The sequence below is a fragment of the Delphinus delphis genome, chromosome 21, assembly GCF_949987515.2.
Source record: "Delphinus delphis chromosome 21, mDelDel1.2, whole genome shotgun sequence".
In the NCBI taxonomy this organism is placed as follows: Eukaryota; Metazoa; Chordata; class Mammalia; order Artiodactyla; family Delphinidae; genus Delphinus; species Delphinus delphis.
In genome coordinates, this window is record NC_082703.1 from 29,392,842 (window position 1) to 29,464,174 (window position 71,333).

The window sequence follows — 71,333 nt, forward strand, 5'->3', positions numbered from 1 at the left end:
GGAAAACGCCGGGGCTTCTCCCAGGGGAAGGCTGAATAGTGGCTCTCCACGCGCATGGCTGTCCCTCCAGCCCTCCACACTCTCGTTCAGAAAGTGGATTTTGTACGAGACTGCGTCCTTTCTGCGGCACAGGTACGGCAGTCGATCTAGAAGGCCCTTGGAACATTGCGACGAGCTCTGTAAGCTTATGAGCACACCTGCCTTTCCAGCCCCTCCCAAACCCTGCCACAGCCAATTCCCTCCAGAGACCCGGGTCCTTCCTGTGCCGCCGTGGGCTGGGTCAGGGGCCGTAGAGACGCTTATTACCACCATTTTACAAATGGGGAAACGGAGGCATGGAAAGTTACTTGCCCGAGGCCACCTGGTTCCTCTGGGAGGATAACCAGGACAGCAGGTCCACCATGCTATACCAGACTGCCTGGTCCCGTAACCCAGCCTGGATGCAACGAAGGCTTCCTCGGCGCATAAACTCCACGCGAAGGAGAGGCTTCATCCCACGTTACAGACGAAAACGCAAAAAGATAAAGGACCTTAGAGATTGTATGGGCCAAACTCATTCTTTAAAAAAAAATTTTTTTTATTGAAGTATAGTTGATTTAACATGTTGTGTTAGTTTCAGGTGTACAGCAAAGTGATTCAGTTATATATGTATGTATATATATTCTTTTTCAGATTCTTTTCCATTATAGGTTATTACAAGATAGTGAATAGTTCCCTGTGCTATACAAAAGGTCCTTGTTGTTTATCTATTTTATAAACTCTTTTTTTTTTTTTTGGCAGTACGCGGGGCTCTCACTGTTGTGGCCTCTCCCGTTGCGGAGCACAGGCTCCGGACGCGCAGGCTCAGCGGCCATGGCTCACGGGCCCAGCCGCTCTGCGGCATGTGGGATCTTCCCGGACCGGGACACGAACCCGCGTCCCCTGCATCGGCAGGCGGACTCTCAACCACTGCGCCACCAGGGAAGCCCTATAAACTCATTAAAAAAAATTTTTTTTAATTGAAATATAGCTGATTTACAATGTTGTGTTAGTTTCAGGTGTATGGTAAAGTGATTCTGTTATATATACATATATATATTCTTTTTTTACATTCTCTTCCATTATAGGTTATTACAAGATATTGAGTATAGTTCCCTGTGCTATACAGTAGGTCCTCGTTGGTTATCTATTTTATATATAGTAGTTTGTATACATTAATCCCCAAATCCTACTTTATTCCTCCCCCACTCCCCTTTGGTAACCATAAGTTTGTTTTCTGTTTTGTAAACTCATTCCTTATTTTTAAATAAATTTATTTATTTATTCATTCATTTTTGGCTGCATTGGGTCTTCGTTGCTGCGCGTGGGCTTTCTCCAGTTGCGGCGAGCGGGGGCTACTCTTCGTTGCGGTGCGCGGGCTTCTCACTGCGGTGGCTTCTCTTGTTGCGGAGCACGGGCTCTACGCACGCAGCCTTCAGAAGTTGTGGCACGCGGGCTCAGTAGTTGTGTCTCACGGGCTCTAGAGCGCAGGCTCAGTAGTTGTGGCGCACGGGCTTAGTTGCCCTGCGGCATGCGGGATCTTCCCGGACCAGGGCTCGAACCCGAGTGCCCTGCATCGGCAGGCAGATTCTTAACCCCTGCGCCACCAGGGAAGCCCTATAAACTCATTCTTAATAAGCAGGAAACCAGGGCCCAGGGAGGGACTTGCTGAGGATTCTGGTTGCACCCTTGTTGGAGAATCTGGCTTGGTTTTCTACGATGTGAGTAAGCGCCCAGCAGCACCTGTCTGGAGACAGTACAAGCAGTTTCCCACGATGAGAAAGCCTGGCTCGTGGATAACAAGCAGGTGGTGTGCAAGGGGTTTGGAAAAATAGATCCAAATGGCAAGAATTGTGTAGTTTTTCCAGCTCTGCCTACAAATGACCAACACGTAACATGATCGCTGTTAGGAGTGTTCCCAGAAAGGTGTTGTTTATTCTCAGACATAATGTCTGGCACAAATATTTGTCTGCGATAAATATTTGTTAAATAACAAGAAAAAAAAAAAAACAAAAAACAACCCAAAGTCTGGCTCAGAGCCAGTGTGTTTACTGCAGGCATGTAATAATTTACTGGGGACCCAGCACCCAGCATTCAGCACTGGCCAGGGTCACCAAGGGGACGCTTCACCAAGGGGACGCAGCTCTGGGGGGAGGAGGGGAAGGCAGGGGTGCCGGGTAGGCAGCGCCTCCCCTTTTGTCCTGCTAAGAAGCTGCTCCAGGACTGTTCGGACACACTCCGCTCTCAACACTGTTAAAAACTCATACCTGCTTTAGTGCCGGACACGTTGCAAGGAAGTTGGATTTTCAAGTCCACAGGTGGTGGCGGAGTGGGACTGTGTAGACCCGGGCCAGGACGACCTGTCTCCTGCCTGGTCCTGATGCCCAGCACAGGGGGGCTCACCTGCCCAGTAGCCAACCTGCGGCGCTCTGAGCTCCATGGCTTGAGAGCAAATGCCGCCTTCACCTTGCCAGCCTGGTGGGAACTCCAGAAGCCACGTGGCCTGCGGGGAGATCTTGGATTCTTTCTTCTCTCCCCGGTGTTCCCGGACACCTCTTTCAGACTGCCATGTCCTGGCCCTGCCCTACTTAGGCCTTCACCTTGTCCTCCTATCCTTCCTGCCCTCGTGGGACTATACCTGGAGCAAATACCAGAAGAGGTCAGCACCCTTCCGACCGAGGAACCGTGAGGTCTGACAGCTCATCGGAAGCATTACACACCATGCAAACGTGCCAGCCGTTAAGCGGCACCCAGTAGAAACAAGTGGGTATTTGATGGGACATTTCTTCCAAGCCAGAGTCAGTGAAATATCGTATTCATTGTTTTAACGTTACCCCTAGCATGAGACCTTGCACAGACCCTAACAATCAGGTACTGGATGGATGAGTGAACACACAAGCCCGAGACCAGTTAAGGATGGATGCGTTTCAAGCAGCCGCTGAGCCTCCGTTATGTGCCAGCTATCGTCACGGGCTCAGCGTGTAGGACATTCAAAGACTCACTGTTCTAATACGAAGGTGGTAAACAGACAGATGACGCTCGCTCAAGGCAGACAAACATAAAACCCTGAGAGTAGTATGAAATACAGTAAAGACCCCGAAGGAGGAAAATGTCACAGCTATTAGGAGATCAAGAAAGGGTCACGGGCCTTGACGGATGGACAGAATTTCAACTGTGTGTGTCCCGAGAAAAGGGTCTCCCAGGCCCAAGTAAGTAGCCCAAAGGTCTAAAAAGCAGGAAAAGCAGGATCCAGAGGGGGTCAGTGAGACTAGAGCAGAGAAATAATGGGATTCGGGGGAGAAATGGAATATAAACCAGGAAATTTGATTACATCAAGGAATGGGTGTCTCTGAATATCAGGTTAGATTTACTTCCAAGACAGGAGAGAATATTGGGGGTTCCTGCAGGCAGCGGCCTACTCCACTGATTCCTTTTGCAGGAGAAGCAAGTGGTCTCTTACGGCTTAAAGTCATGATTCCTGCCCAAACATACCTTACGGCCGCCTGGAACAAACGTTGTCTCTCCTGCTTGGGCAAGTCATTGGCCGCTGAGACTTAGGTATCATCCTCTCTTCAATGGGACTAACGGTACCCAGATCACAGAGTTGTTTTGGAAGTTAACTGTGACTATAGCTAGGCACGTACTTGGCTTTTTGCAGAAGCATCTTTTCGTCCAAGGGAGCACAACAACCTTCTCTGGTAGGGACCTCTTTGTAATACAAACACACCAGCAGTGAGGAATGCATTCCAGAATTTTCTAGCTGGCGAAGCCTCCATCTCACAGGTAAGAACTCTGCAGGTGGAGAGCAGTGGCATGCCAAGGTCGCACGGCCAGTAACCCCCAGAGCTCAGACCAAAGCCCGGTCTCCTTTCTCCTCCACTGGCTTCCCAGAAACCAAACACCAGAGATATTTGTCTGCAGCAGAAGAGGCTGGCCCTCTATGTTCACTCCCAATCCCCCATCCCTTTAAAGACCCGAGTACAGGTGTTGAGAACGACACTCGCCAACTCCTCAAGATGCCTCTTTTGTTGTCTTGCTATGGATCGGGGAAAGGGGGGAGTCAGCCACCAGGTCAAGGTCACCTGCTGCTCCTGGGACCCTGCCTCAGCTTGGGAGGTAGCGACATCCCCTCAACCAACCTCCGGTAGGTAGGGTCCCTACCACCCCGGAGTGCACGGCTGTAATGAGTTGTTGGGAGCCCTTTGAGCATCCACTACTCACCATTTTGCAGATTCAGAAATAAAGGCTCAGAGAGGTTGAACAACTAGACCAAGGACACACAGCTGGTAACCTCCCTTGTATCAGTGTCCTTGGTTTCTCCATCCACCCCTGTCTGGTGTGTGTCGTAAGTTGCCTTCACCCACGTAACCAATTACTTCTGTGCTGCTGAAATCAATGGACATGTTTGGTCTTCCCTTAACTAACTTCCTTCTTCCTGGAAGCCCTTCTTCTTCCCCGGCTTTCATGACAGCACACTCCTCTGGTTCTGTACCCTCTGAATGTTCTAGCTCACCATTCTTGGTCAGATGGTCCAACTCAACTAGACCTTAAACATCACAGTCGCCCAGGGATATCCCCCTGGACCTCTCTGCTTTCACTCTGCGCCCTCGCCCTGGGGAATGACATGCACCCCTCGGCTTCGATGGCTACTTTGACTGTGATCTCGACTGCTGACGACTTTCCCATCTGAGCCTCCCGCTTAGACTGAACTCCAGATCTATAAATCCGCGCTTGGATGGCCCCGTGCTTCCGAAACGCCACGTACCCACAGCTCAACCCCTCACCTGCACCTCCTCCTTGAAAATGGCAGCCCCATCCCCTAGGGGTAATACGCGCTTGACTCTCCCTCGCTCCCCACACCCAAATAAACCTTTTGATGAATCTTCTGATTCCCCCTCCTAGCTGGGAGACCTAAATGGGACTGTTACTTTCTGCCTTAAAACCTTGTAATAGGTGTCCACCAACCAATGACTGGATAAGCAAAATGTGGTCTATACATGTGATGGAATGCTGTGAAGGCTTAAAGAGGAAGGAAACTCTGATGACGCTACGATACGGATGAACCTGACAACACTGTGCTCTGTGAAATAAGCCGGACACAATAGGGCGACTGCTGTGTGACGCCTCTTACAGGAAGGACCTGAGGCAGTCAAATTCATGGAGGCAGGTCACAGGGCCGGGAAGGGGGAGATTGGGGCGTCACTGTTTAATTTCACTTCGGGACGATGACGTTCTGGAGATGGATGGCGGTGATGGCCGCACAACGGTATGGATGTACTTAAAGCCACTGAACTGTGCACTTAAACATGGTTAAAATGCTGACATTTATGCGATATATATTTTACCACAGTAAGTACTTTTAAAAGACACAAACCTTTCGCTGGTTTCCCATTGTCCTGGAGGGAGGTCCCAAATTCTCAGCAGGCCTCTAAGCCCTTCCCCCTGCCGCCCTCACCCCTTCCCGTCACCCTGTCACCTCCCAGCTCTTGCTGTAAGGCACCTCTGTCGCCTCCTAAATGCAATAATGCCGGTCTGTCCCGTTCCCTATTCCCGCTCTTCCCCTCTCTCTCCCTGTACCACTCCTTCTGCCTGGACAACCTCTGCTCATCTTTTCAATCTCAGCCTCAAAATCCCAAGCTCTAAAGGGACTAACCTCACACCCAAATGAGGCCCGAGACCCTGGTCTCCCATGGATGCTACAATATGTTCCTCTTGCAGAGAATTTAATACGTGCAAAATTATTTAATATTTGTGTGTCAGGCTAAGAATGAAGGCTCGTGTCTGTCTTGTCCATCTTTTTTTTTTTTTTTTGGTGCTGGGCTCCACATTGATAAAAAAGCCTTCCAAGCATTTGTTGGATGAATAAAGTGGTAACATGCAGATTATAACCAGAGTCCAAGCTCTTTCCTCCACATGGCGTTGACTCTGATAAGTCCCTTGGGTGCGTGAGGGCCATAGAGCGAAAGTGGGAAGGAGGGGAAGTGGGTCCACTACTAACCCCCAGGTCAGAGCTAATCACTCTTTCCCCACGGCTCCCATGGGCCCTTCTGGCGCCGCTATTTGAACCAGCCATGGGTACAGCTATGTCCCCACGAGCCTCTGAGCTCCTTGAGATGGAAACCAGTTCCTTGTTCATCTCTGCACCCCCAAACCTAACCCAGCACCTCTCATGGGGAAGATGCTTATTATTAATACTGACTGAATCAATACATCAATATCCTGCCCAACCTACTCGAGTCTGCTTCTACTGGGAAGAGGGGATAAATACTTCCCCAACACCTGCTTTGTAAGGTTGCTGTAAACATAGAAATGAGATGAGGTGGTGTTGCCTTAATTTAGAAATACCACTGAATGCAACATTCACAATTCTTTAACCACTTTTTTTTGATGGGGGGAGGGAAGAGTCATTACATTCATTGCTATCATTATTATATTATAATTTATTATATTTATGTTGTTATTAATTATCAATTGTAAGATTCACCCCAACTTCAAAATGTTAAATGGAAAACTGTGCATTGGTGAGTCTAAGGACTATGGCAGGTGTGTGAGAGCACAGAGCACGTGGTATTGCCTGAGCCTCGGTTATCTGGGGAGCGTGTTAAAAAGATAGACTCTAGAGTCTCACTGTGGGCAATTCTCATTCAGGAGCTATTTTGTGAAGGTGTCCCAGGTGATTCTGATGGGCTGCCTAGTTTGGAAACTGGTCCCTAAAAAAAAAACCCCATATAATTCACCCTCTTCTTTTACCAGATGGGAAACCGAGGATGGCGGATGGCCTGTAACATATGAGATCCTCCACGCCCAGATGTACCTGAGCCCTGATTCAGGAGGGTCCCCGCCTCTTCATCCAGGGGGGCCTCCCCCCAGAACACCCTGCCTCCTTACGGCTCCAGCACAGGCTTTCCCAGATCCTGATGACTTTGGCAGCTCCAGATTTCTGACGTCATTAAGCATTCTTATGTCTGGAAGGTCAGCGCACCAATTACCCGTGGGAAGAGCTGGTTACAGCAGGAAATGATTTGGGGGGAACGTCTGATGGGAATGGATAGTTGCACACACAAAACTGGTTCTACTTCATTTACGGTCTGGCAGGTCTTTTCCTCCACACCCAGAATAAACTGGATGGACCAATCAGCCCCCGCAGTTTCTGGGATGTTTCCAACAGCCTTTGTTCTCAACAATGGTAACGCTAAAAATCAACCTGGCAGGTGTTCGGCAACCGGCAGGTATTGTTCGCTGTCGTGTGAAACAAAAGCAGGTCCCATAAATCAAGGACCTTGGCGAGCCCTGTGGGCTCACCTTCAAGGGTGAAAAGACTGTATGGCCTCCCTGGGCGGCACGGCCCTCCCTAGCTAGACCGGAGAGCCAGACCCGAGTGCCAGGCGGACACACACATGGTCAGCGAAACCCTCCTACCCCCCAAAAATCCCCATTTCCACGGGATGCAGAAATTCTCCAGAGTCAGCGCTGGAGTCCCTTCCAGCTCAGATATCGGGAGGCTACAGCTGTAACTGGTAGCAAGCGGCCGTTCTGGGCTTCCTCGTGGAAAGGTGATACCTGTGACTGACCAGCAGGCTCTGCCCTCAGTCCCACGTGTCAGAGCACGTCTGCCCCTGCCTGAGGGGAGCACGAGGGTTATGACCTTAAATGGTACCTTTATCGTGTTTATATCCAGTGAGGGACACTGTCCGACACTCAATTCTGGAAAAGAAGCCAGAGGCATTGTAGCACATCCCAGGAGGATTACTAGGCAGGTGGGGTGGGAGTCAAGAGCATCTATTCACGACACCGCCATCTCTGAGGTTTGCCCTACTCAGTAGAGGAAGAGGGTGTGAGTGCAGAAAAGACAGGAGGCCGTTTACTAGAGATTTTTCTGGATTGTAGCATCACTCCCAGGGAACTCTACTCAATATCCTACGATAAACCATAAAGGAAAAGACTATTTTAAAAAAAGAACGTATATATGTACAACTGAGTCACCTTGCTGCACAGCAGTCATTAAAACAACATTGTAAATCAACTCTACCGCAATTTTTAAAAATGCCTTAAACAAAAAAGAATTACTACCCGTCTTGTGTTTCTTCAAAGTGCTCCGAAATATTATTCAGCCTTCAAAAGGGGGGAAATTATGACACATGCTACAACGCGAGTGAACCTTGAAGAATTACGTTAAGTGAAATAAGCCAGTTGCAAAAGGACAACTACTGTACGATTCCACCTACATGAAGTCACTCATAGGAAGTACTTAGAGTCCTCACAGAGTAACCAGATTCACAGAGACGGAAAGTGGAAGGGTGGTTACCCGAGGCGAAGGGCAAGGAGGAGGCGGCGTTCCTGTTTCCTGGGCACAGAGTTTCCCTTTGGAGGGATGAGCCGTTCTGGAGATGGACTGTGGGGACGTTTGCACTACAGTGTGGATGTACTTAAGGGCCCTGAGCTGGGCACTTAAAAACGGCTACATCGGTCAACTTTATCTTATGTATGTCTTACCAGAACTTTCAAACGTAAGTCAATTTTCCAGAAGTATTCCACTGTCCGTGGAATTCACACATATTGTACATGTGTTATAAAAATGAAGTTGATCCAATGATATAGAAAGAGGTCCAAATGAAAAGTGGGAATCAAGCATGCTGCAGACCTGGGTTACAGTATGTTCCCTTTAAGATATATACGTATGCATAGAGGCCTGGTGGAGAGGTACCTCTGTGTGTACACAGGACACTGGCATGGACTGAGAGAAACCAAATTGTTAGCCATCCTTCCTTCTGAGGGAGGTAGAATTCCAGGCCACTTTCAGTTTCTGTTGATACGCGTCAGTGTTGTTTTAGCTTTTTGCCACGTGTGTATTGTTTTTGTAAATAAAACCAACATCGGGGATGACCTCCAAGAAACACTCTCAGCACTCTCAGCTTCTGCCTGGGGCCTGAGTTCAGTCAGGACGGCTGTGCTGCACCGATGCTCTGGGTTCGATCCAGGACCTACTGCCCATGAGCTGTTTCTTACTCTCTGCCCGTCCAGGTGTGTCATCCAGGCAAGTGGGGATAACGATGCTTCATTATGTTAGAAAGAACAGAAACAGGAGCTGTAAGAACAGCACTTACTAAACCCTCCCGCCTGTCAACTACTTTCTAGGCACAAACGTGTTAAAGCCACACAGCCCTCTGGTCTATCTTTCCTGCGGCGCAGAAGGGCAGCTAAATGCCATGTCCGGTTGGCCCGGCCTCTAGGTGGAGGTACAGAACTGAAATGCAGTCCGTCTGACTCGGGGTCTGATCCAGCTCCCCTCCAGACCCCTCGTGGTTCGCTGCAGGCGCAAGGGTGGGAGGCCCCGCGGCGAACCTGGCCTGGGGTCGGGGGCTCCGTCCGGCTCTGCCCATCAGGCTAGCCAGCTCTAGCATCCACAGCTGAGACCGACTCCAGAAGGGTCCCCAAGGTGGGCCTGAAACGAGCTCAGCCCCACGGAGTCGGGTTCGATCTTCAGCAGGTAGGGCCCAAGGCAGGTGCTGCCATCAGGCCCCTGTCCCACCGCCCCCCGACCAGGTCTCATGCTCCGAAGGTGTGGTCAACACCTGACACAGGCAGCTCCTGCCTCTGGGGAGCGGCGGCCCACGCAGCCTGCGAGGAGACGTGTCCTAGAGACCAGCCAGCCAAGGACGACGACCCCGCCAGCTGTCATCAAGGTCAGGTGACAGCTAGAGAACAGGGGCAAGTGCTGGAAATTCTGGGCCACATGCAGCCTCAAAGCAAAACGTGACATCCATCAGTGGAGTAATCGGAATGGAAATGTACAGCGGGAATACAGGCAGGAACCCCCTTTCCTTTCCCAGAAGCAAATACTGGTAACGTTTGGTGATTTTCTTCTTAGGCTCTGGACTTTTCTCCCTGCATTTACAACTGCGAACGTGCACACACACACACATAGCGTTTCTTTTTCTTTTACCCCACACAAATGTGCTTAAATCTCAAGTTTCTCCCTGAAAAGAGCCTGACACGTGCCTTTTATGGTAAAGTGTGTTGATGATCGCCTTGCCCCAGAAGCAGTAAGGAACGCAGGCCCTTCAGAGGTGGCCTCAAACTGGAAACAGAGAACTTGAGTCTGTTTTCAGACACAGGAGAACAGTATGAAAATAGCTATCACGGACCCACAAAAAAAGGTAAACCAAGGCAAGCTCAAAACTGTCAAAAAGGTGAGTTTATTCGGGAATAGCAGAGGAATTGCAATTCAGGACACGTGAACTGTAGCGAGCCATAAGCGAGTCCGTTAAGGCTGTGGAGCAGGCTGTATTTACGGGCAGGAAACGTAAACAGGGGAGAGTCCAGTTAGCGTCTATTAAAATAAAAACAATTTTTAAAAAAGGGACCAGTCCTGAAAGTCCCCTGAGCAGACCAAACCAGTCCAGGCAGGCAAAGCTCAATTCAGCCCAACCTAGGTCATTTCTTTTCCAGACCTCCGGAAATCATAAGCAAACTTTCCAAGGCTGATATGAGGCAGCCCTTGACCAAGTCCCTGCTCCAATACTGTCGCTTTTCTGTAAACGGGGCATTTACGGGAGCTCTGTTTCTCAGTCCTTCAGTTTTCTTTTTCTGAGGACACATGCGTGAGCTTTTCCGTTTTATATCCTCTGGTTCCATCTTAGATTGAAATCCTGGCACGCTATTAGGATGCAAACAAATGCGGGCTGTGACGTTTAGAGAGGGAACATCATCTGGGTGCCGGGACGTTGGGGTGCTGCCAGGAGTGAGGTCCTAGGAAACGAAGGGTTAACCAAAGTGCGGACACTTGTATCAGTCAGCTATGGCTGCTGTAACAAAACACACAGGCTGGGTGCTCGAACAACAGAAGCTTATGCCTCACAGTTCTGGAGGCGGCCTTCTCCCCGTGCGCTCATGTGGCAGAGAGACGTGGTGCTCTTCCCTTCTTGCAAGACCACCCGTCCGACGGGATCAGGCCTTGTGACTTCATTTAACCGTAATTTCCCCCTTAAAGGCCCCGTCTCCAAAGACAGGGCCTGAGCACAGGAATTCTGGGGGACACCTTTCAGTCCACAGCAGCACTCGTTTCATTCATTTCCTCTGGCGACTGGTTATCTATGCCGGACACCAGAGCCTGGGGGGTGGAGATGATGGGGATCCCCACTCAGCCCCTCCCTCAAACCTCACAGCAAGCATGCAGAGGACATGACAGTCACTGTGACAGGGAAGGAAGGTGCGATGGGGCAGCTCGGAAGTACCAGGCACTTGTAGGACAAGGGGTGGAGGTCAGGGAGGGCTTCTCAGAGGAGGTGGCAGGGGACAAGGGCATGGCTCACCCACAGGAGCGACCAGCCCCCCAAGAGCAAAGCACGTTCTTCACTCCTGCTGTGCTCAGGAGTTGTTGTTGTGATGTCATAAATATTGTTGAAATGCAATCAAGTGTGACTCTGATAAGGAGTGATCCAGGTTGAATATTCATGCAGGGCATGTGGGCTGGCCTGGCTCCCGTGAGCCGTCAGAATGCACCTGTTTTTATTCTCACGAGCTCAACGCAACGCGAGGTCGCTGCCAGTCCCTCCAGCGATCTGTGCAAACACCACAAACGCCAGCTGCTCCGACCTGGGGGGCGCTGTCTGAATCTCCCTACTTCACAAATGGGGCAACTCGAGCCAAGAGGTTGTCCCGGCCTGTGTGGGCCAGGCCCAGCCGGCTCTGAACGGAGAACAGCAGGGAGGGAAACGAGGAGGGCCGGGCCTCCCCAGGAACCGTGATCTCGAACGTGGAAGCCTGGAGCTTCCTGATGCTGATGAGAACAGGGAGACCGAAGGTTAGAGGCTCGCATGCAAACACAGACTCTGTGCCGTAATCCCTTTAATCCAGCCTCTTACACCCCCATTCGACCACACGCCCCGCCCCCAGCACACCCCCAAATACACAGCCAAGGGCCCAGGTTTCCGCCTTATTCTGCGGCTGAGACGTCTCATCCCCTTCAAATACATGGCACGGTCACTTTTCTTGTGGCTCCTTTGCAGCCTAGGCAGAGGGCCGGCGCCGGGCGGCCCCTCCCCTGACCTCAGGCTCCCTGGAGCGGCGTCCCCTCATCACATCCACTTTGGACCCGGCCGCCGGAGCTTCCGGCCGCTGCTGGACGCGGGGACACGGCCACGCAGACCTGCCACCCAGACACACCGTCCTAACCGCATAGAAGGACTGCGGAAAATACCGAAAGCAAATGTTACGACAGGACCAAGAGTGAAAGAGTGGAGATGAAGTCCTCCGGTGTCAGCAGTAAAGGACAAACCCAGAGCCGGAGTGGAAACAGAGAAGCAGGCGCTTTTTTGCATGAGAAGTTTTCTGCCTCTGACAGAGGTTGCCCCTCCCTCCTCTAAAGATGTTCCCTCCCCTGACTGCTACCCCCTCGTCCATGGTTTTCTCCCCTCCTTCCTCGAAAGTCAGTGTTCTCTGGGATTTTTAAACAACTTTATTTTCCTAAGGATTTCATTCACTACCAGGGCTTCAAGTGACCCACAGAAGCTGATAAGTTCGGAACCAGGTGTACCTTCCGACTCTGTCGGCAGAGAGCCAAGCCCATAGGTGTGATGCCAGCAAGACCCCCATGCGGATACCCGCGCATCTCGTAGCAGCAGACCCTTCTGGGGCTCCCGTTCCCCCAAACTCCACGCAAATCACTGCCTTCCAAAAGCCAGCCCCTGCCTCTTGGCCCCAGGCAGCTCGCCCCTTATCCTTCTGAATGTTGGGGCCACGACACCTAGGAATTAGCATCCCGCTAAGAGCAGTTTTAACCACGGAGTAAGAGGCATTGGGCATACAAAGCTCCTGTGGTCAACGGTGGCCTTAATAACACACTTCTATCTGCTTCCTCTTCTTCACACCGACTCTCCCCTCACCTTATTCTTTACGTCTCCCAAGTCCCCATGTTCACTCAAATTCTCGGTTCACACTCTTCTAGGGGAGCCCAACGTGAGGCACTCTTTCCGTGCAAACGTATATGCAACTCACCATCATTTCCCTGAATCACCTCCTCTTCCTGTTTATCCTGCCTCGGTCCGTGACATCACCAAGCCAGAAGTCTCGCTCATTCTGTTTCCTTCCGTGTCTGCTGGACTTTTGCTTCTTAACGTCCCCTGAATCCATGTGTCCTTTCATCTCCCCTTCACGACCTTAGCTAAGACCCCGCACCAGCTCTTCCCTTGCCTTGCAGAGTCCAACCCTGCCCCTCTCCATCCACTTCCACACTTCCCTGAGATGCTTTCTAAACCAGCAACTGGCTCATGTGTTTCCTCTGATTCAGGTCGTCCGTGGCCTCCCTACTGCTTAAGGAGAAAACCAAAACTGTTCAGATGACACTGAAAGCCTCAACTCACATACACTGCCTCAGATACTGGCCTTGGCCCGTGGTCCCCACAGGCCACCCATCAGAGCACCTAGCAAGCGTCATGGCAACCGTCTGTCCCCTCATCTGTCTCCCCAACTAGACTTTTGCAGGAAACCACTAGAAAGCTTGTTCCTCACTGCACCCCAAGCCCCTAAAGATCGCCTGGTACGTAATGGGAACCGAATACATACACTTGAATCAGTGAGTGAAAGAATGAATGAGTTTGAGTGTGATGAACGCTTGCATCTCTTTTGTCCACGTGACGGCTTCACCCCTTTGAGTGTTTGGGGAATTCTTCACTGTCGGAGCTTAGCGGGAGGCTGAAAGGACCCTCCGAAGATGCTGAACATGCCACATTCTTGCCTTCCCAGGCTCTCCTGCCTGGTCCTATGACCAAGGTTCTGCCAACCAGACCCGGCAAGTGGGGTTCAGACCCAGGCAGGTGGTACAGTAGCGTCAAAGGTGGGGCTCAAGGTGAAAAGGGCGGGGAAGAGGAGACCTGATCCTGCGCTTCCTTCTCTCTGTCTCTGTACGTGTGCTTCTCTATTTCTTTATGTCTCTCATTTTATTTCTCTGCCTCTGTCTTTGTTATCTCTTGTTATTTCTCTCTCTTTTTAGTTCCCTCTAACTTTCTCCATTTCTCTCTGCCTTGATCTCTCTTTTTCTCTTTCCTTTTCTTTCTTTCTCTGTCTCTCTCTGTTTCTCTCCCCCCAGCCTCCCTCCCTCCCTCCGTCTCTGTCTCTCACTGGTAGGGGTGCAGTGGAAGTGTCCGCAAGGCGCGTGGCGTTGTGGTACAGATGGCGCTCTGCTCGCGGCAGCAGCAGCTGCAAAGTCAAGCTCCTCTGTCTCACGCGCAGTGGCTGCAGCACAGTGTCCTCCTCGGACCAGTCCCTTGCAGGAGGTTGGACCCTGTTTCTGGAAGCAGAGCTTATAAGCCACGTTCTTCAGGCACCCAGTGATTCTGTGAGCCACCCCATATCCTCTTTTTTTTTTTTTTGCGGTACGCGGGCCTCTCACTGTTGTGGCCTCTCCCGTTGCGGAGCACAGGTTCCGGACGTGCAGGCTCAGTGGCCATGGCTCACGGGCCCAGCCACTCCGCGGCATGTGGGATCTTCCCAGACGGGGCCATGAACCCATGTCCCCTGCATCGGCAGGCGGACTCTCAACCACTGCGCCACCAGGGAAGCCCTACCCCACATCCTCTTAACAAACTCCTCTCTTGCTCAGTCAGCCAGAGCTGCTTCTCATGCCTGCAAATAAGAACCCTGACAGAGACATCAGGAAAGTTGCCGACAGAATTACAATGAAAATTAACGATAAAGAAAATATTTTTTAAATCTTTAGAATTGATGAGAACTTGAGAGCTGCTTAGAGATTAGCTAACACAGCATCCCAGTTTGACAGTTGAAAGAACAAGTTTCAATCCAGGCAGCTCAGGAAGACTCAGCCCAGTCTGGACCCCGGGCCTCCTGACTCCAAGGGGCCACATTAGGGATTCGCCTTCTGGGAGAAGCCACAGTTGGAAGCTTCCTGGAAACACATTTCTTGGGAGAAAGAAAGGCTGGATATGAAAAGATGCTCCGTTTCATACGTCATCAGGGAAATGCAGATTAGAACAATGAGATACCACTACACATGTTTTTGAATGGCCAAGGTACAGACCACAGACAACACCAAATGCCAGTGAGGGGCTTCCCTGGTGACACAGTGGTTGAGAGTCCACCTGCCGATGCGGGGGACGTGGGTTCGTGCCCCGGTCCGGGAAGATCCCACATGCCGCGGAGCGGCTGGGCGCGTGAGCCATGGCCGCTGAGCCTGCGCGTCCGGAGCCTGTGCTCCGCAACGGGAGAGGCCACAACAGTGAGAGGCCCGCGTACCGCGAAAAAAAAAAAAAAAATGCCAGTGAGGATGTCGAACAACAGGAACTCTCGTCACTGCCGCTGAGAATGCAAAATGGTGCAGCCACTTCGAAAGACAGACAGTTTCTTACAAAACTAAACATACCCTTACCATACGATCTAGCCATCGCACTCCTTGGTATTTATCCAAAGGAACCGAAAACTTATGCCCAGACAAAAACTTGCACACAAATGTTTATAGCAGCTGGATTCATAACTGCCCAAACTTGGAAGCCTAAGTAGGTGACTTGATAAATAAACTATATTACATCTACAATGGAATAGTAAAAGACATGAGTTATCGAGCCATGAAAAGACCTCGAGGAAATGTAAATGCATATGTTTATGTGAAGGAAGCCAATCTGAAAAGGCGAAATACTGTGTGCTTCCAACTATATGACGCTCTGGAAAAGGCAAAACAGTAGAGGCAGTAAAAGGATCAGTGGTTGTCAGCAGTTGAGCACACACGGGAGGAATGAAGGACAGCACGGAGGGTTTTTAGGCCAGCGAAGCTATTCTGTAGGACGCTATAATGATGGCTACCTGTCACTGTCCATTTGTCCAAACCCACAGGATGTATAACACCAAGAGTGAACCCGAATGTCAACTCCAGACTTCGGGTGACAATGACGGGTCAGCGGAGGTTCGTTACTGTAATACACATACCATCTGGTGAGGGCTGTAGCTAGCGGGGGAGTCTGTGCATGGGCAGGGCTGGGGGTTTATGGGACCTCTCTGTACCTTCCCCTCAATTTTGCTGTGCACTTAAAACTGCTCTAAAAAAATTGTCTTGATAAAAAAAAAAATAAATTTCAGTGATATAAGAGGCCCATAGATTAAAAAGGATTTCAGAGATATCTTAATTTTAAAAACAACAGAAGCTCAAAAGGCTAGTAATAGTCAACCTTGGGCCTGAGGAAAATTCCATCCCTAAAGGTTAAAAGGACGGGCTCGGCTTTTATAAGGGAAGAGGGTGAAGTCTGGGGTCTCATCAGCTAAAGGGCCTGACACCGGATGGCAGCCGGGCAGCCACCAGGCTCAGTGCCTCCCCGGGGCCGCCTCTCGGGGCTCCCTGAGCCATCCCAGAGACAGGGGTTCTAGCAGGAGCTCCTGTTCTGGGAACGGCAGCTGAACTGCCCAGCTGAGACTCAAAACAGAACCGGAGGACTGCCTCCACGCCTGCAGGCCGAGAGCTGGGTCCAGCTGCAGCCAGACAGAGAAAAGTGTGTCCACGTGACTCCCGGCTGACTCAGGGCTTACCGTGAAGGGTTATTTCTTAGCGTTTCACTCTAAGGATTGCGACACCACCCTTCATCAGTATGTGCGATTGTGCAATCCTCTAGCCCTATAAATACAGTGACACTGCAGCCGCTGGAAGCCTCTGAGAGCTCAGCCTCCAAGAAGCCTCTGCCCTCCCCGGGGATCCGGGCCACCTGCCACCACCATGAGGGTCCTCTACCTGCTGCTGCTGACTCTCGGCCTCCTCTTTTCACAGCTGGCCACAGGTGAGCTGGGGACCTGCTGCAGCGCCCGCCCCGGGGCTGGGACTTGGGGCTGAGTCTAAGAACAGCGGCCTCTGTGTCCCCAGGACAGATCAGCAGGAAGGCATCCTCGAGGCTGAGCGGCCTGCTGGGGGCAGAAGGCCGTGGGCAGAAGCCTACCGAGCCTGCAGGGTCTGGGCCATCCCGGCCGCTAGGGGCAAGCGCGCCTGCCTGGAGCATCCCCAGGCCGATTCTCCCCGGTGCCTGAGGGCAGCCGAGCTGCAGGAGGGCCAGACTCCCGTCTCTCTGTCTGTCCCTTAGGGCTCCCTTCCCTCTGCACTTGGCAAGGATGTGAGGCCCACGCCAGGCAGCTCCCAGCACCTCCCAGCCCTGTCTTTGTCTCGGGCATCCTGAAAGTATCCTATGGGGAAGGGGATCACCTATTCCCTCTGCAGAACGTCTCCTCACCCTGAGAGGTCAGGGTCCGAGGCAGCCGAGAGGTGCAGGCTGCCACGCCATCTCTCTCCAGGTCCCGGGGTGGGCTCTCCCAGGTGGCCTGCTGCAAGCAGATGCTTCCCGCCCCGCCCACAAGACCAGCTCAGCTGGAATCCTTGACTCACCTGTGTGCAGGCAGTCAGATCCACCTTCCTTGAGAAATCGGTTCACATCCTCCAGGGTGGGCCATTCCCCAGTGCAGAGCAGGGGAGCTCTGTGGCAGGCCCAGCTCCCCTGGGTCAAGGCAGCAGTGCCCCTGACGTAAGAGAAGGTGAGACTCTTCTGGCAGAATCGGGATACACTTTACCCCAGCCCCGTCGCTCACTCACTAAGTGATCTTGAGCGAGTCTCACATTCTGGGTTTTAGTTTCCGCATCTGCGAGTTGAGCGCGCTGTGGCAGGTGGCTCTAAAAGTGTTAGAGCTCTGGAATTCTCTGAAAGACCCACTTGTGCTTTTCTCCAGGCCATCATTTTAGTGTGCAGACGTGCCTAATTTGCTCCAGGGGTGCCTCAGTGTTCCCCTCGGACAACTGGGTTCAGAGGTATTCCAATGCAGAGTTTTAAGGTTTCCAGGTGGAATGCATAAGAGAGGTGGAGAAATTAATTTAGTGAGTTGCAACCTTGTTTTCTCAAAAGAATAGAAAATACCAGTGCACGCCACGCAGTCAGCGTCTCTTCTGTTTTATCACACTCATCTCATTGCATGTGTGTTCGTACTGAGTAGCCGTGCAAAATCTCTTACTGCAGCTCAGGTACACTCAAAATGTTTGAAAGTCACTCTGTTAACGTGAAGAGCTCTTTTCAGTCTATGACATGTAAATATGATTATGAGCATCTCATGCAGAGTTCAGAAAATGAAAGTGTCCCCAAGGGTATGTGCAGGAGCAGATAAACTTACTAATCACTCCTGAATCATCAGCTAACATCGTGCAGCACTCAGTGCACGCGGGATCAGCTCAGACGCTGTCCTCCGACGCCAGGCAGGCCCTGTCTGGACAGAACTATCAGTGAATGGATTCCCAGGATGGGGACCGGGGCCCTCAGGACCAGTTGCTGACCCCAGCTCGTCTTCTAGAAAGGCAAGATTAGCACCCACCCTCCACCTCCCAGCTCATGCTGGGAGGCTGCGAGCGGCCGAGGTCCTTGCACGGCAAGCACCACCTCTGCAGTGCCTCTACTGTCCCAAGACGTTTGCATCTTAAAAGAGGGCCACAGGCAAGGGCAAACTCGACACGAGTGTTTTCTGGGGGATGTCGTGCTGTCTGGATGCTGTTATCTGGGTGGAAAGAGCCCCAGGTGTCTTCCGTGTTGGAACACACAGGTGCCCCCAGCCTGAGTCCCCCGGGGCCACAGCGCAGGTCTCTGCTTTACCCTCAGGCACCGGTTGCGCTTCTGGTCATTGCGTCCTCACTGCTGTGCAGGGGTTGTCGCAGCTGCTGCAGCTGCCCCTACCATACCCACCCTGCCCGTGGGCCGCACAGTTGCGGGGTCACTGCAGGGAGGGAGCGGGGGCTGCTCAGCAACGCTGAGCCCCCGCGCGGGTCAGTTCACTCCTTTTCTGGAAGAGCCCTTAGACCTGGTCATTTCACAGGTGGGGAAATCGAGGCCCACATGACCCGGGGGAACCAGTGTTCTGTGGTCACTACAGGAGATCCTAAGACTTGACGTTCCCTTTAGCAGTTTTCATCTCTGTCAGAAAAAAAAAAAAAAATACGGGTTGCCCACTTGTATCTTATTCAAATGGTCTTTCTGTGAATGCAGAATGATGTCACAATGACAAGGCGACCCAGGTCCCTGCATCTACTGGATGGGACCCCAGCCGAGGTGTTGAGAAATCAAGACAGGTTGACGTTGTTCCCTCACTGATTCAAGGAGTGTTTGGTTAAGAGCTGCTGTGGGCAGGTGTTGCCCAGGAACAGGGGATGCGCCAGGAAACACAGCCCTGGGTCTCATCTCTACACATTCCAGAAACAGAGTGGGACGAGAAAACCGATTACATAATTACTTAACTAATGGCAACCATGTTGTGAAATGCTGTTAAGTGCAGGACGCTAGGAGAACACATGACAGTGAGAGCTGACCTGGCCTTGAGGAAGCTAAGGGACGGAAAATTGTAAGTCATTTTGGTGTTCATGATACTTTCAAAGAAATATTTCTTTTAATTTCCTCCCAACATTTAAAAGTCAGGATATGCCACCAAAAAAAAACAAAAAAGAAAAGAAAATCTGATTTTTATCTTCTCTTTTTTAAAATTTAGAAAAGTTTTAAAACTTTTAATTTTATATTGGAATATAGTTGATTAACAATGTTGTGTTAGTTTCAGGTGTACAGCAAGGTGATTCAGTTATACATATACATGTATCTATTCTTTTTCAAATTCTTTTCCCATTTAGGTTGTTACATAATATTGAGCAGAGTTCCCTGTACTACAGAGTAGGTCCTTGTTGGTTATCCAGTTTAAATACAGAACCGTGTACATGTTATCTTCTCTTAAAAACACAAAAGATGTGGCAACATTCCTACATGGCAACAGTGAGCTGCAACTAAACAGCGGCTGTGCCTCCAGACGGGACTCCCTCCCCATGTCACTGCAGACCCCACCGGTCCCTAACGCCTCACCTCAGCCCACGTCACAGATCTGTGTTACCCGCCTGGCTGCAGTGGGCAGCTGGATTTGCAGCCCTGAATTAACTAAACCAGTGAAAGGAGAGAAGTCAAGGACAAAGCAGACGGAAAGGATAGCTGGTGTGAAAGCCTAGAGATGAAGAGAAATAGAAAACCATAGCTCTCGCTTTTAGTTTAGTCCTCCCAGTGGCCCCGTGGGGGAGGAAGAATCATTATTCCCATTTTCTGGGTAAATAACAATAATGAAGTCACATGACTGGTAGCAGAGCAGGGACTCCCAGGCCCTCAGCTGCAACACTGCAGGCCGCTCAAGGCACAGAGCGTGCCAGGGAGCAGAGAGGAGCCAGGATGGTGATGCGGGGGCAGATCCAGTGAGGGCTGAGGCAGCAGGAAACGCATCTGGGTGCAAGTGAGCCCCAGGGGGTTTTAAACCCACGAGTGACAGAATCAGAAACGGCTTTTTTAAGAGACCGGTTTGCTGGGCTTCCCTGGTGGTTAGGAATCCGCCTGCCAATGCAGGGGATACGGGTTTGAGCCCTGGTCCGGGAAGATCCCACATGTCACAGAGCAACTAAGCCTGTGCACCACAACTACTGAGCCTGTGCTCCAGAGCCTGTGAGCCACAACTACTGAGCCTAAACTCTAGAACCCGCAAGCCACAGCTACTGAGCCTGCGCTCTAGAGCCTGCGAGCCACAGCTACTGGGCCTGTGCTCTAGAGCCCACGAGCCACAACTACTGAGCCTGTGTTCCAGAGCCTGAGCTCTACAGCCCGTGCACCACAACTACTGAGCCTGCACTCTAGAGCCCACGAGCCACAACTACTGAGCCTGCATGCCACAGCTACTGAGCCTGTGCACCTACAGCCCGTGCTCCACAAGAAGAGAAGCCACCACAGTAAGAAGCCCACGCACCGCAACGAAGAGTAGCTCCGCTCGCCGCAACTAGAGAAAGCCCGCACACAGCAACGAAGACCCAACGCAGCCGAAAATAAATAAATAATTAAAAAAAAAAAGAGACTGGTTTGCTGTCGTGTGGAGGTTGATCAGAGGAGAGGACAGTAGATACAGGGGGACAGTGAGGACGGTCTTCCTGTAAACAGGGCCCACGGCTGCGCTTTTGCCAGGTGATCAGCAAGTTAACCAAAATTAATGCCACTGATAGAGTCATGGCCCAATCCTCAGTCCTCTTCTTTCCTTTCCCTCCGGACACGGATACCATGTGCATTCCCGGGAGTCTGGGCCTCTGTTTCCTCACCTTTAAAGTGACGGATGAGGCAAAACAAGTCCCAGCCCAACGTCCTGTGACCCTGGATCTCCACCTGGCCCTGCTCACACCTGAGTGTCGCAGAGTGTGTCACTCTGACCTGCTGGCCCGAATTCCTTCCACTTCGCAGAACTCTGGCAACAGCACCAGGAATGTGCCTGCTACGGCCTCGGATCCCGTCCGGAAAAACACGCTCCCCGGTGCCTCAGACACAAGCCCCGATTCCTACGAAGCAGACCCGACAGAGGCACCCCATTAGCAATGCAGGGGAAACAGAGTCATCCTCAGAAACGCCGGTCACACGGCACCGGCTGTGGTACTTCATAGTGCCACGAGCAACTCCGAAAACATCTCACTAAGTGTCCCCAGCATCTGCATCCGTCATGCAGGGACGACTCTCCCCACGTTAGAGATGGTTTTTGCAGGGAATCTCAGAGAGGCTGACTTTTCAAATACTCAGCCCGCGAATACCAAGGACTTGAATCCAGCTCTGACTCGAACTCCTATATTCTTTTCCCACACCTCCCAGACCTCCCAGACCTCTGGATATGTCACCAGCAAATCAATTTATCCTAAGGATAATCTAGATGGAAGTGACTTAAAGCTTTCATGACCTTAATAGGAGGCACTGCTGGTTATCAGTGGCCGGCAAGCGTTTCTAGGAACAGGGACGTCATGGGTGACCCGTCTGTGGAAGAGGGGCCCTGAGTTTTCACTTGGTTTGGAGTTCTGTTATTTGTTTTGCAGGAGTGCCTTGTATATATTTGATTTCTTCCCCAGATATCTTGAAAAGATCCACAGAGGTGAAGTCCGACCCCCTCTGGCCTCCACTGACCGCCTGAGCCACCAGCACGTCTCCTAAGTGGACAAGCGACCTCTATTGTGATGTCCGCAATGGGAGGGAACCCACTCACTCGTGGGCAACCCTTCCCCTGGCCCACTGCCAACCAGCCACCTTGTCCTGACTGGGGAAAGAGCCCAGCTGACTGGCCCAGGCCCACATTCCGAGACGACCAGTCTCACGTCGCTTCCCACGGACAAGTCCCTGTATGCGTCACCACAGGTGTGGGACCCCACGGCCAGCGCTGGCAAATCTTCATTGCACCCTACGGATTCTCAGACCTGTGTCTGTGCCTGCTCCTCTCACATCTCAGATCCATGGGTGCCGCCAACCCTGTTCTGGCTCCTGACTTTCTCCACGCCTGTGCGTTTCTGCTGCTTATGCGGTGCAGTCCTCCAGGGCAGGGGGTAGGGGTCCCGGCAGGGGTAGAGCTCAGGCCTCTTCTTCTCCAAAACCCTTGTCATTTCGGCACCTCACTCCGCTTTAGCCTGGTGGTCTTTTAGGACAAGAAATTTATATTTTAGTCAAAAGCTCCCCAATTTTCCCTTCTGACATTGTTCCAAAACTTCACTTGCACCTCCAACTGTATACTGTCAATCCAACTTCAGAGGAGAGTGCCGGGGAACAGGGTCCGCTGCCCGTGGCCTGAGGACCACACGCCCAATCTCAGAGCTCCCCGCTCCTGTCTCTCTGAAAGGCTCTTTGAGAAATTTTATTTTCGTGGCTCTTTTATATAAAGTCCAAAGATCCCCCCATGTTTCCAATGTATCTTCTTCTCTGTAGACTTTTTCACCTGCCCTTTTCCTTGAACCTCCACCATCTGACCTGCACAGGCTGTGTCCCGTCTCCGCAGCACTGACAGCTGTCCATGCCCCTCAGGCAGATATATTTCCTGATGACTCTGTAACAGTCAAGCCTCTGCTGTGTTCACTGCCGTGAACATTCTTCCTCTCATTTTCTTCTGGGACTGACCCACTGGTACTTATTTTCTAGTTAGTTTCCTGCTACTTAATCACAACAGCCCTTCATTCAGCCAACACCTATTATTACAGTTGACTTAAAAAACAGCTGGTGTTGTAGCTGCACTTGGGTGGGATTATTAAGAGTCCAGCTATAATTGGCCTAATAACTGTGTAGTATTTGAGAGTCTCTCTTTTCACGGCAAGCATAGAAGCTGGTACAAGCCTGCCTTCCTAACAGGCCTGCTCCCTTCACCCCTCCTCATCCTTCATTCTTACCTATAAGCGCGCTCCCTCTTTTCCATGTTCCTCTGGTTCACGGCGCTCCAGAGGCCGCCACATGATATGTTGGACTGTATTTCTCAGACCAGCTGAATAAGGACCAAGATAAGAATGAGCGCAAGTCTAGAGACGTACTATCATTCTTGGGAAAGGGGAGGAGAAGAGCGGGGCTGTGAGTTATCCAAGGAGCTTGCATGCCCGGGGAGTGGACGGAAACGGACCAAGGCATGATGGGAGAGGGTGTACACAGCACATAGCCCAGGAGGCCCACAGTGCTAGGAATACACGGAAGACCTTTTCAAAAGCAACTCTTATTGTTTTAATTTTTAATTGTAAAATATAACATGTATCCAGAAAAGTACATAAAACTCGAATGTATAATTTAATGAATTATTATAAAACAAGCACTCCTGTAACCACAGTGTGAGCCAAGAACTAGAACTTGGCCAGCACCTAAGAGGCTCTCCTCCAGGCTTCTCAGTAACAAATCCCTCCTTCCCCCAAAAGCAACCATCACTTGACTTTTATGGTCATAACTTCCCATATTTCTTATAGTTTTACCATGTTAACATTCATGCTGAATAATATAGCTTGGTTTGTGTATACATTTCAACTGACTACGTGTCAAGAGGTGGTGGCATTGCTGGGTTGTAGCATGTGCTTATACTACTGAATTTTAATGAATAATGCCAAACTGTTCTCCAAAAGCGTATATATCAACTTACGCTCCTACAACCAATGAATGAAAGTGCCTGTTCTTCCATATCTATGTCAATGCTTGATAATGTCAATCACTTTAAAATTTTAGCCATCTGGTGAGGGGAGTGGCATAGCATTGGCAATTTGCATTTCCCTGATAAATAATAAGTTGAGTACTTTTGTGTATAATTACTGGCCACTTGGATATCTTTTGTGAAGTACCTGTTTGTCTTCTGCCCATATGTTCTATCAGATTATCTGTCTTTTCTTAATGATTTGTAGTAGCTCTTTATATATTCTGCACAGAAGCTCTTTGTTGGTTGTAAGTATTAGAAATATCTTCTCCTACCTTGTGCCTTAATTTTTCACTCTCTGAATGGAAACTTTCCTTAAGCAGAGGTTTTCCACATTATTTTAATGTGGTTAAACGTGTCATATCTTTTCCTTTAGGGTTAGCGTTTTTGTACCTTAAGAAATCTTTTTTTACCCCAAAGGCACAAAGAAAGTGTTCAGTGGCGTTTTCTGGGGGCTTTTACTGTTTTTCCTTTTACATTTAGGCTTATAACCATCTGGCAGTGGTTTTTAGTGTGCACGTATGGTCCGAGCTAAGAGTAAAGGGTTTTTTTTTCCACTATGAATATCCAATTGTCCCAGAACCACCCACTGAGAAGACCATTTTTCTCCACTGTTCTGCGGAGCCACTGTTGTTCTACTTCAACTCTCCACATATGCATGTATCTCCTTCTGCTGTCCTGCTTCTGTATTTGTCTGCCCTCGTATCCTCACCACACTGTCCAATTACAGTGGCTCTGTAATTAGTCTCAAAATCCAGTAAAGCAAATTCTCCCGCCTTCTCTTCTATGAGCGTCTTGGCTATTCTTGGTCCTTGGAATTTCCATATATGTTTTAGAATCAGCTCATCAAGTTTCACTGAAAGAAATCTCTTGGGATTTTATGGTATTGGGTTAAATCTGCAGCTTACTTTGGGGAAAATTAACATTTTAAAAATAATTAATCCTCCAATGCTTAAACATAGTATTTCTACTTATTTAGGGCCTCTTTAAATTCAAAAAATACTGTATTCTTTATAGATAGAGGTATTGCACATAATTTCTTAGATTTATAACTAGGCATATTTTATGCTCTTCTATATGGTGTTTTTATTTTATCTCCTTTTTTCTGTTGGTTGCTAATATACAGAAGTAAAATTCATTTTTTTCTTTTTTGTATGTTGATCTCAGCAAATTTGCTAAATGTGCCTGTTCATTCCTTTTGGATTGCCTACATATAATCATAATGTCTGCAAATAGAGACAATTTTATTTCTTCCTTTCCAACCCTTGTACCTTTTTTTTTTTTTTTCTCTTATCCGCCTGGCCAGTACTTCAAGTACAATGTGGAATGGTAATGACAATAGCAGTTATGCTGGTCTGATTGCCAATCTCATGGAATGTTTTCAATACTTGACCATTAAGTGTACTATATGTTGTAGGCTTCTGTAGGTACTCTTTATCAGATTAGGGAAGTTTCCTCCAGTTTCTTATTTGCTAGCAGCTTTTTTTTTTTTTTTATCATGAATCAATGTTGATTTTTTTTCCAATATCTCTCTGCATCTATTAAGATAATATAATCATTGGCTGATTAGATTATGGGAACATTGAATCTCCCTGGGCCTCAGTTTCCCTGTCTGTAAGTTAGGAAAAAGTGATACATTCCTTGGAGGATTAAATGCAACCATAAACGTGTTAGTTCCCCACCAAAGGAAAGATGACCAGCTTCAGAATCTTAGAAATGGATGAGATCACATAATCTAGTCTCCTCAATTTTAAATTTGAGAAGCTGGGGCTCAGAAAGTTTGAGTGCTTTGCTAAAAATCACACAAATTCATTCTAGAACAAGGAATGTAACCAAAGTACCCTGACATTAAATATGTTGTTATTTCTTTGGGGTCCAATAATGTACTAGCTCCTGAAAGATAACGCCAGAAATGAGTTCCCGCTGAGCGTGGTGGCACCATAATTCACTAGCAGAGAGGTGGAGTGAGAACTGGTGGGGGTCATGGGAGCTGCCTCTGGTCCTGGCTCTGCCTGTGGCCAACTGCATGCCCTGGGGGGCATAGCCAGACCTCAGCGTCTTCATCTAGGGAGAGAATCACAGAGAGGTGGAAGTAGTTGAGCTCTGAGGTCCATCTGGGCTCTAAAAAGCCCCAGTTGGTTGTATTTGGGTCTCCTCTGTTTACCCAACAAAAGGAAGGGTAAATATAACATTAAATATACATATATTTAAATGTTGGTATAAATACACACACACACACACACACATACCAACAACAACAAGAAAAAGAAAGTGCAGACCTTCTGATTTCAAAGGGCTTTCACATTCATTAGCTTGATCCATCTTCCTAATAACGATCACTTGGAGGACGTACTGAAGGAAGGATTCAATCTTGCAGCAGGGGTTGGACTGAGTATCTTTCCAGCTCTGACATCTTCCAATGAAGAGCAACAGAAGCTGGAACTGGAGATTGAGAGAGTCTAGTTGACTATGATCTTACTGGAGGTCGATATTGTGGTGAGGCTTTTAAAACCTGGAACAATCTTGAACAGCCTTGGCGGGAACCAATACAATGTACAGAAAGAATACAGGCTGGAGGTCAGGAGACTGTGTTTTGTGTGAGCAACTGTGTGGCCTTGGCCTAAGATGCTTCCCTCGGACGGTGGGACCAGCGTGTCTCTCAGTGCCCTTCCATCTCCATGGCAACACAGTCCAATGAGATGTTCTGTGATGATGGAAATATTCTACCACTGCATGGTCCAGTGCAGTAACCACTAGCCACACGTGGCCATCAAGCACTTGCAATGTGGGTGATGTAGTTTCAATTAATTAAAATATGTGACCGCACATAGCTGGTGGCCACCACATTGCACAGCACAGCTCTGTAGTGAAGAAAATGAGATGAAGCCTCTTTTTGCTCTTGGTAGACGGGACACGTCTAAAGTATTTTGTGTTTATTCCAGGCCTCAAACTTAAGGAAGTCTATCCATGAACTGAACACATCCAGAGGAGAATGAACAGGGTTGTGAAGTGTCTGGAAACTAGACACTGAGAAAAATGAGAAAAAGAAGACTTTTAAGGCAGCAGAATGACTGAAAATGGGACAGCCTTCTGAAAGAGTGCTTAGACTTGTCTGTATAAAGCAGGAAAAGCGCCACTAGCTGGAAGTTACTGAGAGGACAGTTTCCATCAGTATGAAAACCAAGTGTCCGGCAGGCAGAGATTAGAAGCCTGTCTCCCAGGGTGTCTGCTCCAGGGTGGGCGGCGTAAACAACAGACGCTCGCTTCTCGTAGTTCTGGGCGGTAAAAGTTCAAGATCAAGGTGTTGGTTTGGTTTCTCCTGACGCCTCCCTCCTCGGCTGACAGAGGGCCGCCTTCTGTCCTCACACGGCCTTTCCTCTTTGTGCTGACACATCACGTGTCCCTTTGTGTGTCCAAATTTCCTCGTCTTACAAGGACACTATTGATTAGTGATCACCCATATACCTCCTTTAACCGCAATCAGTTCTTTGAAGGCCCCATCTCCAAATACAGTCACATTCTGAGGTCCTCGGGGGCTTAGGGCTTCAACTATGAATGGGGGGGGGGGGAACATTGTGGGGGGGTTTCAGGCCATAACACCTGGCAACAGAGAGACACAAAATAATGGCTAGATAGCTGCTTGCCAGGGGTATCAGAGGGCAGCTTTTTCTGCTGGATACAGTGGAAGACGAGTCTAGAGGTCTTCAAATTATGAGATTCTGTGATGGGGAGGAAGACAAAATAAATTCCAACTGGGAAAATGATGAAAGCTTTATAGAGTAGCTATAATTTTAACCTGACATTAAAGGATCATAGATTGCAGCAGACACGGTGATGGGGGTGGGGGTGGGGGGTGGGCAGGGATTCAAGCTGGAGGGAATGATGTAACTAAACAGCACAGGAGTAAAAGGAAAGTTCAGGAATGCTCCTGGAATTCGAAAGATGCTTCTGCATTTCTGAAACAGAGGATGGCAACAGTACAAAGTGGTCGAATACCTATCTGGGGACTAACGTGAATTCCCTGTACACCAAAGCTCCCTGGGCAGGAGAAAGCCCGCTCAGAACCCTGCTGTTCATCTCTGGCTGCCCACTGTTTGGCCACAGCTGGCACAGACCTCGGACGGAGGGGTCTCTTTAGATGCCTTATTTCATGAGCAGCCTCACAGATCAACTGAGTGCAAAGCTCTTGGAAGGGAAACCCCTGTGACGTGCTCTGCAAAGGGTTGTCTGTTCTGCTTTCACCGAGTGTTCTGAAGTCCCTGTGACTGCAAGCCCGGAGTCTGAAGTGCTCTCTTTCCCTTCTCATAGGTGTTAACCTGCTTACGGGTTTCGGCCAGAGGTCCGACCACTACATATGTGTCAAGAAAGGGGGGACCTGCAACTTCTCCTCCTGCCCGCTCTTCCAAAAGATTGAAGGCACCTGTTACGGCAAAAAAGCCAAGTGCTGCATCCGTTGACTTTGGGCTGGAGCATGGGCAGAGGGGACCCAGAAGCCAAGTGAAGTACTTGTAACTGTTGTTTGAATAAAAGAAGGTTTTTTCGAGGCGTACGTCCTTCAGACCAGTATGAGTCTTGTGTCTCCTTTTAGAAGAAGTTCAGAAAGTATGAAGGTCAGAAGGGCAGACAGGCTGAGCCACAAAGCCTGTCCAGGATGGGACTGGGGGATGCTGACTAGGCTGTGACCTGTTTCACTGCCACTTTGTTTCATCAGCAGATCTACACAGGAGGGATGCAGGGGGTCCACGTGAGACTAAGGACACCTGATGACGAGATGACACAGCTTCAGGCCTCCCTCTGTCCCAGCAGAAGTTCACCCCTGATTCAGCGGTCTCAGCTGCCTGCCCATCTGCAGAGGCCAGAACCGCTGCCCTTTCTCCTCCCTGGGCCGGGGGCAGTGGGTTGTGGGTTGGATAACCTCAGCATTTGAGAACCTTCGCTGGGACCATAAAGCTATTCCTATTTCACTCTGTAGGCCTAATAGTAGGGCTCCCGGGTGTCCATTCTTCACTCCAGCACAATCACGTGGTCTATTTACATGTCACTTAGAAAAGCATCCTCTACGACCACTGCCCCGCCTTTCATCATTTCTGCACCTTTAGGCCTGTAGACACCCACTGATGGGGAAGAGGGAGCTGCCTTCCCTTTTTTCCAATAAATTTCTTACAACTCCTGATGATCCGTGTGCTTCTGTCCTCTCCTTCATCAGGCAACAGCAATTCCACATTCCACTTCGATAAATTGCAAGCACAAATAAAAATCAAACATTAGAAAAACTTTGGGGGAATTCCCTGGCGGTCCAGTGGTTAGGACTCCTCGTTTTCACTGCCCCGGACCCAGGTTCAATCCCTGGTTAAGGAACTAAGATCCTGCAAGCCACGTGGCACAGCCCCCCCCCAAAAAAATTTGCCCCCATCCCCCAGTGATGGATTTAGACGCCACACCCCTCTTTTGTGAGGGAAAGGCAGAGGAGATGCCATTATGCTGTGCACACTAACCGCTACTTGGGCGTTCTCTGTAACAGGAACATGGCAAGTGTTCATTACACTGCGTCCAGGCCTCCCCCGACTCCTGAAAGGCTAAGAAATCATCTGTTGACTTAAAAAAATATTCACACCCTAAAAGTTGAGAGTTATGTTTTGTTTGGCGGGAAAGTTTAGGACTTCAAGCCCGGGAGGCAGCATCTCAGGTAACCCTGAGAGAACTTCTCCCAGGAAGCGAGGGGGGAGCCAGGTTATACAGAAGTTTTGCAACAAAGGGCAGGTAGTCAGGAACGTCAAAAGATTATTGTTAATTAAAGAAAACCAGATATCCCAAGTTAAGGAATTTAACTTAGCTCTTTTCTGTGTATGGGAAGATGCAAGAGTCTGGGCTCCCTGAAATCATTCCTTTGATATGCACCTCAGCTATCTGGGGCCAGTATCCTGTGTGTTCCCATCCTGAGTTTCCTCAGGGCTCATGGTAGGGAGTGGCAGCAGTCTGATGGCGGCTAGATGGCAGGCATTCTTTCCTTCCTGAGTTCCCTCAGGGCTCAGCAGCTCCCCCGTTGGCTGTGGTTGCAATCGCTGATGACTGTGACATCCTTTGTTTACTGACAGGGTAGGCGATATTCCACTTATCCCCAGCCACAAAGAGGTCACTGACCACCTCGGGAAGGTGGCGGTGTCACATCAATAGCCCTGTTGCCAGAGACTACAGGCTCAGACCAGAATGACGAGCAGGGTTCTTACAGCCCTTCCCAGCCCAACAGCATTTGGCCCCAGGACTTACATTCCTCAGGGGGTAGCAAGTTTTAAAGGAGATGTCCCATCTCCTCTCCGCCTTCTCTCCTCCACCCAAATCTCCTCGGAGCTTTTGCATTCACCTACACCTGTGTGCCAGTGTCACCCTCCTTTGGTGAAACTGGAACGCAAAAGATATCGCCTGAACCAGCCTGGAGGGAAGATGGCTTTGAAGTTAAGCGGTGCGGGGGGGGGAGGGGGGCGGTGCATGGGGCTGCCTACGAGGCACCTCACTCCCGAATGACTGAAAGGCCCAATTTCATGGTTCCTATTACAGCAACTGTCTAGATGAAGGGCAAGTATGGATTTGAGTAAGCTGTACATTCAGACCCAGGTCCAACCCTTTATCACCGTGGCTGTCATTAAGGAATTGCTGAATCACGTACCTTCACAGTCATTAAACACGCTGACAGCTCTGAGTGGGAAAAGTGTCCACTGGAGGAGACCGGTGTTGCCTGAATGCGTTTGAAGGACGCCCTCCCCTCTTAACTACTGTTGCCTTTTAGCGTGCTATGGTGGATGGAAGCCTAGTTTACATTAGTGAGCAAGTCCGCACTTGCCTATCATGAGCGATACGCTGGGTACTCCGGTCAAGAATTACTTGAATGCCAACATAAATTGATTAGGGAGGACCTCTCCCATCACTGCAGTTGTGTCAGCAAAGCTGGACATGGCCGCCCAGATCTCTGGGAAAGGATGCAACGCATAATCACCGCTAAGGCACACTATCTACCTGCACAGACAGGCACGGGAGCTGCAGAGTCATCCTGCCAATCCCCACCTCAGTCACCGAGGTACTTCCCAGGAAGGCGGCGTCACGCACAAGGCAAAACGCACCCTCGCTTTGCTTCAAACCAGCGTTTGATAGTGAATTCGTCTAGCTCCACATTGGGAACAATGTGGCATCCTGGCTTCCATGGCTCGTGGGCCTATAAGGCACGTCACCCAATCAAGCAGAGAGACCTGCCATGGCATTCCACGCGTTCTTGTTTTCACGGGCACTAGCGAGTCTCAGCCATTCAAGGTTTCGTCACAAGTTTCCCCAAAAGGGGGAACTTTCTCCGATAAAAAAGAATGAACAAGGGGAGAACTGGAGCTACTCACATACACGTTAGCCTTCAGAGTAAAGGCATCTGTGTTAGTCAGGGTTCTCTGCAGAAGCAGAACCAACAGGATGTGTGTATATACAGAAGGAGATTTACTTTAAGGAATTGACTCATAGGACTGTGGAGACTTAGTGAGCCCAGAATCTAATGGGGAGGCCTACAGGCTAGAGATACAGAAAAGAGCTGCAGTTTGAGTCCAAAGGCAGGCTGCTGGAAGAACTCCTTTCTTCTTGGGGGAGGTCCGTCTTTCTTCTATCAAGGGCTTCCACTAATCAGATGAGGCCCACCCACATTACGGAGGGCAGTCTGCTGCACTCAGAGTCCCCTGATTTCAAGGTTGTCTTGTATACATTTTATTTCCTGTATATTATGATGGTTTGGTATCTTTTTAAAAAAGCAACAAACAAACAAAAAACCCAAAACAAAAAAACACCTTTTCTGGCTGGGAAGAAACTGGATTTCCTGGTGCTAATCGATGCTTAGAGCAAAGGGTCCAGCTGGGAGCATGCGTTTGCTATGCCAGCTACGCAGTCCGGAGCCAGGCCCCCTCTATGTGGCTCCCACTTTACAGGAGATGACATTCTTCTGCCTGCATCATGCCAGGGCAACTAGAGAAAGCTAGTTGCCTGTGACTTAAAGCTCACCAAAATTATTCACACTAGCCGATCCTCACCTAATTCCCTATCTTGCCTTGTTTTCCCATGGAAACCCTAATAAAGGTTCTGGACTCTGTCTCCTGCCCACACTACTGTTTCCCCATGTGGCCCTGCGGAGTGTGCTCTCCTCCCATCTCTAGGACCTGTGAGGATAATAAACTTTTTCTTCCTTAGCCTCTCCTCTGGCTCCTCTTGTGGCCTCACCTGACTGACCATCTCATAAAAGAACACAAAACAAATGTTAATCTCACCCCGAAATCACCTTCATGGAAGCACTCCCATTAATGTTCAACCAAATACCTGGGCACCGTGTTCCAGCCCAGTTGGCACAGAAAATCAAACATCAAGGCATCTTTTTTTTTTTTTTTTTTTTTGCGGTACGCGGGCCTCTCACTGTTGTGGCCTCTCCCGTTGTGGAGCACAGGCTCCGGACGCGCAGGCTCAGCGGCCATGGCTCACGGGCCCAGCTGCTCCGCGGCATGTGGGATCTTCCCGGACCGCGGCACAAACCCGTGTCCCCTGCATCAGCAGGCGGACTCTCAACCACTGCGCCACCAGGGAAGCCCAAGGCATCTTTAATGGCACCTTAGAGGAGTTCTCATTCTGCTGGGCAGACATCCCATATTTGTGCTTGAAAACAAAGATCTCTTATCAGCATGACCTATCCATGTCAAGGTTCCCACTTGGTTTTGTCTGTCAAAGAAAAAGCTTATGAGGAAACAGGTCTTCCAACAGAATACCTTAGGAAATACACTCTTCCTACCTAGAACACAACGCAGATCTTTATCCTTAACTGGGAACACACAACCAAGAAAAAAGAAGACATGTGAGGCCAACCACAGGCACGATGGAGAAAGCCACCTTAAACAAATGCAAATTGCCTCTGAGAAAGTACTGTTAGTCCTGGAACAAAAGAGAACTTGTAAAAATTGTTATTAGTATCATCAAATGGATGAAAGGAGATATTGTAGTCATACAATGCTAATAAAATGCCCTGGGGAAACCTCAGAGAATGCAAAGAAGACAGCCACTTATGGATTGTTGACAAAATAAAGTGGTTTAGTTCAGTGCAATATTTAATAAAGCGGAGAAATGCTGTGATGCCTTTAAGAAACATTTCCATCCCAAATGGTTAACAACAAAAAAGAAAATTTGACATGTAGATGAAGGTCCCCTAAGTTCCCTGCTGTGATGCCTTTAAGAAACATTTCCATCCCAAATGCTTAACAACAAAAAAGAAAATTTGACGTAGATGAAGGTCCCCTAAGTTCCCCAAGTTCCCAGAGACCACAGGAGCTGGTGGAGCCACCAGAGGGACAAAAGTCCTAAATGGTGACGTGGAGAAAGTCCCCTCCGAAGCAGGAACAGCCACGGTATGTTCTCAAATGCGCCGGGAAAGCACTTCTAGGGTGTTAAGTCACTAAACTTTGAAAGTTTATGTGTTATTGGAGCCAAAGTGGCCCTGACTATTAGACACGGGTCCATACACAGCCTCTAACCCAAGACTGATGGAAAGTGAAATCCCCAGGCGATGACTCCACGGACCTAAGGACCAAGCAGGACAGCCTGAGAAAGGAGATCTGAGTTCTAGGATGGACTTCTGTGGGTGGAAGGGACGCCATGTATCGGATTGTAGGCTAAACAGCTGAGTAAATTTCACAAGATAATAATGTAATACACACACGCACACACACACAATATTTAATAGCTTCTGGAAAACATCTCCGTGACATAACTGTGGTCCAAATATACAATTATTTCTTCCTTTTCAACACTTAGAATCAACTACGGACCATGCGGCGAAGATTTCTTTAAGGTTACAGATTAGAATACAGTTGTTAACGACATGGCTGCATCAATGGATAACTGAGAGCAGTTGGAAGGTAGATGGGGAAGGAGAGACAGGGAGAGGCGTCTTGTTGTACATGGTGGGTAATCAGGGACGTTGTCTAAAGTTGTTGCATGAGAAATAGATGTAGAAGTGCTATGTCCTCCCCAAATGTACACGTGGAAGCCTAATCCCCAATGTAGTAGAACTCGGAGGTGAGGGCTTTAAGAAGGGATTAGATCACGAGGTAGAGCCTCATGAATGGAATTCTCATAAGAAGGGACAGGAGAGATGGTCTCTTTCTCTCTGCCCTCGAAGGGAACAAGGAGAAGGCAGCTGCCCACAGGCCAGGAAGCAGCTCTCGCCGGAACCTAAGCATGCTGGCACCCTGATCTCCAACTTCCAGCCTCCGGAACTGTGAGAAATAAATGTTTCTTGTCTAAGTCACCCAGCCTACGGTATCTTGCTATAGCAACCCAGACTATGACAATGAGCATATTATATAAAGGCATAAACTAAACCAATAAAATAACTAGAAATAATAACATGCCCTCTTATTTGGACATAAGAGGGGGAGGGGGTTGGGTAGTATCAACTAAATCCTCGTGGTTTATGGGATAACAGACGGTGTTTAAAGTTAATAAGTGAAAACAAGAGGTGCGAGCATGTCATTCGGAAAAGGAGCAGAGCTGAACGTGAAAAACGGTGAAAGGTCGTTGCTTCCTGTTGTACTTTTTAAGAACTTAGTTTTCATAAAATACATGTACAATTTTTGTAAAATGTATGCAGAGTGTCAAATGTCTATTTTGAAGATGGAAGACATTATTGTTGTCCAATGGAAAAACCAAAGCCGTGTGAACCCGCGCCCCTCCTCAGACCAACTTCTACAAGAACTGCGTCAGTGTTGGTTTCCCGCATTGCCATTCTGTGGAAGAATGGCCTGCTCCTAGGAGGTATGTGCTGAAGTATTTAGGGCTGAAATGTCACGGTGCTGGCAACTTCCTCTGTAATAGCTCAAAGCCAACACAAGTTGCAACGCGATTACAGCTGGTGGATCCAGAGGGAGGGTGTACCGGTACGCTCTGTACTATGCTTGCCTGTGTGTGTCCGTCTGAAGCTTTGCAAAACGAAAGTTGGGGGGGGGATGAAAAAAATCAGAACCAAGATTTTCGATGTAAAAGAAGATTCATATAAAGTTAAAAGGTTATATTAAAATCCCGTAGTCTTAAATTCGAATTGGGATTATCACTCTAAAACCCTGGCTTTTTTCCCTCTTAACAGAAGTGTGTATTTCTCAGCCCCTGCACCTAAAAGTGCAGTGACAATGAGTACCCCGAGCACACAGGCCATGGGTCACTACTCTTTCCCACGAGGAAGAACCAGGATGTCTTACAGAAACAGAAGAGTCCAGGTCTGGAGCAGAAGATGTACAAGATGAGCCAGGGGTATGTTGTTGTGCTCGAAAGTAGGGAAGCTACAAAGGCTGATGGGTCACGGCCGTAGAACACTGGCTGCAAATTGACGGGGGCTCACTGGGCAAAAGGATGGAACATTTTTCATCACAGCCGAGAATCATGACTACAATTGATTAAGTATTTAAAATATATAAACACATTAAAAATATAAAAGTATAATATTAAATTATATTTTAAACACATCAGATACATGAGGTCAGAATGATACTTAAGAAACAATATTATTTATAATTGGAGTTTGTTAAGGTGCCAACTTCACTCTGGAAATTGGTACATAGGAGAGAAGATCAAGCATTTTTTCTGCCCTTCCAGTACACACTGCATTTTAGGATAAGCAAGAATTATATGAAGGAAATATCTTATTTATAGAAAATTTCCAGCTAATAAATGAAGAAGGGATTGAGCAATGGAATATTTCCTGCCGTATCAGTAAACAAAGGATGTCACAGTCATCAGCTATTGCAGCCCTCCAACGTGAGCCCGGAGGAAACTCAGGAAGGAAAGAATGCCTGCCATCTAGCCGCCATCAGACTGCAGCCACTCCCTACCATGAGCCCTGAGGAAACTCAGGATGTAAAAACACAGGATACTGGCCCCAGATAGCTGAGGTGCATATCAAAGGAATGATTTCAGGGGGCCCAGATTCCTGTATTTTCCCATACATAGAAAAGCGCTAAATTCCTTAACTGGAGATATCTGGTTTTCCTTAATTAACAATAATTCTTTGACATTCAGACTACCTGCCTTTCGTTGCAAAGCTCCTATATAACCTGGCTCCCCGCCCTGGCCTCCTCTGAGCAGTTCTCTCAGGGTTACTTGAGATGCTCCCTCCCGGGCTTGAAGTCCTGAAAATTTCTGCCAAATAAAACACAGCTCTCCATTTTTAGGTTGTGCGTATTTTTTTTAAGTCGACAGGATGGTAGAATTGGAAAATCACTGTTTTGCACCCCTGAATGAAATCATAGATCTAAAACAATTGTCAATGGATGGCTTTAAAACCATTTGTTGGAAAGCTTGGTGGGGAATTTGATAACAGAGGGTTCAGGCTAACTCAACTAAACTCAATGACTCACCTGGTCCCCTCACTAAAAGTGGCAGGACCAGAGGTTCAGGGACCTCCTGTTGTGATGTAAAGGAAGCACACACCACCACCTGTGAAATATTCTGGCCAAAAGCATGAAAAAAAAGGCACAACCTAAAAGTTGAGTGTTATGTTTTATTCGGCAGACGTTCTTAGGACTTCAAGCCCGGGAGGCAGCCTCTCAGATAAACGCTGAGAAAACTGTTCCAAAGAGGAGATGGGGAACCCGGGATATATGCCAGGATATATAGGAGTTTTTAATAGGACCAGGTAATCAGAACAAAAAGCTACTGATAATAAAAAGAAACTAGACATCTGAAGTTAAGTGCTTTTCTATGTATGGGAAGACGCAAGAGTCGGGGCTCCCTTCTGAAATCGTTCCTTTGCTACGCACCTCAGCTGTCTGGGGCCAGTACCCTATGTTTTCTCATCCTGAGCTTTCTCAGGGCTCACCGTCAGGGGTGGCTGCAGTCACTGATGACTGCAGGCAATATTTTATTTCTCAAGCAGCTGAACCTACAACTAATCAACTTGCCACATATAACCAATAATTCACAGGAAATACAAAAGTTAGAGAAACGAGTAAAACGACAGCTCGAGGGAACAATCAGTCAAACCCAGAGCATGAGACGTTATACGGGAAAAGCGACCTGGTTTCTCCAACAAACTCAAAGGCATGAGGAAAAATAAGAATTACCATTACAGAAAAAGAGAGGAAAGAAGCAACCAATGGGTGGGCCTTGTTTGGATCCTGTATTGAACAGACCAATCGCAAGAAAACATTTCTGAGCTGGTCAGGTAAATTTGAATATGGCCTGGGTAATATCAAAGGCTTCTTATGGATTTAATTAGGGGTGGCAGTTATGTTGGAAGAGAAAGGGCCTCATCAGTTAAAGATGCTGACTGAAGTACTGATAGGTGAAATGACATGATATCTTGGATTTGCTTTAAAACACTCCAGCAAAAAGAAATGAAATAAAGAAATGAAGACATGAAAAGTATGGACCTGAAAAAGGATCTGGAAAATGTTGAGAAATACTGAAGCTAGGAAGTAAGAATATTGGGATTCATTATATATTTGATATGTCGTAAGTGAGAATTTTAAAAAGAAAGAAAGGAAGAAGAAAGAGAAAGAAAGAAAGGAAGGGAGGGAGGGAGGGAGGGAGGGAGAGAGAGAAAGAAAGAAAGAAAGAAAAAGAAAGAAAGAAAAAAGAAAAAGAAAGAAAGAAAGGGAGGGAGGGAGGGAGGGAGGGAGAGAGAGAGAGGGAGAAAGAAAGAAAGAAAGAAAGAAAGAAAGAAAGGAAGGAAGGAAGGAAGGAAGGAACGGGAAGGGAGGGAGGGAGGCAGGGAAGAAAGAGCAGGGAGAAAGGAAATGTCAGGGCTTATCATTATAACTGCCCCTCTCCCATTTTGGCCAGCACCGTTTTTCTCTCTTGAAGCCTTGGTTTGAAAGTCATCAAAATGGTTATTCTTGGTTTTTACATTTAGTTTGTTAAGTGAAAAGAAAGGATGAGAGTGGAGGTATAATGTAATATGATGGGGGGAAAGTACGCTTTGTCTTAGTAAGAATTTCTTTTGCTGGAACTTGCAGGGAGTTAGACTCTGGTGAACTGGACTGTCCGTGGGCACAGCCCTCCCACTGCAGCTCTGTTAAAGAATGTTTCCACAAACATAAGTCCCAGACCTTCTGCATCAGCGGACCCTGGTGACACTTCTATTCAATGACTCGCCGGTTGTCACCATGTAGGATTAGATCATGATGTCAGTGGTTTAGCACATGGGTCTGCAAACATTTTCTCTAAAGGGACAGATAATAAATATCTTCAATTTTGCCAGTCATGTGGTAACTGTCACCACAGAACTCTGCCACTGTAAAGAGAAAGCCATGGATAATACATAAACAAATGGGAGTGGCTGTGTTTCAATAAAACTTTATTTACAAAAACAGAGAGCATGGCAGATTCGGTCCAAGGGCCATAGTTTTCCAACCTCTGGTGTAGGAGACTATGCTGATTCTGTCCAATGTTTAGACTGAGAACTACTATGGAAATAGGTGTTTCTAACAAATATATATCTATTATTACATATGTATATAAATTTACGTATATATATGCTTTTTCAATGAATACTTTAGAAGTACTTCCCAAAATATAGAAATATCCAAAAATATTGAAAAATAATAATTTGTAAAATCATAGTATTATGAAGGCTTAGGAGAAATACCTAACTCCCCAGCTTTTATTTCCTCTGATAGATCACAGGCTAAACACAACTTACAGACAAAAGCCACCTAAGGTCTTTATTACTGTAAGTCCCAAAGCTTGGACAACAACAGGTCTTGATGGGAATTAGGTCCCCTTTCAGTGGGGGGCAAGACCGTCCTGCTTGGGCAGGTCTGAGAAAGCGCGCTCTCCACTGATGAAGTTCTTGTACCATTACTATTTTGATCAAGGCTGTCTTACCCCAACCAAACCCTGAAAATTCACAAACATGAGTAGAAAAATATTTTCCTGTCACAATCAAACAAATTACAAAACAGTAATGAGAAAAAAAATTGCTTAAAATACCACTCTTCCAATCAAATCTGCTGTTGACCTATCTTTCCCTCATACTTCTCCAGTCTTGGATGGCCCGTGTACTTTATTTCAGAATCGCACTCATGGCATATGTGCCATTCTGACTCCTGAGTACAGTTTAGGTCCACAGCCCACCTGCCTCACCCCTGTGGCCTCATCAGAACCACCATTCTACCCCTCCTCAGTGAGTACAGAACACTGTGTTCCCCCCCAATCATCCTGGGGGCAGATTTACATCCTCTCCCTCTCCTTAGATTAAGGAGCAACATATCCCCCCTCCTAAGGGAGAGAAGGGAGGGGTCCTTTAAGATCCAGAGAGGGGGTTTCTTGGAGTAACTTTAGGAGATGCTGGGCTCAGAGGTGACCTGTCTAAGGAAAGGCTGCTGAGTTCTGCAGATGCTTGAGGGATGTAAAGGGAAATGTTTTCATCTAGAGCAGCCCTTGCCTGGAGCACACCCAACCTGAAGGCTGATTGCAATCCAGCTATTTCTAACCAACCAGAACTGATCAATGACTAAGAACCGGGAGTGACCCAGTGTGACAGCACCTCACACACCTAAATTCAGACTCTTCTGACCGATGAACAGTGTGGCTTGTTTCAACCAACCGAGTGCAGACTGACAGCCTCATGGCGCCAGTCCAGAGTGCAGACCTCAATCACTCATTAGCAGAGTCTCTGCGAGCTCACACCTGCCTTTGGACATATTAGACCTCCGAATCTTCCCTCTTTCAACATCCCAGGGACCTGATTCATTGGTGTGAATTCCCTTATTGACAAGCAAACAGACTCGGGGGCCCCTGCAGTGGTCACTGTGTACAGGAACTCAAAGAAGAGAAGGAGATTCCAGGACAGGACAGGAGACAGGCTCTCCTCGAGAGGCAGAGCACCGTGGTTCCGTCCAGAGCTCACCAGCTGCGGATGGGACCAGATGGGACCACAGACCCACCACAGGGCTGGGAAGTTGCCCCCTCACTGTCAGCCTCCCTCCCGGGTTCGCCCATCACTCCCTGGCCCTGGGGGCAGCCGAACAGACCACGACAGGATGGCTGTGGGGGCGGCAGGAGCTACCCGTGCAGTCCACTCGAGATGTCGTGTTTTTGTCACTTGTCAGAGAAAGAGCCGTCGGGTCAGACATGTGCGCCCTGGAAGCAGAGCGAGTGCCTCCCCTCCAGCCCTGCGGGCTCGCCTGGTGGCCCCGTGGGTGGTGAGAGGGGCAGGCTGCCCGGTCCCACGCCTGCATCACCAAAGTTGGTGCAGAGCAGAATGTGGGCTTTGGGGCTTTAGTACCGGCCCAGTGACTCTGCCTATGGAAACCGGGGTACAGTGTGGTTAGAGACTCCCTGTCACCCAGGACATTGGTGATCCATCCCGGGACAGCAATCATGCAGTGGCCGCCGCACCACCACATTCACCATTCACCCCCGAACTATTCCTGCCTCTGCCTTACCCGGAGTTTGGGTTCCATTTGTCCTCTGTGCCCAGGTCGGTTTCTTTCACCGTCTCCTTACACTTTGCGCTTGCTGAGTCCATCTCCCTTAGATGCACTGGGGAACGCCTGGCCCCAGCATCCAGGACCCACCACCAAAGTAGTTCACACAGAAATCCAGGTGGTGTTAGAACCACACGCTGATTTCCAAGTCGCAGAGACCTGGGTCTCTGGACAAGCAACGTCCCTGATGCTTGGCTTTCTTGAGAATATAAAAAGGACCAGGATAGATTTACCCGCAGGGTTGATGTGAGGACTCGGTGGGCTACCTCACGTGTAGACTGGTATAGCCCAATCCCTGACACACAGGGACTCCCGGGACTCGCTGGTGCAGCTCTCTGCCCTGTGCGAGGCCTTATTCTTGGAGGTGTAGCAGTTGCAGGGAGATGTGTCATCCTCTTGTCCAGCAGGTCAGAGCTAAGGAGCCCGGCCAGCCCAGCTTCTCACGGCTCCTCCTGTCACTAACAAGCCGGTTCTTCCGCTTCTGTGGGTTGAAGAGCTTCCCTCCGTGGCACAGTCTGACTCAGGGCTGAATCAGAATGCGTGTGCAATCAGAGACTCAGAAGATCTCAGAGCTACAGAAAGCCATTGTACAGTTCACGCTGAGAAAAACCTCAGAAACCATTCACGGTGCAGGGCGGGGAGGGCACCTGGGCTAAACCCCTCGTCCACCACCTCCCAGCCGTGCCTCCTTGGAGAGAAAGAAGGAAGGAGGGGAGGGAGGAAGGAAAGAAAGAAAGGAGAGAGGGAGGGAGGGAGGGAAGGAAGGAACAGAAAGAAAGGAAGGAAGCAAGAAAGAGAAAGGGAGAAAGAGAAAGAGAGAAATAAAGGAAAAGCGGGGGGAGAGAGAGAAAAGGCATGAGTTTTAGTCTTGTTGCAATGATTATTCTTTTCTCTTTTTTTATAAGCAACGTCCTGGCTGGCCATTTGCCATAACAAAGGACACAGTCACAGAGGACTTTCCACGTCCCTTAATCTACGGGGTCACTTACACTCCTACAAGCCCCGTCCCTCAGGAGCTGTCCTGCTTCACCCTCCCAGGTCCAGATCCGGGTCCAGGTCCGGGCGCGCTGGCATTTCACGCGAGCGAGTGCACGTCTGCACGTGGTGGCACTGGCCTCTCCTGCTGTCATCGGAATGGCCGCTTTGACTTGGGCTCTTACAATATTTGCACTTGAACCTGCCCCACAGGATCGAACTGTCCCCCTGTGTTTTGGTATGAACCTCTCAGGGTCCTCTCCCGCTCTCTACACTTGCCAGTGAACAGCCCTGGTAGCTGCCACTGGACCAAGGGAAGAAGCAGAAGCTGAACACTCTGCAAGGAGCCGGGGGTTTCTGAACTGCCCTCGGTGGCTGTCCCTCTCCATGGCTCTGCGTCCACACTGCCCACCAGGCCCTTCCTATGTCAGTGTTGACAGTAACGGCCCGCTCGCAATTCTTTTTCACGGCACGTTTTTTTTTTTTTTAAAGGAGGAGCCACAGGTCTGAAATTCTGCCTGTTACTAACTCTGCAGTTTCGAGCGAGCACCTGAGTTTCACTGGCTCACTGGGTCCGTCTGTCCAGGCTCTTTGCAGAGGCTCAGAGTCCATTTCCACCTGGTCCCACGGGCAAGTGGTCCAGGCTTTCCCTTCTCTGGCGCCATCTAGAGACAAATAAGTGTAACCTGGGTGCCACCTGCCAACAGCACCCTTTGGCTTTCTCAGTAAGCTGAAAGGCAAAGAGCTCTGAACGATCAAGTCTCCATCTTCTAATTTTCTAAAACCAACTCCCTGCTGCTTCCAGTTCAGGACCTTGAGGAAGACATATTTCAGACCACTGAGGGACTTGATGGATTCCCAGCAGTCAAGTCGGAATAGCTTTGTCTGAAGAACACACGGTGGTTCTGCAGCCAGGAAGGTCTTGCCGGCTCCCTCCAGCTCCAGTGCCTCGATGGGGCTGGCCGTGCGGAACTCTCTGGAGTTCCGTGGGCTCCCCTCGTGGTCTCCCCCCAGGGGCCGCTGCCTTGGAACAAGAGCTCAGGGCTGGAGCTGCTTTGGGTGCCAGTGCCCTGCCTCTCTGCTATCTGGGTCGAGTCCAGAGATTAGATAAACCATGAGAAACGCAGTGGCACTGCATGGGGACAGTCAGAAACACGTCCTTCTCCGGCCCTTGGCAGCTGGCCGCAGGGAGAAGCAGAGAGATGCTGTAGGAGAAGCAACGAGGGCCCTGAGATTCAGAGCCTCACGAAACGCCCATGATTTTACGAGAGCTGCATCCCAGCATCGATGCGGGCCGGAAGCCTAGTCCTGACCCAGCTGGAGGTGGGTCACTTTCCCTGGAGGCAACCCAGTGCCGCCCAAATATTCCTGGGCTCTGGGAGGAGCCCACACAGAGGCTCATGTGACAAGTGACTCACAGTTAACGTTTATAAATCAGATTGCTGAATAAGCTCCTACCTCCTACCCCTCCCACGGAACAGATACACGTCCACAGCAACCTGGCCGGCCAGGTGAAACCAGGATCCTCGGACTCCTGAAAGCCCTCAGGATGAGCCGGGGGCCTTGGCCGGCAGCCCCTCCCTTTCTTCCTACACTCCAGACCACCCCTCACCCCAGGGGTCTCCTGCGCTCCCACAAGGAGGCGGCGTGCTCTCCTGCTGGCAGTCAGTAATTCTGGGGTCACCAGAACCCAGAGGATGATTTACAGGGGAGAAGGGACATGAGAGGAGAGGAGAGGAGAGGAGACCCCCTTAAAGCCGAGCCCCGGGGAGGAACCCCCTTGCCTGGGTCTTCTGCTGGTACTGAGACGGGCAAGCCCGAAGGAGAGAGTTTCCAGTTGGCCCTAAAGGTTGTGTCCTGAAAGCTCCCCAGGTGGAGAGGTGGGCAAGGAACCGGACCAACTCTAATCCAGCTGGGTTGAAACAGACTCCCGTGAGCGATGCCTCGGCCCTGCTACTGTAAACAGAAAAATCTAAGCTCAGGGCGTGTGCACGTGTACGTGAGTGTGTGTGCGTGTCCGCGCACGCGCGCGCGTGTGATTTCCCCCTCCCAACACCAGGCTTGTGTTAGCAGCTAGACTCTGAGCTCTGCGGCCCAGGGGACGCTCAGCGCTGACCTCTGCGTGGGCCTGCAGGCTGGCTCTGCGTGTGGCCTTCATCAAGGCCACCTGCAGACTCTCAGAGGGGGAGGTTGACAGACACTTCTGCCTATTTTCTGGACGCTGCTGCCTGCGGTCTCTAAAGCAGGTTGAAAAGCCTGTTAAACTGGACCCGTGGGCCTCCCGCCGCAGAATTCCATTTTCCTGGGTCCCTTTCTTCCTATAGAAGCACTTTATAAGGATTTTTCACCCCTCGCATTTGCTGGTTTAATTTCCAAACCACGCTCTGATATAAACCTCGTGTCCAGCTGCTTTGGCCAGACGTGGGAGCGGAGGCCTCGGAGCTCGGAGCTTTGGGACAGGTCTGGGGGCCGTCCCAGCCCCCCTGCAGCCACGCCCTGCTGTGTGCCTCTCCTCGGGCAGACATTAGCACCCGATCAGAGACACGCTGAGCTGCTTAGAGGAACATTATCTACAGGCTCACCACGGGACTTTCTAGAAGATACCAGACCTGCCCAGACTTCTCCCTCCTGCAGTGACGCTTCACCCTCATACAGGCGACTCGTTCCTCTCCGGGTCTAGGAGCACCTGCTTCCCCCACACGTCGAGATACGTCACCTGAGCCAGGTGAGGACGCACGGACACGCCGGCAGGAAGTGTCTCCGGCACCTTGCCTGCTGCAGCAGATTTGAGCGCTCTCTTAGTGGGGAAAAGTGGGCCCATTCTTGCCGTGGTGGAAGACTTTGGAGCAGAAACCCCAGGAGTGAGGATGACTGTCATTCCACTCAGCAAACCTGCGGCACGGCTTTACCGTAGGAAACGTGAGATTGTAAAGAAAGTAAAGCACAGCCCTTGCCTTTGGTGACCTTGCTCTGCCCTTGATGATATCATCCTCCTCTGTGTGCCTGGACTGAGAACGCCGCTTTTCACTTCACTTTAAAACTCGTGCGACCATAATCACCCATCCAAGAAACAGACCTCTCATTCACACATGGTAAAAGGGGGAAGAAATAGAGCTCCTGGCGTTCCTGGGGGCTTCTTAACAATGAAAGGAATAGAAGGCTCGCCTTCCTCCAGCTCTCTGGAACTAATAGATCTATCTGGCCGTTTGACCGTGGGAGCAGCCGACTGCCGGCTTGAACACCACGATAAACGTCAGTCACATTCTCCTCTGCCAGCCATCGCTTGTGCAGCCTTGGGAAGTGTGTTCTCCTGGGAAGGAGAGTCCAGTGAGAGCCAGAGCATTCAAAGCAGGGCCCAGTCTCCCAGTTTGAGCTTCAAAATCGAAGCGGACCCTCCGCTTCCTGATGCTTTCCCTGGAGTCACCAAGCAAGAGGCCATGGTGTCCCGGCCGGGGGTTTGTATTCTCCAGAGCTCCCACCTTCCCGGCCTGGGGCAAAAGGCAGCTCCAGAGGCTTCTCTGGGTGTAGCTGCCGCTCTGGTGGGTGATACTTTGCTGCTACCGCCTGGGGCAGATGCACCGCTGTGACCACCAAGCCTTGCTTCCCGGACTCCTTTGCCAACAGAACGGCCATTATCTGAAAGTCTGTGGAGCAGGCTAAGAGCCACCCACGGTGCCAGGCCCTAACCTCTGGGTCCTGCGAGTGTGACCTTATTTGGAAAAAGCATCTTCGCAGATGTGATTCAGGTAAGGATCTTGAGATGGGGAGATGATCCTGGATTCTCTCTGGTTGTGCCCTGAATGCCAGTGCATTTGGCATAAGAACGTGGCATAGCAGGTGAGACCCACGCGAGAGGAGGGGCAACGGGACCACGGTGGCCAGGATGGGAGCGACGCGGCCACACGTGACGGATGCCAACGGCCTCCAGAAGATGGAAGCAGTGAAGAAAGATCCTCCCCTAGAGCCTCTGGGGGCAGCGTGGCCCCGCCCACACCTTGATTTCAGCCCCAAGCTGATGGCAGATTTCTGGCCTCCTGGGCTCTGAGAGAATAAATTCCTGTGGTTTTAAACCACCAAGTTTGAGGGGAGTTATTTACCTCACCATCAGGAGATGAAGACAGCCTCCAAACCCAGAAAGAAGTGACTTTACATCCTGGTTCAGAAGGATCCCATCTTGTCCCGACTGGCTTATCAGAGCAACTGGTAACAAGGAAGGCATGCATCCACTTTCTAGAGACCACCGTTACATGACAAACCTGCTTATACTCCAGACTGGAAAGACAGAGGCACCTCACATAAATGTGCAAGAGAATATGCAGCTGGGATACCTTCCCCAAGCATTTCCAGGGTCCCCCCAATTTCCAAAGGGAATCTAGAACACACACACCAGCCCCGTTGCAAATGCTGAAAGTGTTACTACAGCTATCGGTACAAAAGCAAGCTCTACCCCCAGGGGCCTCAACAACCCTCCCGGTGCCCCCATCGTGGCCAGGCCGCACCGGGGCATGGAGACGGCGCCCTGGCTTGGAGCCCCAGATCACGCACTGTGCCAGCCAACACGCCTGCAGTTGCAAACAACCGGAAACTCGGTTCAGATTGGATTAACCAAACAAGGGCTGCTGTCTGAAAGATCCAGAGTAGGAAGGCCAGGCTCCAGGGTCTCTGGATCCAGTGCAGACCCAGTGTCACCAGGAACCTAGTGTATTTTCACCAGGGTCTGATTTATTCTCAGACCCACTTCCTTACAGTAGCGAGATGGCAGCTAAAATCCTGGTTGACATTGGTTTTATTTGTATCCTTGCAGAGAAAAAGAGCTTTTCCTTCTCCACCAACTGAACAAACACAACGGACTTCACGGTAATGGATGTCTCCACCGCAGCCCATGCCCAGTAATCATTGTGACCCAGGGAATGTGCTGTCCAGTTTGCTGAGACCTAGGTTAGGGGTCCAGTCTGGAACACCTCTGCAGTCAGGTGGGTGTGTCGAGCATCCAGCCTTGGAGCAGGGAGGGAGACTCTGCCCACCTGTCCCACCCAGTGTGGGACATGGCGCAGGAGTGGGGCAGCTCCGTTGGCATGCGTCTCATGGACAGACAGGGATCCTTCTGATATAATTAGGATCATCACGTTTCTGGACCACGTGCCTCTTGCGCAAGCGCCTGGAGACCTGCAAACAGAGGCTGCTCCGGCCCCGGTAGCTCGTGGACCTCGGCCGCCGGCTCCCCCTCTTTCTTCCTCACCACCCAGGACCCTCCGCGAGGCGCCTCTGCTTTCTGCTGCTGGCCTCCTGCACCCCCTTCGCTCAGTCTGCCTCAGGTAAGCCCTGGAGCCAGGCTTACGGGGGCCATGGGGGTCTCATGCCCAGGGAATGGGGACCAAGCTGTACTGGGGAGTGGGTCAGGGTCTAGAAACAAGAAATAAATCTGGACGTCAGCCAAAGAGAATGTCTCGGGGGAAACGCTCATCGCTTTCTTAACTGCCTGGCACACCGCCCCTCAGCATCTCCACAGACTGAGAGGGAGGGTCGTTTCCCGGGAACGACGGGCGGCAGGGAGAGAGTGAACTGAGTGTCCCTGCCGTGCTCTCGGGACAGCAGACGTGGTTGGAGCTGGAGCGGGCCTTGGGGAGAAGCCCCAGGTCGGAGGGCGTCCCTGGGGCTCCTGGGCTGTCTGCCGCGCCCGGAGCGAGGCCGGGTGTGGGAGGAAGCTGGACCGAGCAGACACCAGCGTCCTCCCCGGCCCCACGCCTCCTGGCAATGTGCCTTCAGGTGGGCGTCCTAACACTCAGTCGGGTCCCCTGCAGAGCCCGGAGGGGCCCAGAGGCTCTGCTGAGGACCAGTGAGGTGAAGCAGCCCAGACATTTAGGGGGTGGTTGCTGCCTCTTATTTCTGCCCTTTTTCATCCCTTGTGTCCTCTGACTCCCCACCACGCCAGCCCTTCCTGAGCCCCCGGATGCAGGGGCGAGGGCCCCTGACCCCGCTGCTTCTTCTGCCCAGCGCCTCTGGCCACACGTCCCCGCGCTTTCGTGTCCGGGGGCGTGCAGTGCACAGCGTGCTGAGCTTCTCATCAGACGGCCCGAGGTTGCAGATCCCCCTGTGCCCCTCGAGCAAGGTGGACCCAGGCCGGGGCGCTCAGCATCCGCGTTCGGGGCAGACACTTCAGTATCTGGCCTTTTTGGAGTCAAGCCTGTCCTGCCAGCCAGGAGGCACGGGCAGCAGAGGCAGAAGGGAACACGGGTTCCGAGAGAGCCACCTGCAGAAGGGGCCACCTGGCCGGCCGCTCAGGGCACATACGTGGCCCAGCCTTCACAGGGAACATTCTTCCCTACTGAGCAGCTGACGTATATTTTCCTCTCCACAGCCTATGTCCAGGCCAGACAGAAAATCTCTTAATGCTTCCAGAATGGGGCCCATGTTATTGCGCGATACACCGGACACCCGCCAGTTCCTGTTTCGGTGGAAGAAAGAAATGCTGCAAGGGCCGATGAGGGCCCGGAGGACAGGGGCCCGGAGAATGAAATAGGGCAACTACTTTAACTCTGTGAGTTCTATTGTATAATTTCCTGAAAATAAAGAAATGACCTGGTGCTGTATATACAAATGGTAATTACTGTGCATAAGAATATTTGGGAGAGACGTGCGTGTTGAAGCCGAGACGGAACGATGTGTGCACAGCGGGGCGTGTGTGTCGGGCGCGGGCCTGGTGCACCTGAAATGGGGGATGCCTTTATGTCGAAATGGCAGGGTTTCCGTTATGTGCTATAAGAGAGGTTTCTATGAACATAATGCTGGGGAAGGTAGTTTTATGTGGCCTGTGGTGTGCTTATACCAGGCAGACGTGTGTGCAGGGGAGAAAGCCAGGATATTTAATTAGGAATTTACCTTGTTCTGTTTTCCATATATGCTGAGCCATTTTCTGGGTCATTTAAAAGTTTATCAGTTGACTCTGTAAGACCCCATCCCCCAAAACTTAATGGTTTAATACAACCACCACCTGCTTAGCTCATGATGCCAGATTGGCAAGTGGGCTGAGCTCAGCTGACAGATTCTTCTGGTCTTATCTGGCTGCCGCAATCACTTTCCATTCCCTCCATGTAGGACTCCCCAGGTGCCCTGGAGGTGACTGTGCACCTGACGAGGGGGAGTCACAAAGACCAGCTGTTCCTGGAGAAGCAGCGATTCCGCACCCCTGCTGGGCGAACGGTGCTGGAAACCCAGACAAGCCTCAGCGACACACACGTGCACGCACTGCACCTTCTCCTGATCGAACTACAGCCACCTGTCAAACGGTGCTTATCACGCTGGAATGGCGAGTCGTTTGTCAGTCTGAATCTATTTTAAGTACCTGAGGCAAATTCCAGGAGTAACTTTTAACTATTGTGTAAATAGGAAGCTGTGGTAGTAATCTGCATTTGGTGCAAATGTCTGAACTTTTGGAACCTGGCTAAAGGGCCCAACGCTGTGCTTTGCAGAAGGTCAGCAGTGCCCTGTCCTGAGATGAGACTCGTGGACTCTGTGGAGTCTTTCACTGTAAATCACGGTGGGGACACTCCCACGGCTCTGCTTCTTATGTTTCATTAAATGTTACTATAAAGCTTTGTTTTCAAACTTTCTTTCAATTTTAATAAAGTTCTACTGTATAAGACATGCTGTACGTGGTTTTTATCTCTAAGCCTTCAAGATCATCTTAACGTTTATTTTTACTGATCAAAGCTCATGTAACTGAGAAGAAAGAGAAGCTTGGGGGGAACCTAAGACTTATTAAAAATATAGCATCTCAGGCCCTCACAGGTCCACTGATCAATAGATACACATCGCGCCTTCAACCAGCTGCTCTTTGCCCTTGAGGTACACAGTTCTGCAGTCTCTCACTTTGCTTCTTGAGCACAGGTCTGATTGGATTAGGGACCCACCCTAAAGGGCTCACCTTAATCTCATCACAGTTTTAACTCTGTGTCCATATACATTCACGTTCTGATGAATTAAATGTTAGAGCTTCAACATATGAACTTGGGGGAGGGGAACAAAATTCAGTTTATACAAGTTGGTTCATTCTGTTTGTATTTTTATGTTGTAAAAAACTTACTTTTTTTTAACATCTTTATTGGAGTATAATTGCTTTACAATGGTGTGTCAGTTTCTGCTTTATAACAAAGTGAATTAGTTATACATATACATATATCCCCATATCCCCTCCCTCTTGCATCTCCCTCCCTCCCACCTTCCCTATCCCACCCTTCTAGGTGGTCACAAAACACGGAGCTGTGCTATGTGGCTGCTTCCCACTAGCCATCTATTTTACGTTTGGTAGTGTATATATGTCCATGCCACTCTCTCACTTTGTCCCAGCTTACCCTTCCCCCTCCCCGTATCCTCAAGTCCATTCTCTAATAGGTCTGCATCTTTATTCCCATCTTGCCCCTACGTTCTTCTGACCATTTTCTTTATTATTTTTTTGGAAAAAACTTACTTTTTTTTAAATAAAAGAATAATATCCACGAATTAATGGAGACAAAAAATAAGATTGTTTGAGGTGAGGAGAAATGTAAATTGATGGACCCTGCCCTCAAATTGGATTTTAAAAGTGAGAGGGCAGCTATTGGGAATAAAAGGACTTCAAAATTTTACCTTTTTTTTTTAAATTCAAATTTAAGGTTGAGTGATACCACAGCATATTTAAATGGTAAGACGAGGGTTCAAAGAGAGGGAGTGGTTTAAAATAAGGTGTACATGTTGTTTTACAGCTCATACAACTCAGTATCAAAAAAACGAACAGCCCAACCGAAAAGTGGGCACAGGACCTGAACAGATATTTTCACAAAGAAGAAATTCACATGGCCACACGCACATGAAAAGATGCTCAACATCGTTAATCATTAGAGACATGCATATCAAACCCACAGTGAGCTATGACCTCACACCTGTCTGAATGCCCTCATAAAAAATTCTTCAGCCAGAAAAGGTTGTCCAGGATACGGAGCAAAGGGAATCCTAGGACACTGTTGGTGGGAATACAAATTGGCCTAGTACTATGGAAAAGAGTATGGAGGTTCCTAAAAGAACTAAAAAATAGAACTACTATATGATCCAACAATTCCATTCCCGGGTATACATCTCAAGAAAACAAAAACACTATTTTGAAAAGATACATACACCCCAGTGTTCACAACTGCATTATTTACAATAGCTAAGATATGGAAACAACTTGCGTGTCCATCAGCAGATGAATGGATAAATAACAAGTGTTGTATATATACAAAGGAATATTACCCTACCATAAAAAGAATGAAATTTTGCCATTTGTGACAACATGGATGGACTTGGAGGGTCTTATGATTAGAAAAATACGACAAACAAAAAAAGACAAATACTGCACGTTATCACTTGTATGTGAAATCTGAAAAACAAAATGAAATAAGAAACCAGAGACAGACTCACAGATATAGAGAACAAACGAGTGTTTACCAAAGGGGAGAGGGAAGGGGGAGAGGAAATTAAAAACATGAGATTAAGGGATACTAACTACTATGTATAAAAATAAAAAAAACATAGCTACAAAAATAAATTGTACCACACGGGAAATATTTCATTATAACTTTAAATGAAGTATATATGTCATGAAGTATAATGTTTAAAATAATTAAGTCACTATGTTGTACACCTGAAACTGTAAGGCCAATTGGCCCGAGGCAGGGGAACACAATCAGATTCACAGGTTGCATCAGACCGAAATTCTCCGGACCACCCAGTTCCAGGAACTGCCCTGGAGACATTCCGGACCACCCAGTTCCGGAAACTGACCTGGGGACTTTGAACCCAGCCCAGCCTTCCCGCCTTTCGAGGGGCGGGACTAACGTCCCCCACGATACCCGAAAAGATCACCAAATAAGGAATACCCTGCGCCCTCCCAGATTCACCACACCCCTTTCCCTTCTTCCCCTATAAAATCTTGCCCAACCCTCGCCCGGGTGCGACTTCTCTGACCCCTTTCTCTCGGGCCAGTGAACCTCGCCCGTTTCGCGGTGCCGTTTGTTAAGATCCCGGTGCCAAAACCCGGGAGGGGTACCAAGCCCCGCGGGTTACAACCCGCGCAGGCCGCTCCTCCCCTCCCCCAGGAGACAACCAGGGAACCTCTACTCATCCACCCGATCCGGCAGAAAACGGGGTAAGTCCCCTCCCTTGTTCCCTCTGACCCTCAGAGTCCCTGCCCACCGGACTCCCTGTCCTTAATCGCGGCCGCGTCAGGGACTCCTCCGTCCTCTCTCCGGGCCTCCGGCAACTGTGGACACGTCCCAACCGCCTGACCGCCCTCCGACCTGCCGTGAATTGGAGACTGAGACCAGGGACGCCTCTCTCCCTCTCCATTCACTCAGGGACAGACTGGGGTCATGGGAACCTCACAATCGAAACCAGATTCTAAGATGCCCCTGGGGTGCCTCCTAGCCAATTTTACAGCCCTCAGCTTCTCCCAAGATCTCCGTCGCCGATGGCTTCTTTTCTATTCCACTGTGGCCTGGCCACAATATCCTCTAGACAATCAATGGCCTCCTGAAGGGACTTTCGATTTTAACATCCTCCGTGATCTAGATAATTACTGCTGCAGGACGGGCAAATGGTCTGAGGTCCCCTATGTTCAGGCCTTCTGGTATTTGCGCTCCCGCCCTTCCCTCGGCGTCGATTGTTCCACTTCCCAGATCCTTCTTGCCAAACAGACATCTCCTACATTCAAGCCCTTAATTTCCTTTGACGATGACCCCTCTCCACTAGCCGACCCACCCGAATCTCTCGCCTCTGCCCGCTCCAGAGCTCCTCTCCAACCTCCACCCTACCCTGAAAAGGTCTCTCCTCCTCCCGAACCCGCTCCGGCCCCTCCAACCGCTCCCCCGCCTCCCTCAACGGTTTCTCCTCCCACGCCCCTTGCTTCGCCAATTAGTGAACATACAGGCTCTCACGACTCCCAAGATTCAAATCTTTTCTGCCCTCTGAGGGAGGCAGCAGGAGCGGAAGGATTAGTTAGAGTTCATGTTCCCTTTTCTCTCCAAGATCTCTCTGATAGAAAAGCGATTAGGCTCCTTTTCTATCTCTTCCCGCCGACTCTTCCCGCTACATCAAAGAATTTCGCTATCTCTCTCAAGCTTACGATCTGACCTGGCACGATATCTTTGTGATCCTATCTTCTACTCTGACCCCTGACGAGAGGGAAAGAATTCAAACTGCTGCCCGAAACCATGCAGATCAGGTTCACCTTCCCGACAACTCCATGCCTGTCGGAGCGACTGCCGTACCTGGCACCGATCCAGGCTGGACTTCTCAGGATGGCCAAGATGGCCGCCGTAAACGTGACCTCATGATCCAATGCCTCCTGGCTGGCATGCAGGCTGCCGCTCATAAGGTAGTCAATTTTGAAAAAACTAAAAGAGATAGCCCAAGAACCTAATGAAAATCTAGCTATCTTTCTCAATCGCCTTACAGAGGCCTTAACTCTCTACACCCGGCTGGATCCCGACACCCCGGCAGGGGCAGCGGTCCTGGCCACCCATTTCATCACCCAATCAGCCTCGGACATCCAAAAGAAATTAAAACGGGCAGAAGACGGCCCTCAAACCCCTATTCGAGATCTGGTAAAGATGGCCTTTAAAGTCTATAATGGCCGTGAGGATTTGGCAGAATCCAGCCGACAGGCTCGGATGCACCAGAAGGTGGCCCTCCAAACCCAAGCTCTTGTAGCCGCCCTAAGGCCGGCCATCTCCCATGGATCACAGCATCCACGGGGTCCGCAAAAGGCAACCCCGCCAGGGGCCTGCTTCAAATGCGGAAAAGAAGGCCACTGGGCTCGCCAGTGTCCCAATCCCCGACCTCCTTCTAAGCCCTGTCCCAGCTGCGGGCTAATGGGCCACTGGAAGAGTGACTGCCCTACGACTGGCCCTCCCTCAGCGTCTCCACACGGGGGGCAGGCCGACCCACTTGAACTGCTGGGATTGGCTGACGACTGACGGCGCCCAGACTCGAAGACCCCCATCACCCTCGCCGAGCCCAGGGTAACGCTACAGGTAGCGGGTAAGTCCATCTCATTTCTGGTGGACCCCGGGGGCTACCTATTCGGTCCTGCCTACTTATTCCGGGCCAGTTTCTCCTTCCCAGATCTCGGTCATGGGTATTGATGGCAAACCATCCTTGCCGCTCCAGACCGGTCCACTCCCATGTCATATTGAAGGACTTCCTTTTACTCATTCCTTCTTAGTCATACCATCCTGCCCAGTTCCCTTGCTAGGCCGAGATGTCCTTTTCCACTTAGGGGCCTCCCTCCAGCTGGTTAAACTTGACCCTAAGGTCCCCTTCTCCCAACTCCTGCTTCCTCTCCTCGGCCTGTCTCTAGAACCCTCCCCCTCCTATCCCCCTCTTCCAATCACACCGAACCCAATCAATCCCCAAGTCTGGGATACTTCTAAGCCCATAATAGCAACACACCATTTCCCCGCCCTCATCCACCTAAAGGACCCCTCCAAATTTCCATCAAGGCCCCAATTTCCCATCTCTGAGACTCACCTTAGGGGCCTACAACCTATTATCACCAGACTCCTAAACCAGGGACTCCTTATCCCCACTGACTCTCTCTGCAACACCCCCATCCTGCCTGCCCGCAAGGCCTCTGGGGATTATCGCCTGGTCCAGGACCTCCGACTAATCAATGAGGCCATAATTCCTCTCCACCCAGTAGTACCAAACCCATACCCCTTGCTCTCCCATATCCCCCCATCCACAACCCACTTTACGGTTCTGGATCTCAAAGATGCCTTTTTCACTATCCCCCTACATCCCGACTCCTATTTCCTCTTCGCCTTTACCTGGACGGATCCGGATACTCATACTTCCAGTCAGCTCACCTGGACAGTTCTTCCCCAGGGCTTCCGCGACAGTCCTCACCTCTTCGGTCAGGCGCTGGCATGGGACCTCACTTCCTGCTCCCTTACCCCCAGCACACTCCTTCAATATGTAGATGACCTCCTCCTTCGTAGCCCATCTCTCAGCCTCTCAAGACAACACACTGCAGGTCTCCTCAATTACCTTGGCTCTCGTGGTTATCGGGTCTCCCCAGCCAAGGCTCAGTTATCTGTATCTTCTGTAACCTACCTGGGGCTCCACCTTACCCCTACCACAAAAGGTCTAACAGCCGATCGCACCTGGATTATCCATGAACTCCAGCCTTCGGAAACAGCAGAACAAATTCTCTCCTTTTTGGGCCTTATAGGATTTTTCCGACACTGGATCCCTAACTTTGCTCTCCTCACTAAACCCTTATATCTAGCCGCTAAAGAAACCCCTCAAGGACCCCTCACCTCTCCTTCCGCCGTTCGACAGGCCTTTCTCACCCTCCGTAACGCTCTGATATCTTCTCCTCCCCTTTCTCTGCCCAACCCAAACCGACCTTTTCACCTTTTTGTGGATGAACGGGCCGGAATAGCCACTGGGCTCCTTGCCCAGCCTGTAGGGCCTTCCTACCACCCCGTGGCTTACCTCTCCAAACAGCTAGACCCAACCATTCGGGGATGGCAGCCATGCCTTTGGGCCCTAGCAGCGGCAGCCGAACTGACCAAACACTCAAACTGACCCTGGCCCACCCACTAACCATGTTTTCCTCCCACCGGCTGGTCAACCTCCTAGGCCACAAGTCTCTCTCCCTCCTGGGCCCCTCCCGCATCCAGGAGTTCCACCTACTGTTCATTGAAAACCCTGCTATCTCCCTCGACCTCTCCCCTGGCCTAAACCCGGCCTCCCTCTTGCCTATCTCTGGCACCGGTGGTTTTCCATCCCATTCCTGCCCTCATGTCATAGAAGCCTTCAAACCAAGAGAGGGACTCTCTGACACCCCTCTTTCAAATCCGGACCGCACTCTCTTTGTGGACGGTAGTTCGATACTCGGTCCTGACGGGCGCCGATGGGCAGCCTACGCGGTGGTAACTATCTCAACTATTATCGAGGCTAACAGCCTCCCAGAAGGAACGACCTCCCAAAAGGCTGAACTAATCGCACTTACACGAGCCCTTAACCTTTCCAAAGACCAAAGGGTTAACATCTACACAGACTCTAAATATGCCTTTGTCATTGCACACAGCCACTCAGCACTATGGAGGGAACGCGGATTTCTGACCACTAAGGGATCCCCAGTGGTCAACGCTTCCCTCATTGCAAAACTCCTGGAGGCCCTCCAGCTTCCTAAAGAAGTAGCAATTATCCATTGCAGGGGTCATCAACTCCCATCCAACCCAATAGCACAAGGTAACTCGAAGGCTGATTCCGTGGCCCGAGAGCTTACAAAAGGGGATCCTCCAGCTCACTCCTATTTTTTACTAGTCCTACCCAACCCACATATACCCCGCACGAGGAACTGCCTTACTATCCAAAGGGGGACACAAAGACAACAAAGGATGGATTTTTATAGACAACAAAATTGCCCTACCTCTGGCCCAAGCAGCCAGCCTCCTATCAGACAACCATAAATCCTTACACATTGGTCCAAAAGCAATGTTCCTTTTTTTGGACCCCCTCTTTCATCTGCCAGGACTTAGAGAGGCCATCTCAAAGACTCACATGGCCTGCCAAACCTGTGCATCCGTCTCCCCACAAGGAGGCCTACGGCCCCGAATTCCTACACACCAGATGCGTGGACATAGGCCTGGTGAAGACTGGCAGATCGACTTTACCCATATGCCCCGCTGCAAACGCTTCCGATATCTGCTCACTCTCATTGACACCTTTTCAGGTTGGATCGAGGATCGAGAAACGTCAGACACAGTCGCCACCATCCTGTTTCAACACATCATCCCCCGATTTGGTCTGCCGGTCTCCATTCAGTAGGAAAACGGACCCGCCTTTGTCTCTCAGGTGGTTCAACAGGTATCAGAGGCTCTCCAGATCACCTGGAAACTCCACATCCCCTACCATCTCCAATCATCTGGTAAGGTTGAACGCGCCAATGGGATCTTAAAAGACCACCTCACCAAACTGTCCCTTGAGGTCCGTGTCTCATGGCCCGACCTGCTTCCTCTAGCCCTTACCCGAATCCGAGCCTCACCTCGGACTCCTACTGGCCTCAGTCCATTTGAACTACTTTACGGCTGCCCTTTCCTCCTTCACGACCTACCAACCCAGAGTCCACCCCTAGCCTCCTACCTTCCCTACCTCTCCCTGCTTCGCCGTCTTCTCCGCGAACACGCTGACCGTCATCTATCGACAGTGACTGTCTCTGAAACTTCCTCTCTCCCTCTACAACCTGGCGATAGCATCCTCCTCAAAGAATTACACCCTCAATCTCTCAAGCCACGGTGGACAGGCCCACATACGGTGATCCTCACCACTCCCACGGCCGCTAAACTCTTGGGACACCCCTCCTGGCACCATGTTTCCCGCCTTAAAATGGCCCCAACTCCAGAGACTTGGACGGCCCTACCTATTCGGTCCTGCCTACTTATTCCGGGCCAGTTTCTCCTTCCCAGATCTCGGTCATGGGTATTGATGGCAAACCATCCTTCCCACTCCAGACCGGAGTCTACAAGACTACGGCTTGTCCGTCACCCTGTCTCTCCTCCTGCTGCTCCTCCTGCCACCCAGGACTCACCAGATGTCCCTATGGTGCTTCCATGTCCACGGGACATGGCAAGCTAAAGGTCGGACCCACACCCGAGTCCTGGGCACGGGAGACTGCCAACCAGAAGGGTGCCAGGCCTTGGTAACAGTCCAGATCCCCATCTCTAACACAGAAGGTGTTCCCCTGGGATGGTCCACCCCCGCTGTCTGCTTCACTTACGATCAGACCCGAGACTACTGTCAATGGTGGAATAAGACCTATGGGGGGTGCCCCTATCACTCATGTAACATCCATGTGGCAAAACTAGGTACCAGGAGCTCGCTCCGACAATCCCACCTGCTCACCACAAATGGCAAGGGTCAATTATTCATCAACATCAAAGATCCCTGGGACACAAGGTGGGTAAAAGGGGTACAAGGAAAAATCTACCGATGGGCAACTGATGCCTACCCCGTGGGCTCTATCGGGGTCTTTCGCTCATATATCAGTTTGATTCCCAAAGTTATCCAACAGTTGAGCGAACAAGCCACTGCCATCCAGGAAACAGAACAAGCCCTAAGACACCAACTACCTCACCCCGAACACAAAGAGGATCCTTTTTCTTCGTTGACCCTCGTCCATCAAGCAGTACAGATACTCAACCACACAGGAATAGGTAACATCTCCGACTGCTTTCTATGTGCCTCGCTTGGCCGGCCACCCTTGGCTGCTGTCCCACTCAACCAGCCCTTCAATTCTACTTCCCACACCTCCCCAAACCCACCTTTTTCCCCGTTAAAAGTCCCCATATTCCTTGATTCAAAAAATCTCACCATCTGTTACGGCAGCCGCCCAAATCTAGCTGATACTGGGTTTCTTTGCAACTCATCCCTCACGGTAAGCACATCAATTGAAGCACCACCAGGCATGTTTTTGTGGTGCAATGGTTCCCTCACAAAAGAGATCAATTCTTCCTCCCCCTTCCCATGTATCCCCGTTACTCTCGTCCCACAACTCGCACTGTATAGCCAAGCCGAATTTTCCTCGCTAATCACGCCGCCCTTTACCCGACGGAAAAGAGCTATCTTTCTTCCTCTGGTCGCAGGCATCTCTCTCGCCTCCTCCCTGGTCGCTGCAGGCCTCGGGGGCGGGGTGGGGGGAAGCTCTAACACATAGTGTTTCAACATCCCACAACTTAGAACATAAACTCCAGCTAGCCATTGAAGCCTCCGCCGGCTCCATCTCCTCTCTCCAGCACCAAATCACCTCCATAGCCCAAGTCGCTCTCCAGAATCGACGACGCCTGGATCTCCTGACGGCCGACAAAGGAGGTACCTGCCTCTTCCTACAGGAGTAATGCTGCTATTACATCAATGAAACAGGACTCATCGAAACGTAAAAGCCCTCCATCGCTTAAGAGAAGAACTCCAACGCAAACACCAACAGTCCGCCTCCCCAATTCCCGACTGGTGGCGATCCACCCTCTATACCTGGCTAACACCAATCTTAGGCCCCTTAATTCTCATCTGTATCTTGTTCATGCTTGCTCCCTGTTTTCTTAGGTTCCTTCGCAGGCGCATGGAGGAAGTCTCTCGGGTGGCCACAACCCAAATGCTCCTCGGTCCTTACACCTTGCTTCCTACAGAACCCCCCACTGGTCGCCCCTAAGCCTCGGACCTCTGGTCGCCCGACTCCCCTTTTGACGCCCCCATTGAGCATGAAGTAGCCAGAGATCAGAACGCCGCCCCATTACACCAAAGATGTCGGGATGTAAGGCCAACTGGCCCGAGGAAGGGGAACACAATCAGATTCACAGGTTGTAACAGACCGAATTCTCCAGACCACCCAGTTCCAGGAACTGACCTGGGGACTTTGAACCCAGCCCAGCCTTCCCACCTTTCGAGGGGCAGGGCTAACGGTCCCCCAGGATACCCGAAAAGACCACCAAATAAGGAATACCCTGCGCCCTCCCAGATTCACCACACCCCTTTCCCTTCTTCCCCTATAAAATCTTGCCCAACCCTCGCCCGGGTGCGACTTCTCTGGCCCCTTTCTCTCGGACCAGTGAACCTCGCCCGGGAGCACTCCCTAATAAAGCTCACTTGAAGCTTTCCTCTGTTTCGCGGTGCCGTTTGTTAAGATCCAACCTTACAGAAACTATTATAATATTTTAAATCAACCAATGTGAAAAATAAAGTGAATTCAATTTAAATTATAACATACATTCTGACGTGGCAGGAGAGAATAGGAAAGAACACGAAGGTAGAAGTAAATTTCCGAGCTGAGAGGAAAGGCAATTCCCTTCCTTTTAGGTGGAAGATGGCATAAGTAGTGAATGACAGTAACAGAGTACTTTAAATCTTGTGGTGGACAGTATCTACATCCAAAATATCAGTTTCATTTGGGAAATAGGTTACACATAATCTGATGACTGTAAGAGAAAAGGATGAGTCCTTGGAGATTGAGGGGTAATGGCGAAGGTTTAAAATATTTTTTTTTAAAAAATTGAAGTATAGTTCATTTACCTTAATATATTTGTTTCAGGTGAAATACTCTTTAATGTGTATGGGAGATGGAATTGAAATACATGAGATAATAGGATTGCCAGGCATTGTATGATACAAGCAAAATGTCCTCGGATACAATGAAATACTCACCATGTCCCCTGGTTTAATTTTTCCATTTAGGAACCAGGAATTTTAAGCTTAAACAGCCATCTCCACAACCGTAAGATTTCCACTAAAATGTATAAATAGATTCCGAATGACATGGAAGGAAAATTATTTACAGTAGTTTACTATGCAGGAACATTTGTATGGATTTCCCCACTAACCAAGAACTAAAGTATAAGATTGTCTTCCCTTTTTCTTTGCATAGTTAATAGATTCTTAACATGTTCTTCAAAGTACTATGTGGCCAGTGCCTTAAGAGTCATGTTCTGCATCCCAGCAATGTATCTTATTTTGCCACCTCATTATTTCACGTTTTCACAGTTCCTCATCTTGCATTTTATTTTTAATTCCAGATTTCTCCCAGGGAATCCCAGCTTCATTTCCACAGATTCCCAGTGTGTCTGATGCCCTGTTATTTTGAAGACATAGAATGGTTCCCAGTATAGAGAATGCACTCAACAGTGTTTACGGATGAAGAAGGGAATGAATGGATCTTCTTACTATCCCTGGACATGACCTTACATCTTTGCTCTCCAACACTGTGTGAGGATTACAATTTCCGATTAGTCTGGAAAATCCAATCAAATTGAACAGGGTGTGGCTCACAGACTGAAACCTATTAGGGTCGGTAACCTTCTGAGAGGGTGGATCCTGGAATGTAGCCCAGATTGGGTTATAAACTGTTATCCAGGTATAAAGGAAAGTCAGACAGGCAAAGGGATGCATTTGTCCAGAGAAGAAGAAGCTGGACAGTTTGGGGCTTTGGAGGAAGAGAAATTGGCTGCTTGCTGTGGAACTTAGCTCAGAATCTATTTGGCTTCACCAGCTCCTGCAACTGGGGTTTTGGTGAGTCCTACAAACTGTGAGATGTGAGTTTGTTTCATCCCATGAAAATGTTGTTAAGTCCTATCTGTCTCTAGACAATTGTCCTATCAAAGTAGCTTCTTGTAGTCTCTGAATCATATTGTGTCAACATGTATTTTGCCACCATCATTTCCTACTCTTGACTGTACATGTCCCTTTTTCCCACTCCAACACAGTTGTCTTGAATCTATTTAGTTATTTTATCTGCCTAACCTAAGATCCTAAACTTGTGCTCTCCCAATACAGTGACGACCAGCTGCATGAACATTTAAATTAATGAAATTAAATAGCTAAACTTCATATCCTTGGTAGTGCCAGCCAGATTTCAAGTGTTCTGTCACCACATGTGTGTGGCAGTTTCTGTATCATACATTGCATATGTAGAGCATGTTCTTCATCTTGGAAAGTTCTATTGGCTGTTGATCTACATCTGATATTTTTACTAATTTGTTTCTAAATACTTCATTTTCTGCTTCTCTGAATTAATTTCCTTTTATGGGTTTCATCAAGTGATTTTCATTTCATTTCTTATGTGTCTTGGGATAGATTTTTATGTTGAAATAATTATCTCAAGGTAAAATAAATCTCTTGAGATATTTAATTCTTCCCCTAAATTAATAGATGTTAACCTCCTTTGATTCCTATAACTTGTAATCTGGACATGGCCAGGGTCACCTAGGTTCCACCTTCTAGATGCAAGGCAGCTCTTTTGCATATGCCTGGGGTTTCCCTGGATATCATAGGGATTTACGTATTCCTATTATCAATAGAAGAAATATTCTAAGAGTGAAAGAGAAAGTTTCATTTCCCTCTGAAATTTGTCTTGAAGTCAAAACCAAAGGTATAATCCATGGCCAAGTCTTGATTGGTTTTCCTAGATAGTCCCTCCCACCTTGGATTTTCCTAGGTGCTGTGGATAATACAGTCACTAAACGCTTTTTCTTGAGTGTGTTTATCCACAGTTAGCAGATGCTGGCATTAATCCAGGGCTTCTCTTTTTTTCGATAGAAAAATGCACTTTCACTTTGATTGTGGAGGGAGGACAGGAGAGAAGGAACTTGAGAGCAAATATCTTTAGAAGAGATTTCTGTTTCAAGATAGGATGTAATGAGGGGATTGAGTGTGGCTATATGGAGAGGTTTCCCCTATATCTGGGTGATAGACATGAAGAGAGAAATAACAGGGAGCTTCTTCTGATGACTAATATTAGAGGTCGTATTACAGGTAAAATCTAGGTGATCTTTGTTACCCTAAAGGAATTTGAGCACAGGACACAGGCTGAGCAAAATTAAATGACAGCTGATCCTTCTTCTAGATGTGTAACTCTGTCATATACTCAAGTTTTTGGAACCTTTGTGTGTCACTTGTAAATTGGTAAATAAACCAATTTCCTCCAAAACCTCAGTCATTTTATATTTCTGAGCAACCTTGACACAGAGGGTTGAGACAGTCCACGACTGGAACACTGACTCGTGTACACCTGCTTCCTTCTGGAGCAGCGGATGTTAAGGACGAGACCGGAAGGGTGGGTGCCACGGTTCCTCCAAGTGGAATAAGCCCTTGGTTTAACTGCATCCTGAAATAGGTCCTCAGCTGATTAATATCCACGTAGATGGGGGACAGAACTAAAAGTCAGGGTTGAGGGAGAGCTGGAAGGCAGTGAGGTTCCAGCGGGCTGCCAGGGGTGTTGGAGGACCACTGTGGGTGCATAAGGGAAGAGAATGATCTGGGGATTTCCAGTGTTTCCTACAGGAGGAAACCAAACTGTACTCCGGCATGAGTCAGGGTTCCCGAGGGTTTGAATCAAGGAGGACACTGAATGCTTCTGGATGCCCTAGGCTGCTGAACACACAAAGTCAATGCTTAGCACATTCTTATTTGCAAACTCTCTGAACTTTGACTTTCTGTCTTAGCAACCACAGCTCTAGCTTCTTACATGGGATCTGGGAGAGAAGAGACTGCACCGTGTTCTTAGGATGCACCACTGGTTTCCGTTTGCTGGGCTGGGGTCACACCCAGGTGGAGGTGGGGGTCTCCATTTCAGGTGGGTCTGGAAGTTGTGCACAGGACTGGAGTCTCATGGCTTCTTCTCCATCCTCAGATTTGCGTGTTCAGTGCTTGGAGTGGCTGTGAGTGAAATCCCGAGAAAGACTCCTGGCGACTGAGTTGTTGACAATGGAGCCTCTGGTGAGTAGCGACGCCTCCTTCTCCTGAAGCTACACCCCAAGTGCCATTAGCAATCGTTCCCTCATTCACACCTTCCAGCTCTTAGTAATTAAGCTTTTATTCATATTCGATAACTGGGAGGAATGTGTAGGGAGGAGGATTTTCTTAACTGTGCTGCACAGAAAGGAGAAACAGTACAGTAGGTAGAATAAAATTAGGTTCTCTAATAGATTTTTGAAAAATTGGAGAAAAACCAATCACTAGGCTTCTTTCATCCCTCAGCATGGAGATGAGACTAGATTACAAGAGAAACAGTGATAACTAAGGTCAAGGTCCCTGAGAAGATCAAGAATGGGAATCCTTATGCTGTGCAGTGATGGTCAGGCTAGGTCTGTCCTTCACTCCAGCCACCTGAGTCCCCGGCTTATGCTTCTGAACCATCTGACCTCAGAGTTTGTTATGAACACCTGCGACCTGTAGTGTTGAGAAAGAGAGCACGTACTGGTACCAAGTTCTGTATGAATGTTGTTCAGTTCTGAGGAACATGAAGGATCCCTTCATGGTTCTGTGACATTGGCATGATTAGCAGAATAATGTTTTGTATTTAACCCAGGTTTGCTAGACAGCAAACCCCTCATACAATAATATATTGGATGATTCAACACTCATAAGAAGTAATGAAAGCAGTTTCTATCTGGAGAGTCAAAGGTTCCTCTAGTGACATAATTTAAACCAATAGTCATGTTTTCAAGGTAGCCCATCATGGTTATTGTTTGTCTTGTCATGAATCTGTAGAGTTCCTTGAAATTAATAGGGAAGAGAGATTGAGTTATGAATACGCAAGTGAATATTTCACTATCAACTGTATGGAAGTCCTAATTTCCAGGTTATTGAAAAACTTCACTGTTGTATTATAACACACTTCAAGTGATATTTCTGTGAAATAAAGCTTCATGATGTCAGAGTGTGTAGGTTTCTGTGAATGTACCTGAAAGGCAGACACCAGCTCAGCGCTGGCAGAGAACCAAGGGGAACCCCACACAGAGCGTGATCCTTTATCCACCCAGACCCCATCACCTCCTCATCTCAACCCTCCCACCCTGGACAGTGGTAGGGACTGCTCTGTCTAAACCAGAACATCCCTGATGTTTTAGGAATCAGTGACGTTTGAAGATGTAGCGATCAACTTCACCCAGGAAGAGTGGGCCCTGCTGGACACATCCCAGAAAACCCTGTTCAGAAACGTGATGCTGGAAAATATCACCCACCTGGTCTCCGTAGGTGAGTCTGTCAACACGGATGTACGTGCACGTGTGTTCACTGCATTCATTCACTCACCGAACAGGCATTTAGATCAGCTTCCCCGTGTCCCACTCCAAGTCCTTCCTGCTTCTTTGATAGTCCTCATAACTACTTAAAACGAAGACGTTTCTTTTCACGGCACTTTTCATTACTGCACTGGAAAGTAATCTTGGCCACATTTCATATCTCTGTGGCTACTCAGTGTTTACACTCAGAATGGAACTGGGGATTCAATGGATATTTTAATGCATAAGTAAATGGATCAAATATTTTTAAAATGATTCTTCTGTTCTAGTCACTCCATGAAGGCTTGAGACCAGAGTCATGTATATGACATAATTTTGATGATTCCTGTAAGGCGTATCTTTACTGGCTACTGTTTGAAAGTAATATTCAGCCCACTGTAGAGTCCTTCAATCTTTCCCATTTGGAAAACACTGAGGATTCTGTAATCTCTCTTTGAACTTGTGCACAGGCATCAGACACTAGAGGGTCTCACTGTGTTTGCTGCTGCTCTGGATTTCCTCCTGGTCTGCTGAAGGACCTTCACTGTTCTGTCTGTTGAAGATGTTGTTGCCTGCACTGACCTTCAATTATCTCTGTATTTTCCTCTTTCCCTTACCCTAGACTTGAGCACAGCAAAGGGTAATTAGCCCAGACTCAAAATCCAACACTTTTTTTCTTTTTCGTATCAAACAGGGTATCAGATCAGCAAATCAGATGTGATTTCCCAGCTCGAACAAGGAAAAGAGCTGTGGAGTGAAGCAACAGGATGCCTCCAAGGCCAGAGTCCAGGTAAGAATCAGGGGCCTGTGCTTCACTGAAAAAGAGTTTCAGTCAGTGTGTTAAGTCCTTGGAAACACCAAATGAAAGTTTTATGAAGTGAGCAATATGTTCTAAACTGGAAGTGAGGACATTGGGCTGAAATTCTTCATGTTGTTATCATTCTTTGCATCTACCAATCACAATTCATATTACTTCCTGCCATTTTCAATTCTTTAGGGAAAAGTGTGCTTGTGGACTCACTGCAGTTAAACTTTCACATAGTGATTCTTGTCCTGATCGCCCCATTTAATGTGTTTACCATCATTTGCTGACCCAATGTCTTTCCACCACATTACATTTTTACATTTTAATCATGTTTTTTTCTAATAGACAATGACTTTTAAAATATTTCTACTACCTTGAGTACTTCTTTATTATACATTGTTTCTCCAACTAAGTGCCAACTTTTGAAAGATACTCACATGGACCTTGATGTTTGTTTACATTTCTATTTCCCTAATGCCATTCTAAAATCTATATTTTTTCCATTTCTTTAGATGGTGAAAGTCCGCTTAGACAACAAGAAATGATATTCACGCAAAGTGTCTACAGGAAGCACATATCTGCCACCATGCCAATGGTAAGTTTCATGGGTGGAACACCAGTCATCCAAATGAAGGACCTGGCAGTGAGGTAAGTTGGTAATTGAGCACAATTGCTGGTATGTAATTAAGCTGAATTGAGTTCTTTCTGGGAAAATTTTTGGATAGGCTAAAATCAGTTAAGAAATTAATATGAGCTCAAAACCGCAGCATGAAACCTAAGAAAAAAAGTCAGTTGCACTAACATTGCTCATCTCATAGTCTCTAAAACACACTGAAATCTTCCAAATGAATCTGATATCTGGGTTGGAAAACAATAAAAGAGAATGTTTGTGCCTGCAGGGGAGTAACACAACATTTGTATGCAACTGACACTGGAAACATTTTAACAGGAGACTATTAACAACTGATGCTCTAGGGTGTAAATGTAGAGGCATGAGTGTCTGCATGGATGTGGGTGAACCAGTAACAGCCTCATATCTCCTTCCCATAACAGGTTTCTCACACGCAATGGGATCCTGTTGGATGGACTGATTTGAGTGATGAATTTACTCCTAGATCTTCACCTAAACATTTATCAATTCACTTAAGAAGGAAACGTAATGTCAGCAAACAGTGTGGAAATTCACTTAGTCAAGGGTCATTCCTTGACGGACAGGGTCACATTCACACTAGAGGTAAATCATGTGAATGTCCTTTCTGTGGGAAAGCCTTTAGTAATTCCTCTAGCCTCAGACGACACAAGATGATTCATACTGGAGAGAAACCATATAAATGTCATCTCTGTGGAAGTGGCTTTTTTCAAAGTTCTAACCTTAGAAATCACAAGCAGATCCACACTGGAGAGAAACCATATAAATGTCATGTGTGTGGGAAAGTCTTCAGTCAAAGTTCCTACCTGAAAGAACATGAGAAAATTCACACAGGAGAGAAGCCATATAAATGCCATCTATGTGAGAAAACTTTTAATCAAATCTCTTACCTTAGAAAACATAAGAAAATCCATTCCAGAGAGAAGCACTATGAATGTCATCAGTGTGGGAAAGCCTTTAGTCAGAGCTCTGGACTTAGTCAGCACAAGAGAATCCACACTGGAGAGAAACCACACATATGTCTTCTGTGTGGGAAGGCCTTCAGTCACAGTTCTGAATTGACTCGGCACAAAAGGACCCACACAGGAGAGAAACCCTATAAATGTCAGCAGTGTGGGAATGCTTTCAGTCAATGTACAAACCTGAGAAGACATGAGAGAACCCACACTGGAGAGCAGCCCCATGAATGTCAGTGGTGTGGGAAATGCTTCAGTCACGACTCTTCCCTTAGACGACATGAGGGAACTCAGCACTGGAGAGAAAGTCAGGAGGGCTCTCAGTAGACGTTCTGACCTGAGATGACATGGTGTCATACATGTGAGGAATGTGGGTGGAACACCAGCATAGCTTTAGCATTTAACCACACTAAGGTTCACACCCAGTAAAGAAACTCTGTCTGTAATCAATATGGACACTTGTTCAGGCATCACACTCCTCAGTCCAGACAGGCATCACCTGTGGATGTGGATCCATATGTGCCCTGTCTCCGTGGCAAAGCCTTTAGTCATTGGCCTGACCTCAGGTAACTTAGCAGAACTCACTCTGTAAATACAGTATGGGTGTTTTTAGCAACAGCTCCCAACTCTAAAGACCCTAGAGCAGTGGTCCCCAGCCTTTCTGGCACCAGGAACCACTTTTGTGGAAGACAATTTTTCCACGGATGGGGGGCCACGGGGATGGTTCAGGTGGTGATGCAAGCTATGGGGGGCAGCAGATGAACCTTTGCTTGCTTGCCCGCCGCTCACCTCCTGCTGTGCGGCCTAGTTCCTAACAGGCCACAGACCAGTACTGGTCCATGGTCTGGGGGTTGGGGACCCCTGTCCCAGAGGGCTTGAGCAGAGGATAACCAACCCCTAGTTCTTCTTTGATAATTATGGTCAACATGAGCCAACTGCCAGTGGAGAACCACTAAGACTATAATAACTGTAAATAAACATTCAGCCAAGCACCAGGTTTGATGTGCACAAGAAACTCAGTGAAAGAATAAACACTAAATCAAGAACAAAGATGAAGACTCTTGAGAAATACGAAAGTTTCCTGAGCAACACCAGAACATACTTATAAATAATTCATACTGGAGAAGTTATTCAAAGTAAGGTCATGAGAAATTCTTTATTCATAGAGCAACCTCTCTGGTACATGTTTGCTCAGACTGTACATCACACCTTCAGTGTTCTGAAGGAAGGGAAATTTTCAGTGGTCACTTATTTCTTAGTCAACATTAAATTCTCACATTGAGGATGCAGCAATCCTAAAAATCAAAATGGAGCTATAGCTAGATTTTACATCAGAAAAAAAATGACTTGAGTATGTGGAAGAAGGAGCCTCTAAAAGAATCCTTTAACACACATTCAGGCAAATTGTGATTTGGTGAAATACCTCTTCATGAAAATGTGGCATAAAAAGGAGAGTAAAGTGATCTAGCAATATAGAATGTAGAGTTTGGAAGAAATTAAAATTTGTGTATAGAATAATAGTTGCAACTATTCAAACAATAAAGTCTGTGGCTAAAGGAGCCAAGTGTTGGTGTCTGGTCTTCTTTATGCCCCTGTAAACACAGGGATTCAGGTCTGCACCCTCGGAAAGTGGGCAGAGACTCAGCCCCACTCTCTGAGTGTCCCCTTTCTCCACAGCTCTTTCCACACAACTCAGCTCCACTTCTTCCAACGTCCCTCAACCCCATCTACCCTTTCAGGCCCTGGTGGTGACACAGCTCTGATCTTCAGCTCCACTGGTCATGTTTCCCAGAATGTCACGACCCTGGTCAGGCAAGGTCATGGGGAAGTCTCAAAGATATCTATCTAGTCCTACACTTTTGAGGCCCCTCAACCTATGTCTGCAGATGGAAACCACCTGGGGCTAGAGAGACAGGCATGTCTGCCCTCCCAGACCTCAGAAATCTCTTTGTTATTTTGTCCCAAAACCTCTGAATTGATCTAAGTGGATGAAGAGTTCCTTCCACGATCATACTCTCTATCTTATTTCACCGAGCTGTGTAAAGAGGGCTTCCCGGGAAGAGGAAACCATGTTCCACACAGAACAACTGTTTGGGGAGAGCATCTTCACTCCGCAGAAGCCTGTACGTCAAGGGCAGCTGCTGGTTGAAGGCACAAGGTTGTTAAAATATCGGGAAAGCAGAGCCGGCACACTCGGGGCCGTGCCCACACCTACGGGAACTTCTGGAATGACCCTTCTCTTTGTGATCCGGGTCTGACCTTATTCCTTATATTCCCTTATCTCATGACCTCAGTCCTGTCCCAGCACTTCCTTACAGATTCTCACAAAACAAAACACCACTGATCCTTACTTCTGGCATTTCAAAGCGTCTGAATAGGCCCTGACACATGTTCTATTTTATGGAATCCTCTGATCACAGGATTAAAGAAGAGGAGTCTGTCATCGTAGCCATCTGGGATTGGAATTGTTAGGGATGGGCTCGGTTTTCTTGGACCTGAAAATACAGGGGACAGGGTTTCAGGACACAGGATGGGTTTAGTGAGACAACATTGATCTGGGGCTCAATAGAAACACGTGCTGTCACTTTTGAGATGGTGGGGTACCTTCCATCTACCCAGGTGATGCCACACAGCTCATTATCCATACTCGACCCCAAATATTCAGAGTAAGTATGTCCACACCACCAGACTTCTTTTGACAACTGCCAAGTATGTGCAACACCGAATCCCCTAGAAAAATTGGCGCTAATACCATTCTCCATCTCTGACTAATGCACTCCAAGTGCAATACTGGAAAGTCATTCAACTGATTCATAAGAATTCCATAGTGCAAAAATTCAGACATCCTGCACCCCGTCAACAAATGAGTCTTCAAATGCAGAACAAGTGGCAAGTCCTCAGACCCAGTAATCAACCCCACCTGCTCCAGTAGCTTTGCGGCATACACCACACTCCTGAGAAGGAGGCACAAGTTGCCACTGAATATCGCGTCCTGTGAACACTGCAGACACGCAGTCCTTTCACGAGACTAGATTATTCACACCTGCAACACGATTTCCTATACACGACTGGGTTTGTGTGTGTGTGACTGTGGGTGTTGGGCGTGTGTGTTTGCAGATGTGCAGCAGAGCTTACTGCAGTGCATCCAGAGACCTCAGCTTCTTCTCGTTCTTCTTCTTGGAAGTCCTTCCCTCTGAGACAAGGGATGTGGCCGATGTTTACTGGTCCCTGAGGCGGGGTGCCTCTGGTTGGATTGTTGAGCCGGCAGTTTTCCTGTTCAGGAAGTTTCATTTTCATCCCATCTCCATATTTCGACGGGTGAATCACGACAGCGTGGGCAGGCAGGGGAGACTCGATCTTCCTGAGGTTGGGTTCAGGCTGAGGTCGGTTGTGTTTTCGGCGGCATCTCCACTGCTCTAAGGTGATTTCTTGAACATCTGTTTCCTCCAGGTGTTCCCAGGAACTCTGACGCTGGCGTCTCTTCCAGGTTCCCCGTGGGCTGCATCCATGCCTGCGGGGTCAGCCCCAGGGATGTCAGTGCCCCTCCCGGCGACGGTCCCCCACCGTCTCCTTCCAATGAGGTCTTCTGGACGTAAAAGAGGACATAGGCACTTTGGCTCAGGGCAGAAGCCACGTCACAGGCGGTGACCTTGGTATCGTCCATTTTATACCGCTGGCCGTCCCCAGCTTTGACGTAACAGAAGTAGGGTTGTCGGTGATAACTGCCCCCAGAGGGCACCAGCACTGCATAGAACACATAATGCAGTGGTCCTGCCTTCTGCTCCGACATGTATGGTTGCAAGTCGAAGCACCCGGGATACAGAACTTCATTATCCATTTTGTCACCTGTGAAATCCGAAGAACTGCTTCAGCACAAGGATCAGGACCTTGGGGTGCTGTGCAAAGTCAACCTCTTGGTGGCGGGCACCTTCTTGAGACAAACACTACAATGATGGGCATCTTCCCCATCTAGCTTTTTGGGCTTCTCCAACTCTCTCAAAGCGTGGTTCACACTCTGAGCTGCCATGATATCCAGGGTGCTGTCCAGATAAGGGTCAGAAGGGTCTATTTGTAGACGACCTAAAATATGTTTACTTGTCAGCATCATGCATAAATATGCTGAGAGAGGAAAACAGCGTTCGGGTAATGAGGATACATTTTGCTTAGCCCCTCCAAAAGAAATAAAAGGAAGACCGCGGGAATAAGTGGGGTGTGTGTGTGTGTGTGTGTATTTATAAGTACCTTTAGGCATGCACATTTTCAAAGTACTAATATTCTTAATGTATTATGGTTTGTACTTAACAAAGAGATTTCTGCCATTTGGGACACTTCTTAAATGAAAAGCAAACTTCTGATCACTTTCTTAATTCCCTGAATATCCTTGGCAATCTTTCCCAACAGATTCCCTTGATGGTTTAGAATTCAGAAGGAAGTCGTTCATGAATGTATCCACCTTGCAATGGAGTGAATTAACAGTGAATTAATAGTGTCATTTACCTGAATTAACAGTGAATTAACAGTGTCATTTACATTAAGTTTTCCATTATGTGGAAGAAAATTTTCTGTACAACGCTCACACTTTATGTAGACAGAACTCCCTTCTCAAATGCCAGTATTTACGAAGGGCCCAAAAATACTGAACAAAAAGATTATCATCCTGTGGTTTTGTTTCTACACTTTTGCTCCTCCTCTATTTTAACTCATCAATATAATGATCACGAGGGTAATTAGAAATACATTAGTCTACCTATGTTGGTCACTTAAACTGTGACAATGTAAATCCTTGTCAATCACTTGGGGGAATCTGTTTCCTAATCTCCATTTCCTTAAGTTGATTATTATTATTATTAACAGCCATCGTAGCATTAATATCATTAA

At 48.8% G+C, this 71,333-nt stretch overlaps 2 protein-coding genes across 5 annotated transcripts; both read left to right on the top strand.

The window, feature by feature from the left end:
• The first annotated feature begins 16,657 nt into the window (after nt 1-16,657).
• DEFB1 (defensin beta 1) lies at nt 16,658-29,176 on the top strand. Of its 4 annotated transcripts, none has more exons than XM_060001085.1 (4): nt 16,674-16,793; nt 21,935-22,217; nt 28,318-28,619; nt 28,721-29,176. In XM_060001085.1, the coding sequence occupies exons 2-3, from the start codon at nt 22,040-22,042 to the stop codon at nt 28,464-28,466; spliced, it is 327 nt and encodes a 108-aa protein (XP_059857068.1). In that variant the 5' UTR covers nt 16,674-16,793; nt 21,935-22,039; the 3' UTR covers nt 28,467-28,619; nt 28,721-29,176. The 4 variants fall into 4 exon arrangements, with proteins under 4 accessions (XP_059857069.1, XP_059857068.1, XP_059857067.1 ...); XM_060001084.1 differs by having other exon boundaries at nt 28,724-29,176; XM_060001086.1 differs by lacking the exon at nt 21,935-22,217 and having other exon boundaries at nt 16,658-16,793; nt 28,724-29,176.
• Nucleotides 29,177-62,747: 33,571 nt separating this feature from the next.
• Nucleotides 62,748-66,782, top strand: LOC138413935 (zinc finger protein 705A-like). The gene is made up of 6 exons (XM_069540292.1): nt 62,748-62,759; nt 63,893-64,019; nt 64,740-64,835; nt 65,363-65,445; nt 65,904-66,284; nt 66,537-66,782. The coding sequence occupies exons 1-6, from the start codon at nt 62,748-62,750 to the stop codon at nt 66,780-66,782; spliced, it is 945 nt and encodes a 314-aa protein (XP_069396393.1).
• Nucleotides 66,783-71,333: the final 4,551 nt, after the last annotated feature.

Excerpts from the sequence above, each read along its gene's own strand:
- DEFB1 (XM_060001085.1), top strand. The coding sequence starts at position 22,040 with ATGTCCGCAATGGGAGGGAACCCACTCACTCGTGGGCAACCCTTCCCC. Across the intron at positions 22,218-28,317 it reads CCCTGTATGCGTCACCACAG|GTGTTAACCTGCTTACGGGT; the intron begins GTGTGGGACCCC and ends CCCTTCTCATAG.
- LOC138413935 (XM_069540292.1), top strand. Across the intron at positions 65,446-65,903 it reads TATCTGCCACCATGCCAATG|GTTTCTCACACGCAATGGGA; the intron begins GTAAGTTTCATG and ends TTCCCATAACAG. Across the intron at positions 66,285-66,536 it reads AATGTCATGTGTGTGGGAAA|GCCTTCAGTCACAGTTCTGA; the intron begins GTCTTCAGTCAA and ends CTGTGTGGGAAG.